This window comes from Glycine soja, chromosome 14 (assembly GCF_004193775.1).
Source record: "Glycine soja cultivar W05 chromosome 14, ASM419377v2, whole genome shotgun sequence".
Taxonomy (NCBI): Eukaryota; Viridiplantae; Streptophyta; class Magnoliopsida; order Fabales; family Fabaceae; genus Glycine; species Glycine soja.
Genome location: NC_041015.1, coordinates 7,452,662 through 7,524,750, shown reverse-complemented (window position 1 = coordinate 7,524,750; position 72,089 = coordinate 7,452,662). Strand labels below are relative to the sequence as shown.

General features: G+C 31.2%; 5 protein-coding genes and 1 pseudogene across 13 annotated transcripts in view; 2 read left to right on the top strand and 4 right to left on the bottom strand.

Annotated features, from left to right (window-relative positions):
* The window catches only part of LOC114384925 (kinesin-like protein KIN-4A), a 12,667-nt gene extending 10,764 nt beyond the window's left edge, over positions 1–1,903 (bottom strand). For both annotated transcript variants that reach the window (XM_028344768.1, XM_028344767.1), the window contains exons 1-3: positions 1,415–1,903; positions 203–349; positions 1–107 (exon numbers count right to left, since the gene is read on the bottom strand). The exon at positions 1–107 is cut by the window's left edge and continues 43 nt beyond it. In XM_028344768.1, the coding sequence (XP_028200569.1) occupies positions 1–107; positions 203–349; positions 1,415–1,534 (374 nt within the window). In that variant the 5' untranslated portion in view covers positions 1,535–1,903. The remainder of the gene's footprint in view (positions 108–202; positions 350–1,414) is intronic.
* Positions 1,904–21,201: 19,298 nt separating this feature from the next.
* Positions 21,202–27,773, top strand: LOC114385010 (long chain base biosynthesis protein 1-like). 2 transcript variants are annotated; one of them, XM_028344929.1, is made up of 13 exons: positions 21,228–21,369; positions 21,510–21,743; positions 21,845–21,939; positions 23,426–23,517; positions 24,016–24,109; positions 24,199–24,271; positions 24,342–24,474; positions 24,761–24,935; positions 26,064–26,204; positions 26,314–26,409; positions 26,713–26,854; positions 27,037–27,164; positions 27,239–27,773. In XM_028344929.1, exons 2-13 carry the CDS (start codon positions 21,638–21,640, stop codon positions 27,413–27,415), a joined length of 1,452 nt encoding a protein of 483 aa, XP_028200730.1. In that variant the 5' UTR covers positions 21,228–21,369; positions 21,510–21,637; the 3' UTR covers positions 27,416–27,773. The 2 variants fall into 2 exon arrangements, with proteins under 2 accessions (XP_028200731.1, XP_028200730.1); XM_028344930.1 differs by lacking the exons at positions 27,037–27,164; positions 27,239–27,773 and having other exon boundaries at positions 21,202–21,369; positions 26,314–26,454; positions 26,713–26,822.
* A 4,619-nt stretch (positions 27,774–32,392) lies between these two features.
* LOC114383619 (zinc protease PQQL-like) lies at positions 32,393–38,767 on the bottom strand. Of its 5 annotated transcripts, none has more exons than XM_028343328.1 (4): positions 38,349–38,767; positions 38,107–38,255; positions 37,960–38,029; positions 32,393–33,387 (listed from the first exon to the last, which is right to left on the bottom strand). In XM_028343328.1, the coding sequence occupies exons 2-4, from the start codon at positions 38,179–38,181 to the stop codon at positions 32,891–32,893; spliced, it is 642 nt and encodes a 213-aa protein (XP_028199129.1). In that variant the 5' UTR covers positions 38,182–38,255; positions 38,349–38,767; the 3' UTR covers positions 32,393–32,890. The 5 variants fall into 5 exon arrangements, with proteins under 5 accessions (XP_028199129.1, XP_028199128.1, XP_028199126.1 ...); XM_028343327.1 differs by having other exon boundaries at positions 38,107–38,244; XM_028343325.1 differs by lacking the exons at positions 37,960–38,029; positions 38,107–38,255; positions 38,349–38,767 and adding exons at positions 34,218–34,727; positions 34,896–35,822.
* A 6,609-nt stretch (positions 38,768–45,376) lies between these two features.
* Positions 45,377–45,850, bottom strand: LOC114385286 (protein MAIN-LIKE 1-like). Its single transcript, XM_028345297.1, has one exon. The coding sequence runs from the start codon at positions 45,848–45,850 to the stop codon at positions 45,377–45,379; it is 474 nt and encodes a 157-aa protein (XP_028201098.1).
* An 870-nt stretch (positions 45,851–46,720) lies between these two features.
* On the top strand, positions 46,721–48,766 carry LOC114383402 (annotated as a pseudogene).
* An 858-nt stretch (positions 48,767–49,624) lies between these two features.
* On the bottom strand, positions 49,625–55,083 carry LOC114383401 (proteinaceous RNase P 1, chloroplastic/mitochondrial-like). 3 transcript variants are annotated; one of them, XR_003660499.1, is made up of 8 exons: positions 54,746–55,083; positions 53,291–54,369; positions 52,990–53,079; positions 52,730–52,911; positions 52,360–52,480; positions 50,767–50,835; positions 50,303–50,540; positions 49,625–50,209 (listed from the first exon to the last, which is right to left on the bottom strand). XR_003660499.1 is itself a non-coding variant. In XM_028343076.1 (7 exons), the coding sequence occupies exons 2-7, from the start codon at positions 54,365–54,367 to the stop codon at positions 50,397–50,399; spliced, it is 1,683 nt and encodes a 560-aa protein (XP_028198877.1). In that variant the 5' UTR covers positions 54,368–54,369; positions 54,741–55,083; the 3' UTR covers positions 49,625–50,396. The 3 variants fall into 3 exon arrangements, 2 of the variants coding, with proteins under 2 accessions (XP_028198877.1, XP_028198876.1); XM_028343076.1 differs by having other exon boundaries at positions 49,625–50,540; positions 54,741–55,083; XM_028343075.1 differs by having other exon boundaries at positions 49,625–50,540.
* Positions 55,084–72,089: the final 17,006 nt, after the last annotated feature.

Sequence of the window (72,089 nt, the reverse complement as noted above, 5' to 3'; positions counted from 1 at the left end):
AAGGTCTCAATTTTGTTAAACAGAGAACTCATAACTTGGGGTATTATTCCCTCTTGGCAACCATCTTTAAAGCCAGTGCCCATGGTGTATGTTTTCCCAGAACCTGTCTGCAATGGAGTGAAAATGTCACATACCAAGGAGGAATGAATAAGTCATAAGTGTAATGGCATTTAACTTGTGTTTCTTTTAGCTGTAACTATACCTGACCATATGCAAGAACAGTAGCATTATATCCTTGGAACAAACCATCAACAAGGGATGCAACACATTCATCGAACATGGCAGATGAGGGAGAACCAGTGCTCCCGTAAACATGATCAAATGTAAAGGAATGTGCACCAATTTGTACCTGTATCATAATCATAATAGTATATGATTCCACCCAAATTTTTAAGATATTTAGGATGCTATTTACTTTCATCCTTGCATTAAGTACATGGAAAAATATACTGCGTGATAAATTTCCTTAAAGTGAGAAAATTCAAATGGATATAGAAGGCATATGTATACATGTAACATGTTCATCACTCTAACCTACTATGAGTTAAAAAAAATAGTAAGTAGGAAGGCAAGTGATTTCCAACTGATGTGGAAAGCAAGTGAGACATAGTCTAAATGGCACCAAGAAACAAAAGAATTGCTTTAATTTACTAACACTAAATTGTCATTTACCAATGAGCTTGTAGCTCAAATGGCACCGGGTCAAGCTTTGACACCAGAATGCAGTGTCTAAGTCGGAGGTTCAATCCTCAACTAGCTCACCTTTCCACATTTTTATCAAGATTTTAGCATTTCGCATCTCCAATGTAACCCAAAAAAACAACACACGCACAGTGTTACTTTCGTTTACAACCAAGTTTAGGATGATTTGAGTTTAAGGATTCCATTCATTCACAAATAACAAAGTTCACAAATAACGTTTCAAAACCAACGGGAGTTGAGTCTAGCAGAAAGAGCTAGTCTCCCACAACGTGGGAATCCAAGCTTCAAATCCCCGCTAAGAGATGTGTCCGCATTTATTGCCTAACGGTGCCTCGAACAAGATTGCCTCTCAAGGAGTATTCCTGTTGTAACTAAGAAAATGTTTCATAAACTGAGCCGTTCCACAAAAATGTGCTGGCGAAGCCCAAAAAAGCAACCCAAACCGAAAAAGAAAGAAGTCAAACAAACATCCCAATCAAGCAAGCACATATCATCAGATCATAAAAGCAATTCCAAATTGCCAATAACCATTAATTCTTTAATCAGGCAAGCAATCAATCTCGGATCCAGATCTCTTCTCGCCAGATTCACCAATCCGAATAAATAAATAAATAAAAGCAAAGGAAAAACACAATGCAAGCAAGCAAGTGGAAGTTGTTCCAATGTTCCCTATTATCACAGTGTGCGTTGAGTGTGACAATGATGCACGCACCTGAGGCTTCCCTGGCACGACGCTCACGCAATCCTTGCATCCCTGCACCTTCTCCTCGCCGATGAGAGGTCGCACGTGGACCGCGACCTTCACGCAACAATCCTCACCCGCTTCCACCATCACAAAAAAAATAAAAATAAAATGAAATGCCAAACACTACCTGGACTGAGAGAGAAAGAAAAAGAGAGAGTGTGAGTGAGATGAGTGTTTGGTGTGGTTGAGCTGAGTGTGAAAGAGATCAATTCAATTGGCGCAATGGTTGTGTTGTGAATTGTGATGTGTTGTTCCTTCGCATTGTCTGCGGAGGACAAAGAAAGTAAGAAAGCGTTGCTGTTGTTGTTGGTGGTGTTGCAGTCACTAGTAGTAGTACTACAGGAGCAAGGAGAGAGAGTAGTTATAGTTGGAGGAGGAGAGAGAGAGAGGGGGGGAAGGGTAGTTTGGGAAAATGTGAATGACTTGCAACCAAGGTGCTCAAGGTAAACTGTATGAACAACAACCATCACGATCATGTTCCCTTTGCCTTCACTGTAATGTACCTGTCCATACGGTTGTTTCCTCGACCTCTTTTATGACCTCTCTTTCCCATTTTGCCCCTCTTCTTTTCCCAACGCTCCTCTCTCTACTTCACCGTAAAAACCTCTCGGTATTTCATAATTACCACTTTACCCCCAACTTTTTCTTTTTTTTCCGTAAAACTTTTCTATGAATTGAAGATAGACATCATGATTTACAATAACTTGCACCCTGAGTTAGACTCCTTTGTGTCTTTAGCTATTTTTTATGTAGCTCAGCTCATTAGAATAAAAATGTTATTAACAATCAACAAACTCTAGAATGTTATCAAAAGTTTGATATATGTGTATAGATAAAACAAAATTTATTTCAATGTTTTTTATGTCTCAAAAAAAATTAGTCTCCAACTTCAACTATCAATTGAAAAATATATTTCATGAAAATCAAAAAAGAAATGGTGTTATTATATTTTCTAGTATACCCAAATCTATACTATTTTAGAAAGTATAATCATTGTACATTTTGCAAATCTAATGATATTGGTTTGTGTATATCTATGTCTTAATTAAATTTCAATGATTTTTTTAAAAACAATTTGTTAATAATAGTTAAAAAATAATCTTATATCACAATTTTTAATTATTCATTTTAGATTCAAAATATAATTTCTATGTGTTCACCAAAAAAATATAGTTTATATATTTCAATGTATTTATTTATTAGATTTCTAAATTTATATATATAATTAAATATTTATCTTATACAATACACCAACTAACTAACTAGTTTTAATGAATGGTGGTTAGTTAGTTAGTTAAAACTAGTTTTAATGAATAATAATACTAAAAGTACACAAAAAACTACAACTAATGTTTCCCTTCTTTCTTTCTTTTTTTTTTTAAATTACTTACAGCCAAAAAGTGAACCATGGAAATGCTATGATTGCACTGGCAGTGCAGTATCAGATTGGTCTATATTTAAGGTATCTATGATTTTTAATTTCTGAAATTATTGTTTATGAATTTCACTCTCCTTTAAAAAGGGGAAAAGGGGGGGAAAAGTAAAAGAGAAGGAGCGGAGAAGTAGGAGGTGGTGAAGAAATGGTGTGAGACTTGTCAGAAATGGAATGTAATCTAAGTTCTAGTTGGGATGTAGATTTGAGAAGAAGGTAGAAAAGAAAAAAAGGAATAACAACAGCGCACAAAGCCACGTGATGCGGAACCCTATACACCATTATGAGAGGGAAGCTTTGACGGTACACCGTCCTAATCACACGTTCACATTTCACAGGTGCCATACCACTTTTTCATGCTAGCTTCACCCACACAACCCTAACCTCGGGTATGCAATGTAACCCTGTGCCAATTTCCCATGCACTCATATTTTAGGTCTAAGAGGTATACCTTCCATCCTTATAAGTTATAACCACTATACACAGTATCACACACTTGTGATGTGCACCTTTTTGGAAAGAAAAAAAATACATGAAACAATATTTTTATATGTCTTTAAGTAAATAATTAAGATTTTTTTATCATATTATTGATATAAAATATTCCCTGATTATAATGATAATTAATTTAGAAAAATTGAATCTAATACAACTCGAACCACTAGCTTGCTTATTGATAATAAATAATTAAGTAACCATATTCAGATAGGAAGTTATGAAAAAAATCTCCATTTTGCCAATATATATAAAATGTCTTACCATTATTTTTCAATGATCCGGTTTTCGTTTTATTAATTGCAATGATTAGCCTTTACATCACGTATAAAGGAAACTTGTTGATTCTTCATTTATCAAATGGACAAAATAGACAGAACTTAAAGTACAGTATTCTAGATATTTTCTTATATATGTCATTTTTAAATTAATATTAGAGTACGTAATTCAAGTGATAATTAAAATTGTTATTAAAATTTAGCATTCATTTTTACCATTATTTTTTATTTTAATTAAAAATATCACTAAATATATCAAACCTTTTTCTTTATAAGATTTAATGTAACATTTTCTCATGTTTGGCTTTTTGTGTATTCCTTACGGAAATATCATAAAAAAATTCTAAATAATGGTTTAGACGTGCAAAAAGAAAAAAAGTGTGATTTGCTTGAACTATGTAGGAGGCTAATCAATTCAGCTAGGTTGAGGCCACTCCTAACACACCATCATTAGTTACGTTCTATATAAAACTGTTGGAAAGAAAGGAATTAAAAAAAAACTCAAGAAAGAAAGAAAAAGGGATTACATGATCAAAATTGGACCGAAAGATTGAAAGGAAACAAAAAAGAAAAGAAGGAATAAAAGGTGGCACAACATAAGAGTTGTGAAAAATAAAAAGGGAGGAAGGATCCACATGGTCCCAAATTGAAAAGAAAAGAAAGATAGAAGAGATGGGGTTGAGTGGTAACATAATGTACATTAGTAGAAATAGCAGCATAATATAGGTCTTATTGGCATAAAACGTTTCAATAAATATTTATAAGAATTTTACCTTTTTATTTTTCTATAATATTTTAAGTAATTTATCTAGAATAATAGTTCACTAATTATATTAATATGGATTCAAATAAGTTGTAACAGATCTAGAATTAACTCTTATCTTTTTTATATGGATGTAAGTTTACTTCTTTCCTAAGGCCACTAAAATCTCACTTGATGAACAATCTTATTTAGAAAATTTTCTAGTATTTAAGAGCCAGTGAAATAGATATGATTCTCCTTTGAGGGATTGTTTGGTGACCTAAGAATTATTTGAGTCATAGTTGTGAAACCCGGCCTCGTTATTGACCCTATCAAGGTAGTGCATCAGTGGATTAATGGTTCAACCGGTGGTTAGTAATTGGTCTGGTTTGACCCGATATATATTAAAATTTTAAAATTATATATGTATCTATTATATATAAGTTAGTATATAATTAACATTATTTGAGTAAGAAAAATTCATCCATACTTTAAAATTTAAAATAATAATTAATAATAACGAGACATCAAAATGACGTCGTAGAGGGGATTCATTTTTTTTTAAACCGGCCGGGTCGAACCGGTCCAACCGAAATGCGGTATCTAACTGGTCAGGTCATCCCGATTCAATTGTGTGACCGACTCAATAATGAAACCGGTCCAATTAGATTACCTAGTCCTGATTGGATCAGTTTAGCCGGACTTACCGAGTTTCATAGCTATGATATGAGTAGCTACATATAGTTACGATTCAATAAATAAAAATTGTTTGTAGTTTAAGTGTGTGCAATGATCTTTTAAGTAAATCTCTTCCAATAACTTTAACAAATCATTGGCGTCCTATCCGATAATCCTCAAGTATCTCTTCTTCTGCTAACACTTTTGATTCACCAATAAGTCAATAGATATTAACTAGCATATTGGATAGAAACGACTTGGTAAAGATCCAAAGGGAGAGGGAAGTAAAGTGAATAAAAGAAAATAGAGTAGTAGAGACCCACGTTGCCTCCTCACTTGACATATCCAGCTGGTTGCCCTCTTAATCCACATGCAAATGCAACTTAGCTTCTCTAGCTAATATGGCGGGGCCCATCTCTTGTTAATTTGGTCAGACGCTGGTGGTCCCCCAAATTAGTTGCAGCTAATAATAATTTTATCCTTTGTAATCTGTTACTCAAATTAAACATGTTTAATATATGCGTTGCCCTTTAGATATGTAGTAGACTGTAGTTTTTCTAGTTAATGTATGTATTATAGAGTATTGTGTAAAGTTTTAGATATTTACACTCTAATTATGTCGTTGAAGTATGCATATAGTTTTCACTTGGTGAAGGTCGGTAAGATATAGTCAATTTTACTAACTTAACAGTTTATTGATCAACTGTGTTTTAGTACGGGATATTTCGAACCACATTTGGATAATTAAAATATTAATTATACTTAATAGAGAACCATTTAATATATATTTGAATTACTAGTACCTTGTTTTGGTTTTAGAAAAACATATTGGAATTAAACACTTCAAAGAAATAATGTCTAAAATTTTGAGTATATAATAATATATTTTGTTCTTTTTATAATTATCATTAATAATTTTTAAAATATTTTTGTTTCATATTTTAATTATATTTCTATTTTTTTTAATAATTTTAATTTTTACGTATTTAAATAACATTATTTATATCTTTTATTATTTTTAACAACATTTAATTTATAGTTTTTTTCCATGTTGATGAATAATATTTATAAGTATTTTAATAACTGGGAGTAATATATTTACAAATTAACATTTTAATATAATTCAACATTTTCATATGATTATTTAATGTTAATTAAGATTTTGATGATTTAATATTTTAATTGCATTGTTTAATATATGAATATATTTTTTGTAATATTTTATCATTTTTTTATCTTACAGACTCGTACATGTGATTAACAGAAGCACTGATTTTGGAAAATAATTTTTCAAGTTCGTTCATCTATCAAGCAGCCATATATATAGAGCATTGTAGGTCGAGCATTGTAATCTTGTATGATTGATAATATTTTTTAAATAACTATTTTTATAAAGAGTTTCTTTAGCAATTATAAAGAGATTTTTTAATACTTAAAATCAATTATAAAACAAATTAATAAAAATATGACGAGCTTAACCTCCCTATTCAAATACTTGTTTTTTTTCCATCATGACATTGATGCAATTGTCGATCAGAGTGACAATTATTGTCACGATGTTAGTGTGGGCACAGCGGTAGAGAGTTTCTAATTAAAAAGAAAAATGATTTAGTGTCAAATATTTATAGTATTAGTGTCAGAATTAGATCAATCTTTAAGATAAATAAAAGTAGTATGTACACCGTCCATAGTAGCACTCTATTTTTATGTTGTTTCTTGGATACCAAATTAGCAATTTTTTTTTTTATAATTTCTAACTCTATTTCTCCTTTCCGCTCTATTTTTATCTTGTCAAAAAAAGTATAAGGACGACCTCTTGAAGTGTGAACTCTCACATCAATTAGAACCGAGAATACTAATTTCAAAGTTCTTATTCACAAAAAATAACAATTTTAACTAGAAAAAAAACTCATCTTTAATGTTTGATAAATTTTCAGAATATTATTTTCTATCGTAAAACATAACCTAATATAACATTTATAATTCTTATTAATTTATACATATATTTTAATTATATTTAAAATTGATTTTATTAAAATCAGTTTTATCCAAATCAAAAATAGAGAGACTTAATGCTCTAGTTAACCACCATTGAAGAACAAACATTATCGAATGATATTATTTGTGCTTCGTTCTTCTTATAATTAAATATCCCATCATATTTACATCCTATGAAAATTAAATTACATATCTCTTAATAAATCGAACCGAGTGACGTGACCTTAAAAAGTGGAACATCCACGTCATCTTCATTCAACTATAAAAAAAATATACTTATGCAGTATTTTATATACAGGTCTAATGTCACTTTTATCTCATTAAATTTTATTTTAATTTTATTTGTGCATTAAGTTTTAAAAAATTAATTTTAATCTTTTATATTTTTAAAATATATTGTTCTGATGCTTTATTCGATTTTTCATTTAATTATGGTAGTATTTTAAATTTTAAAATAATTAATTTAATATAATGACAATTAAAAATTGTCATTATTTTTATTTTATTTTAACTCCTTTGTGTTTTAAATGTATCTCTAACCTTTTTATTTCCCTAAACACCCATTATTACCCTAAATCCTTATAACCATCGTCGCCAATGTGTACCACTGTCATCACTATCATCTTTTTCACAATCGTTGTCAAATCATATTTGCAATCATCATCATTGTCACCTTTTCCACAACCACAATAAGCTCTCATCTAATGAAGTTGTGGTGTTCAAGCTTGAGAGAAAGAAGATCTTTATCGAGAAAGTGAGGTGACAATGGTTGCAGATTTGATCTGATGATGATTGTGAAAAAGATGACAACAATGGTGATATTGGTGAGTGCTGACGATGGTGGGTATAGGAGTTTTGGGTGGCTATTGGTGTTTAGAGATAGAAAAAAATTAACAATTAATGTGTTTTTTTATTTTAAAATAAAATTAAGATAGTAATAATTTTTAACTAATAATATGTTAAATTAATTATTTTAAAATTTAAAATACTAATAGAGTTAAACATTTTAAATGAAAAATTGAAAAAAAAATATTAAAATGATACATTTCAAAAACACAAATGAATAAAATAAAAAAATTAAACTTAATGTACCAAAACAAAATTAAAGTAAAATTTAATGTAGCAAAAGTGATATTAAAAGGATTATTGCAATGTGATGCAAGATTTTAACTTGGATTTTTAATTTGCTTGTAGTGAAGTTATTATCATTATATAAGAATTAAAAATATTTACTAATTTTTAGTTTAATGGTAGAATTTAATTTGAATTCATTAGTATTTTTAGTATTGTAATTACATGTAATGTAACGTTGTGTTCTTTTTCCTTTAAATTCATTCCGTTCATTCATGATTTGTGTAGTATGTTCGTTATATTAAATTAAGTCTTGTCTCATTAAGTGGCACGAGGTTAGAATTTTAGCTCTTCCAGAGTGGTATCTCACTGATGGCTCTGGCCCCCAGAAGGAGGTCTTCTTTGCCCTCCACCTAAGCTGCGCAGGAAAAGTCCAAAGCCAATCCCAGGAAACACTGAAGCTTCATAAGGTCTTTCATTAAGTGACGTGGTCGAGTTAATTTTATAATTATAATTAATTTAAGAGTAAATAATAACTTTTATCTTTAAATGTGTAATTCATTAACAAATGCGTCTCAAAGATGAAAATATAAAATTTAGTCCTAAAAAATGTAAAAAGTGTGAAAAATATATTCGGTCATTAACTTCCGTCTGTCACCATTAATAAAATAACTTAGATGGCACGGAGGAACAAATTTATATTGTGATCATCTCTAACTGTCAGTATAGGAACATATTTATTATATAATATTTTTTTGACTTTTCATCTTCCTACTCTGCTGATAAATCTTGAAAGATGAAAATATAAAATTTAGTCATCGAAAGTGTAAAAAGTGTAACAAATATATCTAGATATTAATAGTAGATTATGACTAATTATTATAATTTGGGAAATTTTATAATAACTATGACAAAAGGATCGAATTAGTAATTTAACATTTTTTTTTAATTTAACTCATCTCAAATATCAAACAAAAGTTAGTGTACATTTAAAATTTTGATTTAGTTATTAACTGAAATTAAGATCATAGAATTAAGGTTAAAGAGATGAAAGTAAAAAAAGAAAAAGAAAAAATATAATAAATAATTATTTTTGTATTTGCTTTATTAACTTTAAACTAATGATAAAAACTTGTAAATTAAATTGAGTATAAAAGAAAAAAGAATACTCATTTTATAAACTCGTAAATAATTTTTTTATTCTTCCATGCTTGATGAAATGTTCAAATAAAAAAAATACTTATTGTAAAACATTATAGTTAAATTAGATCCATGAATAGTTTTTAGAAAAAATTGCAATTGCAATGACACTTTTAATTTGTAAAAAACACTCACCTCCTTTGGAATAATTTTTTTTAAGGTTATGATTTTTTAAATGATTAGTCAATAAAAATAATTGTGTATGATTTAAAAATAATAATTTAAAAATCAACAAACTTTTATTGTAATATATAATTTGATGTCATTGCATATATTAATAGACATTCATATCTTATTATGAAAAATTTATAAAAAATAATTAAATAAATAGTATTTGATTAAAAAGAAATAATGACTTTCTTATTGTATTACATTAATTTTTTTTGTGTTGATAACTTAAAAATTATATAAAAGAAACAAAAATTTACCGGTGTGACATAGTTCTCCCAAATTTTTTTCGCAATCATTATAAATTTTTCTAAATTATAATAACTAATCACAATCTACTATTAACATACGAATATATTAGTTGTACTTTTTACACTTTCAGAAACTAAATTTTCTATTTTCATCTTTTAATGACACATTTGTAGCGAAGTGAGAAGACGAAAAGTTAAAAAATATTATATGACAAATACGTCCATATGATGACAATTAGAGATCATCACTTTAACAATTATTTCAGTGACAAATTCGCCCCTTTGTACAACGTAGTCTATTTTATTAATGGTAACAGATGAAAATTAACGACCGAATATATTTATCGCACTTTTTACACTTTCAAAAATTTAATTTTATATTTTCATTTTTAAATAACATATTTATTAGAGAAATACATATTTAGGAACAAATTTAACTATTTACTCTTAATTTAAATATACATCTGACTTACATTTAACAATATGCAATTATTTTTATTTAAAACAAATTTATCCAAATATAAAACAAATAGACCCCTCAATAATCTAGTTGACCACCGTTGAAGAACAAACATTACCGGTCTCCTTAATTGTAAATATCTCTTATTTACATCCTATGATCATTATAAACGGAAAACTACTGCACATATTCCATAGTTTTTTTCAATATATTATAATTGAACTGAGTGATGCCACCTTGAAAAGTGGAATATTACGTCATTTTCATTCAACAATAAAAAGTATCTTTGTACAGTTTTTTTTTCTTTCTTGAAAGGATATTTGTACAGTTTTGTTATAAGGATACTTATACATAATTTATCATCATAATAAGGTTCGGTGTACTCACATTAATTCCGTGGCAAGACGGTGTGACATGTTAGAAGTTGGATTTTTAAGTCTGTATATATAAAAAAAATTATTAAAAAATTTGATTCCTTAAATAGATTTTGGTATGGTATAGAATTAACTTTTTTTTCCCTAGGTTAAAAATTATAAGTACAGACATTAACATAATTTATAATATGTAATTGTTATTAATCAAAGAAAATTTTATATACGATCATAATTAAATACAAATTTTTCTATTAAATAAATAATTCTCATTCATGTAAATATAATATACTTTTATATCATTGCGTCAATTCTTTAAATTTGTTGAATAATTAATTTTTGATTTCTGACCGATGAATACCTTTGATTCAAAGGAATTTTTTTTATTAATCCTCACTTAACTTTTTAAAATAGTATATACCTTTTCTTAATCATTCTTTAAAATAATATATATATATATATATATATATATATATATATATATATATATATATATATATATATATATATATATATATATATGAAAACAAAATATGCGCAATTATTTTTACTTTTCTTTCACTATTTTTTACATGTCATGTTATTCTTTTTTCGTTAATTTCATTCAGTTCATATATCATTTTTTGATAACGTTCCTTACATTAAATTAAGCTTCATTTAAAGTAAGTTATTTTGCTTGTTGATACGAACGTCCATTAAATATACCAAAATGGAAATAAATCTTGTACCATAACTCTCGCATTCATATGAAAAGGGCACTACCGTCGTTAATATTTAATGTTTACGGAATACAGATCAGCTTATATGCATGAACAATCAGTTAGTTACTGTCACATGTGCGCCAGCCAGTACATATATACCTATATTATTATGTATACTTATTACACTCTTGTCATAATCAAGGACAGTATTCTTTTTATTTTGTTTTTTACATCACATTTATTTTTTGTGAGAGTAAATTTTACTTGGATAAAATTATTATAAATAAGTTCAAATTTTTTATATTTTTGTCATAATTTTAAAAGGTAATTTGATATTTTTTAATTAAAAACAATTTTTTTTTCATTATATTTTCTCTCCTAATTATTTCTCTACTATTTTTATAAAAAAGTCATCTTTTATTATATTTTGTGTGATCGTTTTTAATTATCATTTTCACTATTATTATCATCATTAATTTACTCAAGATCATCACTATTATCATCATTATTATTATTATGATTAGTATCATTATCATTGCTTCCACCATTTTTATCATGACAACCTTTATTATCAATATTGTTATTGTGTCCATTATCATTACATATCATAATCATCGTTATCATTATAATTGTTATCACTTCTATTATTATTATCAATGTCACTATTTTTACTATCATTATCATCATGACCTATATCATTATCATTATCATCATTTCTTCCGTTGTTACTATCATTATAATAGTGGTGACAAAAATAATTAAGATCGTAATGATAATGAAAGGGATGACAATTACAATAAAAATAATGGAAATAGTGATGATTGAGGATGAATTTTTTATAAAAAGAAAAAGAAGATAATAAAGAGATAAAATTGTGTAAGAAAAGTTTATGAAAGAGATAGTTTATTTTTTTCTAAATTGAAAATATCAAAATAGTTTTAAAATTAAAAAATAAAATAAAACTCCTAAACTATTAAGTATAATAAAACTCCTAACATGTTATAGCTAAACCCTTTAGTTTTAGGCGGTAAAATCTCCATTTTAAGTTTTTGATTTGGTAACAAATTTAATAGTGAAGTTGAAGATTACCGGTTAAACTAAAATAATTATACACTAGATAATCTATGTTGTCATCAATAATATATAGAACTTTACCACTCCAACAAAATAAAACATTCATTCACTTTGAAGATTTAACTTTTGTTTTCTAAAACGAATATCAACTTTTCTAAAATAAAAAAAGGAGAAAAACGAAAGTCTATTTATCTTCAATTTAAAATAAATTATATTTTTAAATTATTTTAGTTTAAATTAATAATTGACAGGAGTTTACTTTTCTATTTTATATTTCACTTTAACAAAATCAAATATCACTCAATTATATGTCTCCTTTTTTTTATGTAGCTAAATGTTAATTACTCAATATTACATGGTGTGGGACTTTTGATCTTGATAATTGAGCAATTTTGGTGACATGTTATTAACTCATTTTTTTTTTATATAAATTGGAAAAATATGATTGCATATGATGTATAGATTAATTGATCCAAACCACATAAACATGTAATTAATAATTTCTCTCTACTTTTTCATTATTGTTCCTACGTATGACAGTGTACCCTTTGATAATTAAATCCACATCTCCTTTAACCCTTCATCTTTTCATCTAGAAAAAGCCAAAAACTAACTCTATGCACTTTCCCTACTCTGTCTCCATAAAAATAACTCAACATGTCTACATGTCTCGTTAACCAGTTATGCATTCAGATTAGAGCACAATGCATGGAGCCAGTACGCGCGTGGAATTAAGAGCGTCTGAAAAAACGTTCAAATTAGTTGCAGAGGGGCCACATGGGAAGATAGTTGTGACTTGTGAGTGCAATTTGATGGAATACTATTGACTACTATACACTCTCTTATTTGAGTTGAAGGTCCAAACTCCATGTGCTACCTAGCAGATTGATGAAGCTACACCTATATCTATATGCATATATAGCATATAGAGTGTGGCAAAAATTGATTAGTGGGCCATAACTGCAATATCATTTCCTAGTATCCAACCGTTGTACTCTCTATTCAGGATAATATAGGCATTATCTAATATCTATACTTCCACTAATACAAAAATATGATTTTAGATTTTCTTACTTACAGTTACGGTTTTGCAGAGAAAATACTGAAAAAGGAGTCTGAATTGCAGTTGCCATAAACTGCTTTAGACTTTATATTTTTTTATACAACCCTAAGATATCTTTTACGGAAAATAATTATATTCGAGTAAATTTAAAGTTGAATTATTATTGGTGACAAATTCCTCATTCAAAATATTTAACATAATTAAATATTTAAACTCAAATTTAAGACTGCTAAATCTAGTGCAGTTCACGTCTTACCCTCACAAGTCTAAATAACTTAGCACTAAATTTGTGGATCAATTAAAAGCTATAACTTCTTACTATTGGAACGTATGCAAGATTGTTCCCGTTCCAGTTCACGTCTTGTATGCTAGATCTATCCCAAAAAAGAGTTTAATTAAAATATATTTGATAATATAAAAGTTTTTTCATACTGTCATCGATGAATCTTGTATTGTTATATATTATTGTAAATTATTGTTTTTCATAATATTTATTTTAAAAATCATATATAAAGTGTTACTTTATTAGTTTAAAGTGTAAAAGTTTTTATTTTACACTAAGAGTGTATCAAACATAAGTTTTCTTTTCAAAATAAATTGAATCAAATATAGTAATACACACACTCAATTACCATTCATACAATATACATATACTAAACCATGAAAATGCATTGCTGCTATATTCTCTGCTTGCTTGCATATATTGCAATGAAAATAAAATAAATTTCTAGCTTGGTAATCATTTTATGAACATTTTTCTATTATTTTCCTTTTCCATTCAAAATAGATCGAGAACGACCCATCCTCTCTTTTTTTTTTAATCTTCCTTCATGTCATGTGGTGAACTGCAAGGAAAGCAAAGTTGCAGTAGTAAAAACGAATTCTTTTGTAATTTCCCTGCACAGTCCACACACACACTTCTTCACTTGTCCTCCTTTAGTTTGAAGGAAGAACAACAAATAACTATAGAGAGAAGGTGGGTTCGTACATAGATATATACGACCCCAGAACCTTCTTTTCCAAACCTAACTCTTCATTCATTGGATTTTTGTCACTCGAACGTTAGCTCAGATGCAAACAAAGCAACCGCAAAGTGGGGCCCACATATCAAACTGCTTATTTCGGCTTCTTGAGGCAACACATCATTGTTTATTTGTTGCATCGAATAACACTTGGAGTTAAGTTTAGGAAGGACATTAACTAGTAAAAAAGATACTTTATGTCTGGACTTAAAAAATTATTTATATATATAATTAGGCATAATTTGTTTTGAAATATTTAGTTGTTGTTAAAAGTTAAAATAAAATACTACAATAATTTATAATAGTTAAAAATAAAAATAACATCAAATAAAATTATTTTCATTATAGATAATAACGTGCAGTGGTTTTTGCTAGGTACGTGATTGAAACATGGCCTTCATCGGACAAAATAATTTTATTTTTATTCCACACACACTAACAGGCTTACCAAACAGCAAACGAAATGACACTCTCACACTCCTCGTGGCTTTGTGGGGGAAGTGAGTGAGTCTAGTTATGTTATGTACGATCTTGATGGGTGAGGTTCTGACAGGTCATTATTAATTATATCACAACCTTATAATTATTATTTTCTGATCATAGTTACCAATTTTAATAAGGGGGTCATCATTAATTGGTTTGGTTTAATTTAAAGAATCCAATCACTTGAACCAAATTCATTAATTAAGTTGGTTCGTTTTTTTTTTTATTATTAAGTTTAAATTGGATTAAACCGATTAAGACTCAACCTTCATTGATTTCGGTATTAAGTTTATCTTTTACAACATCAAAAAAAACTTGATGATCATCCATTTTTCTATTACCTTTTTTTTTTTAATTTTATACTTCTTCTTCTTTTACTTGTTATAAGCTCAAAACTTAAATTTTAAATGTTTTAAATTTTGAGTCTGGATTAGATTCGGATTGTTGGAAAAAAAATTTACAAGAATTTTCAGATTTTTAAAAACATTTTTTAATTTTATTATAATATTGGACTCAATAAATTCAAACCAAATCAACATGTTTTGTTTTTTTTTATCGAGTTAGTTTGATTCCAATTTGAAGAAAAAAAATATTAATAATCAAACTAAATTTTATTATTCTTCTTCTTCCTTTTTAATTTAGTTGATTTAATTTCTCTGTTTTTTTGTTAAAATCTGTCTTGTGAACACTCTCTCTCTCTCTCTACTAACAAGCTATGTCTATTACGAAAATATGTGTAGCTCTCTTAATTGATCAATAGATCAAATTAGTTTATAAAATTATCAATTAACTTAATTTAATCTCAAAATTACAAAAAAAACATTTTAATGCTTAAAATGACTAAAGGACGGATATTTGAAGGGTATTTGGTTCGCTTATTTTTTGTTTTCATTTTCACTGAAAATAAAAAATGGTGATGAAAATGCGTTTGATTGGATTTTTTAAAATATTTTTAGTAACAAACTAAAAAATTGAAAACAATAAAATCTCGTTTTTAGTTAAAATCATTAATTTCATTGTAAGTAAAATGAAAACGCTGTGACAAAGAATGTAATTTTAAGCAAATCTAAAAATACATTTCCTTTTAAAAATGCATTTTCAATATTTTTATTTCTTGAAAGCAGAAAATAAGAAGTTAAACCAAACATATTTTTAGAATTTTAATCTTTTAAAAATAAAAATAATTTTCAAAAAATAAAAATACAAACCAAACACAATACTATTATACGGCAATTACTTTAGTCCATAAATTACAATATTAAGGACTTAATGATTACCAGTTCTAAAATTTGGGAAATTAACTAATTTGGTGTATTACTCCCCCAAACTAGCTCACTCAAAACAACAATCTCATTAGAGCAATGGCACAATGCCACGTTCACACTTCACACAGTACACTTTAGGAACTAAAACTTAGGATTCATTTCTTTGGAAACAAGGGTAGCTTTTCTTTTATGCTTCCAGTGAGGCTGTTACCTCTGCACCATTGCTTTCTTTTATTCTGGACCAACCTCTCTTACCCCACTTTTTTCCCCCTACCCATGTGGACCTTTAAATCACATGCCCCCACCACTCCTTTCCATCACTAACATCATTCCTAATCCTCCTTTTTTCAGATCAATCTCACATCTTTCTGCCTGCTTTAGCCCTATCATTCTCTCTCTGGCAACCCTTCACTTTATTAACCAAAATCATTATTAAATAATAATAATGTAATTAATTAGAACTAGTTTGGGACTATGTTGATATCTCAATTGTCCAATTGCAAAGTTCATTTGACTCTATGCACTGATTTCAATTACACCAAGCATGGCCTTGTATTTGATTTCATAGAGAATGTATGATTCCCATAACATAATCATCAAACGTGGCCCAGCCCTTTCTTATCAACCCAAATCAAAAAGTAATCTAATTTTGTGTTTTGCTATAATATCCTTCCCCTTATATCCTGTTTTGGATTAAATGCTATATATACCTCCAAATTAAGTATCTTCTAGCTCTTGCTTTAGACATTTTATTATTATTATTATTGTTTGGAAATTTAGACATTTTATCTTAAAGCATGGAGTTGGAGACAAGAACATGTGCATCATTGCTAGCTTTTATCATTAGCGTGCGTCAATATGCTGTTGAAGGCATACCTATAGATAAGTACCTACAGATGACATTTAGGACAATTACTAGTGGCAGTGTGACACATGATTTGGTGAAGGTTGGGTCCTTATATGAAAGGCCTCTTTGTATTAGATACAAACAAACACCAACGGGTGTTTGACCAAATGAACAATAAGTAGAGTTCTTTTCACTCAATATGCGTTGAGAAGCACAATTAAGCATCGTTTGTGGCGGAAAAAAAATGTCAAATATACATGCTCTAAAACGTTTCTAGTCACGTATTCCTTAGAAAAAATCAAGTGTGTTCAGATATAACAAGAATACTTGTGTGAAATATATTCCATAGAAAAAATCAAAGCGTGTTCAGATATAACAAGAATAATTGTGTGAATTACAACTCATATCCAGCTTACCAAGAAAACAAACTCATATCCAATAGAAGTCTATAAGCAAATATGCCACCATTAAATATTTAATTTTGACGAACACTTTTTTAATGCAATTTAACGAATAAAAAATGGAAAAGTAATGGTACTTAGGGTTTCTTCACTTTTATTTTTATTTAATATAATTATTAAAAATTAAAAAAATTTCACTATGTTTTCTGTTTTCCAGAATTTACGTAAAATCTATGGGAACAGGAATATGCTGATTTTATTATTTTTGTAAACTATTTTATTTTCAAAAATCAAATGTAAAGTGAAAATAACATAATATTTTTTATATATAATTAAAAAATATTATTTAAAACATAAATATAAATATAAAAAACCGAAGAAACCCTAATAAGGAAAGGATTAATCGGTTTTTGTGTAATTAGTTTTTTTTCTTTCTCGTAGACCAAGCGAATTAATTGGTGAGGGAACGAAACCGTAAGCCCAAAGGCTACGGGCCATTCACTTGAGGAAATAGTCGAGGTTTCACTTTAGGAGCTATTGTCATTACAAAAACATTGAAAATTACTTAATTACCCTTAGTTCTGTTTCCCCACACCCCCTCCCCTTCCCCTTTTTCTATGTTCACCCACATTTCACACCCTAACCTTTCATTTCCATTTTCACACCCCAAATGTGTCTTGCTTTAATCAGTTCTTCATTGCATTATGGTTGAGGTGTTTAGAGACACCAAACATTGTTGTATTCCATGGTTATTTGTGGCTGTATTGCTTGTGAATTTTTATGTGATGGTCGAATTTTGTGTTGCTTCTCCAAACCTTTGTCTTAATTATTTGTGGCTGCATTTTTTGTGTTGATGGCCAAAATTTTATGTGATCCTCCTCCAAACCCCTGTCTTAGTTATCTGTGGTTGTGTTGCTTCTGGAATCAAGTTACAAAAGTTTAGGGTGTCCGTTGTGAATATTCAATAAAATAAAATGAAATTATGTTTTCATTATATTTTTTTTCTCCATCCCTTATTATAATGGAATCATGAGTATGTTATTTTATATTGAATAAAAATGAAATCATGTTTATCTGTTACATCTTGTTTTACTCTCCCTTTATTACAACAACGAAAATCCGTTTTTATAGTTTTTTTTTTTGCATCCCACACAATACAATAAAAATATAATTCCGTCATATATATATATATATATATATATAACAAAAACATGTTTTCATGAAAATAATATTTGTGGAATAACCAATCTACCCTAACGGGTAGTGCCAATAGCACTATTGCTTGTCCCAGTAATAGCTCCCTCCACTTTTGTGTGTGTTGGTCCATGACTTTGTTGAAGAGTATTTACATTTCCAGTGCACTACTCTATATGAATGCCATTGCCGATGGATCTGTATTTACAATTTACATTCTTTACACCTTAAGGGGGAGAAAAATCGACCCAGAAAAAGGAAGACAGAAATTAGAGTTACACCCCAAAACCATTTATTTTATGATTCCCCAAAACTATTTAATATACATAGAAACTTCCTGACAAAAAAAACTTAAATATCAATTTACTTCCATAAGTTTTATATTATTTTTTATTTTAATCTCTGTGAGTTTTTTTTTAACTCTATATGTTAACGCTTTTTCAATTTTCATCCATATAAATTATTTTTGTTCATTTTTAGTTTTTCTAAATTTGTATTCTTTCTTTTTTTTTTCAATTTTAATCCCTTAAAATTTTGATTTTTTCATTTTTACTTCGGACTTGGACATCGAAATTCTTGCCCGTAACTACACCAAAGTTTGGCTTGTAGAAAACTACCAAAGATTTTAAATTCTACTTCCAATGTTCCTCACCTGAGTACTAAACAATAATAAAATTATAAAATTATATTCTAATATTATTTTATTTTAAGGTAATTTATTTTCTTTCATTGGATTGCATACAACCAATTAGAATTTTTTTTGTCAATGCTATAATGAATAAGAATATTAATTTAGAAAATAAAAATAGCATGGCGTCCATGTTCTCTATTATTAAACAACACATAATTTAAAAAATAAAAACAATTATTTAAAAGTGTCATGTTAAAAGAAATAAACTAAAAATTAGTTAATTTTTTTAGAAATAAATATTACGAGCTAAAACTAAAAACTAGTTAAATTATCATAACAATTATAATAAAATAATTTTTATTTCATTTACAGTATAAAATAATTTATATTAAAAATGCATGTGTATTAAATTTCTTTGTAAGTTATCTTTTTGACAGATACTATATATATCTTTTTTTACTACTATCCACGTATATATTTTTTTCAAGAGAAAATGCTTCTTAAATTGGATAGAATTTATGTGTAACAAAGTTTTTTGTCCAAAAATTCAATGTAGTTACATATGTATCTGACTTCAACCCGAAACAATTCCATAAACTTGAACAATCTCATATAGGTCAATAAATACTCTTTTGGAATAATAAGATTGATTTTGTGGTTAAAGAGAGAAGCATAAATTTTTGGTTTAAATTTCTTATTAACAAAAACAAACAAAATATTTATTGATAAAAGAAAGTTAATACATTTTTTTTTGTTGACAGAATAAGCTAATACACTTATTTAATAGTTGATTTTTTTTATCTTAACCTTAAACTTCATCAGAAAAAAAAAAGATTCTCACTAATTTGAAATTTGGTCAAGACTTAAGGACGGAGTAAAAAATTCGACCGAGGGGACCCAAGAAAAAAAATAATAATTTAATAAATAAAATTTAAATTTTTACGTGCATGAAATTATGACAAACTTCAAAATATTATATACACCTAATACTTTTTTATAGATAAAATAAATATAATTATACCGAGTATAAAAATAATATTATCTTTGATTTTTTATTATATAAGATATGATGATACATCTCTCTCGTGTTCTAATTATAGAAACATAAATTCATTTTTAAATGTGTTTTTTAAACTTTTATAGTAAAACATGTTAACTTATTATGAAATTTATTAATGAAACACTCAAATTTTTCACTAATAAATACATTCATTAATTTATTAACAATTTAAGTCAGTTTTAAAAAAAATTAAGTCACACTCATTAATAAAAAAAATTCCCTAAATTAGGAATAATGATATTAAATACAATCACTACTTAAACTATTTAATTTATGATAATATTAATTAAAATTAAATAACTTAATTATTTTTATTAGTTATGTTAAATTAATTATTTGTTTTGTATATATACAAACAGAGGTAATATATAAGAAAAGAAATAAATTAGATAGGTTAAATAATTTTAGGTAATTATATCTCAACATCATAAATAATTCATTAAAATTTATAATTTCTCCTAAACTTTTTTTTCAATCACTTATCCTAATTATATTTTTTTTCTTCTCCATTTTATCATTCTTCAGTAAACTTTTTATAGATTTTAAGGGAACCATAATATTTTTTTTTTATAATAGTATAAACACATTTCAAAACACTTGGGGTCATGGCCCTTGCAGTCTCCTTTTGTTTATGTCTAAATATAAGTAAAATTTGACTAGGAACGATTCAACCTTAATAAGATATTTATTTCATTACATTCCATTCCAATCGACGTCTTTTAATTTTGTTATCGTCTTCCATATCAACGCAGAGGCAGCCCAAAAAGAAAAAAAAAAAAAGGCGAATTTTCCGCTGAAAAAGAAAAATAGAAAGCGAATGAAGGAGAGAGTCGCGTGCGTCATGACAACCGTTAAGTTAAGGGTAACAATGCATGACGTGGCTTCATCCTAGCCCTCTGATCATTCATCAATCCAAAAACACAATCAAATTTCCCCACTTGCCATTCTTTTCCGTTCTTCACTTCTATTCTCTTCTCTCTCCCTCAAATTCGCATCTCATTCTGAATCTCGCGCCGTTTCGCTCTCCCACTCGCCAGGTACGTCGTGTCGTTTTTGCTTCCCCGTTGTTGCGGATCCGAATATTTTCCATTTCCAGCTCAATCGATTCGTCGATACGACTTGCCGTTTAGCACGTTCATGTTCATGTTCATGTTCATGTTCGATTTGTGTGTTGCAGTGATTTGATTTTGATTTTGATTATATGCGAGAGTGTTGCGGAATTTTCGAGAAGTTTGAATGTTCGTTCATGCATGAGTGGTTCTGAAAGTTTCCTTGGGAATTTTCGATTGCGATATTGACACTGTGATGGCCTCAGCCGTCGTGAATTTCTTGAACGCGACGTTGGATTGGATGACGTTCGCGTCGGATGGTCCTTCTGCGCGAGCTGTAGTTTTCGGAGTCCATATCGGTGGTAATTTTTCATTTCCCATTCTTTTCGAATGGATGATTATGAATGTGATTAGTTAATTAGTTAATTGATTTTTCTCCATTTTTATGCCTCGTGTTTTGAAGGACATTTGTTTATCGAAGTGTTTTTGCTGGTGGTCATACTTTTCTTGCTTTCACAGAAAAGCTACAAGCCTCCTAAAAGGCCTTTAACAAATAAGGTTAGTTCAACAACACTGTCTACCTCGCTGTTTGTGTGTGTGAGTGTGCATTTTTTTATTTTTTTTATGTATTCAAATTTTTAGTTATTTGTTGAATGTGATCTAGAGTTGGCATTTCGTTAATTGTCAATTGTTTTTATTTATTTTTCATGATACAAAGACTTTTATTTTCCTATTTCATCAAATGTAAGCAGACTTCATCTTTAATTTGCATGCAATGTTGTTATGAGTATATTGTGCAGCTGAAAAGTGGTTTCCGTTAATGTATAGATTTTAGAATTTATTCAAACACTTCGTTGTAAATAGAGTATTGAACTGGACACTCAGTTCTTATGGTTTTTAGTTGTTCTAGTGGCCTGACATGGGGTATCTATTATTATTCTTTATGGGGAATTGAAAATTGCAAGGTTGATTAATCTTTGGAGTTCCTATAGATGGAAAATATGCCCTTATGATATGGACTTCAGCTATGCTTATTTTCTGAGCATATGCTTTTTTTTCCTGGTGCTTACTTGGTTAACTACTCTAATATTTATGTTCTGTTTTCATTTGCCTTCAAGTAGTTTTGAGAGAATCAATTTGTGATGATTTCAGTTTCTGAAGTTTGGAACTAATCACCAGCTCTCCATGGCTGTATAATAGCAGCTCTCTTTATGATGTATTTGGACTTGCTTTTTCGGTGATTGTTTATGCTGTTATATTTTTTAGAAACATATCTCAGAATGGATTCATACAAAATTGTATGTGACACAATCTTTATGTCTATACTGAAAATCTATCATAGGAGGTTTATGCTTTTGTAACTGGTATCATGTTGGTAGCTTTGCTGGCAATATTGAGTTGTTCTATGTATTTCTGGAATGTGACTAAGATAGTAATTTTTGAATTTCTTGAATACTTGATATGAGGATTGAAGGTTTTGTTCGTTTCAAACTTTGTTATTGTTTTTTTTAAAGAATAATTAACTTTTATACTCGACTTGTAACTCATTGTCTTCTCTCTCTCTCTTTTGGCTTGTAAAATTCTTATACGAGTGCTTCCCTATGGATATATTATGCACCTCTTGCTGCTTGAAAACATGCTACTGCTATTAAAGAAGATGATACAATGTTAATATGGATATTGGAGGATAATGATATGTTTGTTGTCTGCTTAGCAATTTGTTTTTTCTGTCTGTCAGCAGTCACTGCTTAAAATGTTGAATTCTATTAAGATATGTTTTCAGAATTCAAATTTACCAGTGTCTTGCTGTATTTAATTTATTATAACTAGAATCTTCCATGTAGAATTTTTTTCCGATTATTGTTTGGAATCTCTAAAGTTGCTGTTATTTTCTAAAGGACATAATTACCATATTCTTTTGAAGGAAATTTATGACTTAAATCTGTAAGCATAATGTTCCATGCTAATTCTTGTACAATGCGATATGAGATTCATCAATTATTGTATTTTGTCATTTTTAAAATTTTATGCTTAATATCTGCAGGAAATTGATGAGTTATGTGACGAATGGGTTCCAGAACCCCTTATTCCTTCTGTTAATAAAGAGTTGCAGTATGAACCACCAGTGCTGGAGAGGTGATTTCTTTTTCTTTGGTTGTAGCACCCTTGTTTGTTTTTTACTTTTAATGTCTTAAACATTTTGTTGGTGAAATCCTGAAATTATCATGCTTTATTCTTGTCAACTTCACTGCTATGGTTACTTTTTATTGTCTTGGATCTATGAAATTTTTTGAGGGAGAGCTCTAGTGCTTTAGTAAGGTTTCCACCTTGGCATGATGGTGTTGGGTTTTTATTTTTTTATTATTTGATTTTTATAGTTGTCTTGGGTTATAGCAGCAGAAACAACCTCTCTGCTCAGCTCACTGGCTTAAGGTTGTGACATAAGACCCTACCTAAACTCACTATAATGGGAGCCTTGTGCACTGGATAACCCTCTAGGTTTATAAAATTCTTGCCTTTTTATTTTGAAAAAAGGATTGTAAATTAACAAGTACTCCCCTATGATTAAGTGAAATTTCAGATATCCCTTCTACTTTTTAAGTCAAATATAAAATAATGTGATTTTTCATGCAGTGCTGCTGGGCCACATACCATAATTAATGGCAAAGAAGTTGTCAATTTTGCTTCAGCAAACTATCTTGGGTTTATAGGTCATCCAAAGCTACTTGTAAGGAAATGATCTCCATATTCATAATAAATTCCTTTTTTTGGGGCACTGGGTCAATGTAGTTAATATATATTTATTTTTTCCTGTAGGACTCATGTTCTTCTGCTTTAGCGAAATACGGTGTTGGCTCTTGTGGTCCCCGTGGATTTTATGGGACAATTGGTAAGACTCAATCTTAAAGTTTGTTTCTGAGGAAATGCTTATATTCTTATGATAATTTTCCTTTTCCCAGATGTCCACCTTGACTGTGAAGCAAGAATAGCAAAATTTTTAGGAACCCCTGAATCAATTCTGTACTCTTATGGACTTTCCACCATGTTCAGTGCAATTCCTGCTTTCTCTAAAAAAGGAGATATAATTGTGGCGTAAGTATGCCTAAGTTTGTTTTTGAATATCTTTTATGTTGCAATATTCAGTTTTTCATCAGTTTTTCTTATCTCATGATATTTTATTTATACTTTTAGTGGGCATTGACATCACAAATAAAAATATTTTCTTTGGTTTTATCTCATTGCTTTTGCTTCTACATTAGAATGGTATAAAGAACAAACTGAGTTACTTCTCTGTTCAGTTACTCACTTGGTACCAGCTGATCAACGGAGGCTGCGTTAATGTAAATTCTGATGTTCTGTAAGTTTTCATGTTTTACAGGGATGAGGGAGTCCACTGGGGAATACAGAATGGCCTTTATCTTTCTAGAAGCACAGTGGTGTATTTTAAGCACAATGACATGGATGCTTTAAGAGAAACTCTAGAGAACATTACTTCCAAATATAAGAAGACCAAGAATCTGAGGCGTTATATTGTTGTTGAAGCTGTCTACCAGGTAAATCTTGTCTATCATGCATGCGAATGATAGATTAGCTTTACACTTCTACATTGTGTTTCCAAAGAAGTTCTCACATCACAACCTTTGGCTCTAAAACAAGCAGCTGTTTGAATTGCTTGCTGCTTCTTGCAACCGGTGATATTGGTAATTTTTTTCTGTATGAACTGCCAGTGCCGCTGAGATAGTAGGGCAATCAACAAATGCAAATTGAAGATAATTATGAAGGATTGAAATAAACTTCCAGCCTTAAAGAGTGACAGTCCTATGGTTTGTTTTATATAATTATTATTTGGGCTTTCAAAAAAAACAGCTTTAATGCATGCACTTTTGTGCCTATAAAACATATATATAGAAAGTGTTAATAACCAACTCTGCTTAACACACTTCTTGATGCAAGGGCCCCGTGGGCTTAAAGTCTGTACAACGCATATGCCTTCTGTACCTCATTCAAAAATTTGACTTCATTTAAAAAAATGGGGAACATGATTGGTGAAGGCATTATGGCCAACACTTCTAAAATCTTAACTCTGTTCAGGCGAAGGCTATGATTGGTTCTCTTTTGAGAAATAATCTTATAATTGTTGCTAACCAACCTTTGTGCAATTTTTTCATTTATTTTCTAATTTTTTTGTTATTCAGATTGTTCTTGAAGAGCCAAAATGGCATTGCAATAAACAAAAATGTGTGTTTCTATTAGACTTGTATGATATCAGTGTCTGTTGTAATGTCATTCCTTTTGAAAACTATGTTTGCTTGCCTTCATTTTCTTAATCATTTTGAATTGTAATATGGTTGGTAAACTGCCTTAGTTGCAATCACCCCTAGCCCATCTTAATTGCAGCTTCTTTGGGCTGCGTAACAGTCTCAAGCACCTTCATTGTACTGGGTGTGAGTGGTCCTGTTTTGTCCCACATTTCCTAGTAATATGGCCCAATTGTAGTCCTCACCTTACAAGCTGGTTTTGTGGGGTTGAGTAAGGCCTTAAGCCCAACTTCTAGGAGTTATTTTTTCTGTACTTTCCATACTAACATCTGTCTATACTCATATGCCTTGCCCACATGAAAACAACAATTGCTTGAGTGCTTGACTTATACCTGTTTTTCTTTTTTCCTGTAATATTTTCAGAATTCTGGGCAAATAGCTCCCTTGGACGAGATCATTAAATTGAAGGAAAAATATCGCTTTCGTGTTTTGCTAGATGAGAGCAACTCATTGGGTGTGCTTGGAAGTTCTGGAAGAGGTCTCACTGAACACTGTGGAGTTCCAGTATGTATTGGATTTCTTTGTTTTGAGTGTGCATGTGCTCTCCCTAGATGCAAGTATGAATATATTCAAAATTATATTGCTATTTGTGATTTATGGTTACATGCTACAGGTTGAGAAGATAGACATTATAACTGCTGCTATGGGACATGCATTGGCCACAGAAGGAGGATTCTGCACCGGAAGTACAAGAGTTATAGATCACCAAGTATGGAAGTGTCATATGTGATATATAACCAATAACCATATACAAGTAATGTGTTAGGTTTCTTAGCATACTGAAAGTAGAGAACTGAAAAATTTGTAAATGTGGAAATTAAGAATTTATTCTCAAGGAAAAATTTCCGTTTTATTTACTTTTCATCATTTATTCCTGAATTTATAGGTGTGAACTGTAGTGTAAAAGTTGCATGATGGAGAGGTGTGCTGTCACTAATTTATTGTTTGGTGATGACAATTGTTTGTCATCCACGTTTCATGTTCTAATATCTCTATTTTTCAACCTTGGCAGAGATTGAGCAGCTCTGGTTATGTCTTCTCTGCTTCTTTGCCCCCATATCTTGCAAGCGCTGCTATTACAGCTATTGATGTCCTGGAGGAAAATCCCAATCTGATAAAAAAGCTGAAGAAAAATATTGCTTTTCTAAGAAAAGGTGGGCTTTGATTTCACTGCTGGTTTCACAAGTGTAATTGTAGTGTTTATTTGGCTTGTGCACAATACTGATGGTTTGAATTTCCGTCTACTTGCGTTTGTTTTGCACCCATGAAAACAAGGATTTTATCTAGTTGTTTTGGTTAAGCGCTATGATGATTTTATATACATTGGCCACTGCAGGATTGTCAAAAATACCAGGCATCACAATTGCAAGTAATCCAGAGTCACCTATTGTTTATTTGAGATTAGAGAAATCAAGAGGTTCAGTGAAAGATGACCTGCATCTGCTTGAAAATATCGCAGAGCGGGTAAGGAATGATGCTTGGCAATGTTTAATTTCTTGCTTTCAATTTTGATTGTACTGAATGTTGTGTATTCGCAGGTTTTGAATGAAGAATCTGTATTTGTGGTGGTTTCCAAAAGATCAACATTGGACAAATGCCGTTTGCCTGTGGGAATTAGATTGTTTGTTTCTGCTGGGCATTCAGAGTCTGATCTGCTCAAGGCATCTGAATCATTGAAAAGGGTTGTGGCATCAGTCCTGGGTGGTCATAATTGAACACACTACATCTTTCTTTGGCATCTTATGTACCAAAACATAAGTTTGATTCCATGTTTAGGTGAGCAATTTTGATGCCAAGGCGATAGAGAAAGTCCCGTAGTTCATAATTTGTGCAGTATTTTCTGTTATAGTTTAGGGTAACAGTATTTTGTGCTTGCTCATTGGTTGTCTAAAGTGGTAGAATAAGGATGTAATGTTTCTTGTCATGAGTTGGGGAATATGCCTATGAATTACATTCCGATATCAAAAGTATCAATGTTTACATTTTTCATTCGTTAGCTGTTCAACAATAAAGCCGGCGAAGGTCCTTATCATTGTTTGAATTCGTAGTCAAAGTTGTTTTCCTTTTGACTAATCTTATTCGTGTCTTATTTCCAATCCTATCTCCTTATATTTCTAATTGCACTTACCCGCCATTTTAAACCTATTAATTATTAAGATTGAAGCTGTAAAAATTTGAAACTTTTCAAGATTTAAAGCTTAATATAATATACTGTTACCATATGTTGAAAATGAGTATATTGGCGACTTTACGTATAAGAGTATGTCAACGAATTCAAAGTTACAAGAAAGCTAAAGAAATGACATAACTGAACATAGGAAATTTCTTACGGTTTGAGTCAAGGAGAACTTCTGAGTTGAATGTTTGGGATGGTGTTGGTAATACTGCATCGGCCACAGCTTTACATAACTAGTGCACTGTTATGCCATATTTTATTTGAACCTACTCTAACAATAACAATTGTTCAGGATTTATAGCAAATAGAGAAACGCAAATTGGAAGAAAGAATATTCTCTGATCAATGGGTTCAGAACTGCACGCAAAGGGAAGAAAAAAAAATAACACTCTGACTTCTTAGCAGTGAAGTACAAACTTCTTTCTCAATTACCGCAGACAATTTAAAGAGTCACGTAAATTACATAATGGCATGTTCAAGCAAAGGTTTATTTTTAACTAATTTTCTAACTAGAATGTGGTCAACGTAAACTCGCAATCAAGAAAACGCAATTAGGTGGATTTTGGTCAATTTTTTTCAAACTATATCACTGGTGTTAAGATTTCTCATTGTTTTTCTATTCTTTTGCATTAGTTCCTCTAACAGAATTTTTCATGGCTTTGTTCTTCCACCGAAGGAAATTATTCTTTGTTCAGGTATAAGTTCCTTGAAGAGTGTGTGGTAACTTGCAACGTGAAAATGGATATATTAGGTTAAAATAAAATCGTTAGCAAATATTCTTTAGGAGTGAGCTACTAAGAAATGTCCTAGAATAACTTTTAGATGGTCATATGTTGAAGTTCTTAAGGCACTAAAAAAAGAAAGAAAAACTAGTAATCCACTGAAACCCTTTCTTAGATTATCAAGTAATTAAATCAACTTAATATAGTGATAATGAATAGGATCACCTCACGTGCAGTTTAAATTAATAGCAAAGCCTGAAATTTATGAGTATAGGAAACACATACATTGTCAAATTTAAAGAAAGATAGAGTGTACGTGGTATGATTACTCCAATAGCATATGGGGCCAATCCGGTTCTTCTTAACCAAACCAGCAGCCTTTTGTGATGAGAAAATAATTTCAGCACATGGGCATGCATGTTGTTAATTTGATTGTGATCAATGGACAGAAAAGCTTGAGGGTGAGGAGGTAAGGACTTGAATGATTTCTTGAAAACATCGAGACCATAATGGTGTTCAGCTCCAACATGATTGAGAGAAGGAGCAAGTAAAGGTAGTGGAGCTTCATGTTTCGTTAGCTTCTAGCTAGCTATTATAGTAATGCCACTGCCAGATTAAGTTGGTAAGTTTATTACAATTCAAGAGCCATACACATAATTAAGGTAGGGATTTTTCTGGCCATTGACTGGTTATCTCATAGACATAGTGTGTGTTTGCATACGAGTTGAGGAGAACGCAACTGGCGTTAAAAAAAAAAAAACCACACTCACATATCTTTCGAGTGTTTGAATTGGAAGGTGTAATTTTTCCGTTCAACGCCATTTCAAAAACATACCCATAGTTGTGGGACTAACCATCAACACATCATATTAAAATTAAAGTTCTTATGGGATCATAGTTCACTTTCACTACGACCAATCATTGTTGGTTAAGGTAGGTAGGACCGTAGGAGTTGATAAAACATGGTAAGTTTATTACAATTCAAGAGCCATACACATAATTAAGGTAGGGATTTTTCTGGCCATTGACTGGTTATCTCATAGACATAGTGTGTGTTTGCATACGAGTTGAGGAGAACGCAACTGGCGTTAAAAAAAAAAAAAAACCACACTCACATATCTTTCGAGTGTTTGAATTGGAAGGTGTAATTTCTCCGTTCAACGCCATTTCAAAAACATACCCATAGTTGTGGGACTAACCATCAACACATCATATTAAAATTAAAGTTCTTATGGGATCATAGTTCACTTTCACTACGATCAATCATTGTTGGTTAAGGTAGGTAGGACCGTAGGAGTTGATAAAACATGGTAAGTACTGACACCACACTTTAACCCAAAATCTTAAGACTCAAGTTTATGGGTCTTCTCCTCACTTATATGGTGTTCAACCTTTCCACTTTTACCCGATGTGGGACTTCACCTCACACTTGTACTCAACAAGTACTCCCTTGGCTCCTCAAGGTTCACATGCCAACACGTAGATATTACCATCGGTTCTATTACTAGCTAATTTCCTTGATTTGATGATACACAATGCTAAGGTTGCCTTTCTAGTATGATTAATAGCAAATACTATACTCTCAGGACATACTTTTTGTTCTCTAAATTATTTGTTAAATACGTTCACTTCTTTAGCGTGTGTTTGGTTAGAGGGGAGAGCGTGGAAGCTAGAGCGCAGATTGGACCCAAATTGGGGAAGTGTGTGCAATTTGATTGCTCTGAAATGCGAAGAAGTGGGAAGAAATAGGGACACTATTCATTTCTTCTCAAAAGTTGGAAAATTAGAACGGAAATACTGCCAGCTTGCTTGCTTTTCTTGTGTTTTGGCAACAGATAAATTGTTCTTTATTTTTGAGTGTTTAGTGCTTTTAATTTTATTAATAATAATAAAAAACATAAAAATAATAATATAATAACAAAAAATCATATTGATAAACATAATTAATAATAATAAATTTTATTAATATAATAATAAAAATGATAATATTAATATATTATTATTGTTTAATATTAATTTCTCTTTTTTTTTTACTTTTTTACTTACCAATCAACCTTAATTCAAATATTTATTTTATTTTATTCTATTTCCCTTCATCAAATTACCTTTTCTACTTTATTTCTCACTTATTTCTCTTCTTACCTATTATTTATTATTTTCTCATTTTCTCTTTTCACAACCAAACCAAACCAAAGCTTACTGTTGTGTGATTCCTAGAAAGTAGAAAGTCATAGATAGTAAAGCTCACAATGTTTAATTTAATTAAATGCACCACACAATAAAGATTGATTGAAAGATGTTTGTCAAATCATAACGGAATTAAGATGAAGATTATTTTAGTGAGGTTAGAGAGATTATGTTGAGTGAGAGGAGTGAATCCTTAAAGTAGTATAGTTAATGATTAAAATAAATTATACTCACTTTTTTATTTTTTAAAATTGTATTTGATATCCTTTTATTTTTTATATTAGTTTTATTCCCCTTTTTTTAGCGTTGTGAACTAATGTCAATTGAAATATGTGAGTAGACGGAATTGTCTTAACATCTTTGTTACACTCGCAACCCCTTTATTTTTCTCAAATTGTATTCGATACTTCTCATTTTTTTACATTACTTTTATTTTCTTTATGTTAACATCATTAATTAACGTCAATTGAAATATGTGAACAAACGAAATTGTCCTAACATCTTTGTTAAATATTCAATAACAAATTAACAATTGATCTTGCGAATGGACCTTTTTTAAGGCAATAATAATTTTTCTTTTAATATTTTGACTCTTACTTCATTATTGCTAACACTTGAATAAGATGCTGCTGTTGATTGAGACATTATATCAAACATGTAGTTATAAAAAATAAATATTTCAAAGAAAGAAGTTAAAAATACAACGTAGGAGCAAAACACTAAAATTTGAAGCATATTTAATCAATAGGCATTGCTGGGAACTCGTTCAACAAAAACGCAGCAACCAAAACGCAGCAACCAAACGACCCAACATGCACAAAAATAATTGAATTAAAAAATAGAAAAAGAAGAAGGAAGAGTGTTAACACACGTGTACCAACAAGGTGAGTTCACGTCCAATTAAAGAAAAAGAAAAAAAAAGTGTTAAAATATTTTCAAGTTGAAAACAGTGTCATATCTTTTATGGAGTTAAGAGGAAGAAGATGAAATTATTTTAGACATAAATTTTCATTAAAAGTCATGTGATCAAAATGTATCTATTTTTTGTTAAATTATTAAATGGTATTTAGGAAGGAGAAGGTCTAGGTGTAATGTGAGTTAAACAATTAAAGATTTTTTTTAGGATGCAAAAAAGGAGGAGTGTCAAGTGCAATTTTGAAAAAAAAAAAACTCATGAGGTGCGAGTGTGAGAAAGAAGATGAAGGTATTTTAAATATAAATTTTTATTTAAAGTCATGTGATTGTCTACTTTCTATTAAATTATTAAACAATATTTAGAAGGGAGAAAATCTAAGTGTAATGTGAGTTAAATAATTAAGGGACATGATCACTTATGATAGATTTTTAGTATTGTGAAAAGGGGAAGAGGGAGACCAGAAAAACAAGAAAGAAAACGAAGGAAATTGTTAAAGAAGTGTTATAGTAAATAGTATTTTTGAAATTTAGTCTTTAACTAAGTTAAACGGTGTCGTGCGATGCATATAATTGTCCTTACTAGTGCCTAATGGGATAAAATTTTGTTGTTATAAATGTATAATATTTTTCATCATTGTGCTGCTTTACAATAACCTTTCGCATGAACCAGCAAATAGAATGTTTACAGAAAGTTGAATGAGAAAGCCAGAAAGTATAATATACCATCAGATTACATAGTTATTTACAGATGGAAGATTAAGCTTTCTTCTAAAAGGTAAAACCAGGTGCTTAGCCACCAAAGAAGAAATATAATATGTTTCAAGAGTAGAAAGGAAGAGACAAAAAAAAAAAAAAACTGTTATGATTAGTTAGTCAGAAACTCTCCACGGTTGACAATAAAGTTAACCTCTTTCTGTGTGTTTTCTACATTCGTATTCAGGACTGATTCATTAAGACCTTATGGCTGCCGAAGATGCTTCTCAGATGATGGATGAGATCATAACATGCTTCCAAATGAAGGTGATGTATGTGCAGCAACGCCATACAATACCGTGTTTGAATGGGCCTAGATCCTCTCCAGTTATTGAACTTGTATCATTTTCTCTCTTCACAGCAGGTGCAGTTGACGGAGAGAGATCAAAGGGTATTTGAACAAGGAGAAATAAAGTTTAATTGCATCCAATTATGCCTCATTTTCTGTGAGCTATGGCACTGTGTTTTGAGACATCCAAGACTATTTCAAATAGATCAGCCTCAGACTCATCAAAATCTAAGACTTGAGTACTATTCCCATTGTGGTGATTTCCTTTGTTTGCGGATCGATTAAGCCACTGAGAATCAATCCTTCCCATGGAGAAGAGCTCCTTGCTGTCATCATAGCCAAGGGTAGCACCAGGGGAATTCACAAGTGGGGCTATGAAGCATGGATTTGGTGTTCTTTGCGCATTTGCAGGTGCATATTTGAATGCACTTTGTCCAAAATTAACCAAAACCTGAATGTCTATATTTGCAGCCAAAGTTGGACAGAGTGGAGTGGCAAATTCCTCTGACTGGCAGTGGATGACATGCACCAACTCTGAGTCCAATGTGAAGAAAACCTTTTTCTGCCTTGGATCAAACCCGCAACCAATTACCCTATCAGTTCCTATCCATTGTGCCTTCTCAGACTCCATTACAAGTTTCATTCCTGTAACCAAGTTTCACAACTTAGATGTGTCGAAAAGAACATGAATGAATCAGCATATATTGAACTATATCTGTAGAAGTGAGTGAATTTAGCATAAACACAATGATTGTAAAGTACAACCAATCAAAAACTCAAGATATATTAAAATGATAATGGAAAAACAATGAAACCCTGCAGAAGTTATTTGAATATTATCTTGATTTTTTGATTGGTTGTAAAATTGTTTTGTGGAAATATGAATATACAAATTAAAATCAGACAACTTAAATGCAGCTCCTTGTATACATATGGTACTGTTTTGCAATTGTAATTAGAGCTCCACTTTAATCCACATAATAAAGGTTTGCATTAAAGATTAGCACAAGTTATCAAGGTAAAACTCAAATTCTAATAGGATAAGAACACTAAAACCACTTTAAAAAGGGCATCTAAATTTTGTCCATTAAAATCATTACTATAACACAACTATAACTGGTCTATTCTGCTCTAAGTACGACTTTGTAGTTATATGGTGGAATGTGGACTGTTAAAAACATTTCGTGTGGGCCTTTGATGTTGATGTTTTAGGTGACAATTAGAAATGTGTCTTTAGTTGGGTCAAGCTGTTCTGTTTCTAAAACATCAGCACAAAGCCAAAAATTTTATGACTAATGAACTTCGAATTTGTACTGCACTTATCACTACACCACCTAATGAATAATGACCCTATCCTCTTGTCCACAAATTTTGGACCTATAGGAAATGGAATGGCCTTGAAGCCTTTCTTTACTCAAATGGTAAATAAAAATGAACATGTCAAGCAATAAAACAAGGGTAGGTAATTCAGTTACCTTCAAGAAAGACAGAACCATTGGAATTGAATCCAATGCTCCGAGGGTAGCTACCTGGAACTGTCAAAGGAACACCCCCTCCAGCTGTTAACCCCAATGAGAACATCACAGATCCACTCTTTTCACCACCCTCTTTCTGGCCAAGTTTCATTTCTTCAACAGTGTCCAATTCACTTGCTCCATTGGAACCATCTTCAATGAGGAGTTTTGTCTTCTCCCCTTCTCTCTTCGCAACAACCAATTCATGATCATCGATATGAGAAAACAAGATGGTGATTTCAAAATAGGCCTCTTGTGGGAAGGCATAGTTCCCCAAAGGAGGGCCAGGAAGAGGTAAAACCGTCCTAATGACAGAAGCAACACTCATATTGGAAGAGTTGTTTGTGTGAAGAACCTTTTTTAACCCAGGATTGAGCCTAATCTTCTGCATATATTCAGCTGATCCATTGCACACTTCCCAGCTTATCTCAGCATTAGTTTTCATTCCATATTCACCAGCTGCACATGCTCCTAAAAGGGTTGATCTCTTTAAATGAGATGTCATGTTGCTCTTGTAGTTACTAAAAGCAAATCTAGACCAACCATTTTCCACAGCATCAACAACAAGGTAGGGATGATCATCCCAGTTAAACAAGTGTCCTCTTCTTGAGACACCATTATGAAACACATAAAATTTACCTTTGTTTTTGTTTTTGTGATCAAATTGGTGATAGATTGATGGTTGTTGATGAAGTCTTGCAATTCCTGCTTGGAGGCTCTCCATTCTGGTGATCCTATTGGCCTCAACAAAGTCTTTGTGCTCTTTCTTGTGGTGACACAAACGCCATATAAAAACCAGCAAAAGGGTTGAAACACATCCCAATGAGGCTGCCACCACCGCAACATGTATCACTCGACCCATCTATGATCTTTTCAGATTTTTTTTTTCTGCTTTCTTTTCCTTTTCAATTTCCTATGCATAGAATATTGTTCTAGCAATGAAGGGTGTGGTTTGGACTTTGGAGGAGTAATAATGGTAAAGGAATGAAAGAGGAGAAAATGATAAGGAGGCAATGGGGTATGGTGAGCATGGACTAAGACTTGTTCAATCAAAGCATGCAATAAGAGGTGATATTGTTATGTACTTAAGTTATGTTGTTATCAAACCAAAAGGTGAAGTGTCACATAAGGTTGAGTTTTCCTTGGAGTATGAATTCTTTGTCAGTATCTTTTAATTTAATTTTATTCGAACCGTCAAATACTTCTCATTTGAGAACAAAGGCGTTTGTTGATTTATTTTGTTTTGTTTAATTTTCAAAGGAGAGAGAGAGGAAAAAAAAACTAACATGGGCTGCATGAGTTGTTGTGCTTTCCATTTCATGCACTTCACTCACTAGTGGTGGCCAAATCGTCAGAGGCAGATATGATTTTCCACTAATCATATTATAAACAAAATTAATACTATAGGTGATGCTTTGTAGATAATCTTGTTCTTGGCATTACATCTACAATCTTTCTCTAGTCTGATACAGTGCAGAGTTCCAAATGCAAAATGGGTGCTTTTACCGAACTCTGATTTTGGGTTCTCTCATTATCTGCACTCTCTAAAAGTATATATATATATATATATATATATATAAAACAATTAAGGTGTGGAACTTCACAAGTGGCCATGGCACTTTGGAATAATAACACTATGACAGACATATAGTGATACAAAGAATAATAAATAAATAAATAAACTAAAGTTTTGTATTTGGAAAGTAGTTGTACCATTTTGGCATTTTTTTTTATCGAATTATGAATTCTAATTTTTGTTGAGTTTAATTTTTATACCGACGGTGTGTGCACTCTCAATCAATAAAATTTCTATTAAAATGTTTTAAGATAGGTATCAATATTCTAGAAACACTAACTAAAGGATTAATAAATAATTTTTTATTGAAATTTATGTTAGAGGTACATTAAAAATCATAATGATAATACGTACATTTATAGTACTTTTGTTTTTTTTTTAAAAAAAATCATTTGATTTTTGTAGCAATTGCCTTTAAAAAAAGCTATTGAAATATACCCTCATTTACGAGTGGATTTCTAACATTCCATTCATTGCTGGGAAAGAATTTAAAGTGTGCGAGTCCCTCTGCCATTAAGTGCACCGTCCTAAACATCATAATTCAGTGTTGTGTGTTTCCTGATGGAGTTGGAAAGAAAAACATTTCCACATGTAAACCTTGTCTTATTCCATGAATAATGACTCTCATTCCAGATGGCAAAGTCATTGTTGAGTGAGACACTTCAATATGGCCACAGTAGAGCCAAACAAATTAAGTGTGGGAAAATAAGATCACAAATTACAAAAACAAGCAATAAAAAAAAAGAAGAATGCTTGGTAACATTATTTAGTGCAAATTCAATGTATCATGCAGTTAAAATAGAATTGGAAAAGTTGAAAGCGACACACATTATTTGAGGCAAATTACCTCACATCATATACATACAGCAAAATTAAGTTAGCTGGGTAAAAAAAAAATGAAATAAGATTTATATGTAATAAAATGCTAAAAACTGTACACGGTACAGTGACGAGTAAATGCATATAACGTTATACCAAAAATACTAAAGTCAGACTTTATAAATCTGAAAATTTGTAAAAAAAAAAAAAGTATTTTTAGACCTAATATAGGGGGAAAGAGTATTCTTGTGTAGATATGTAGAAATCAAGACTAACAATTTTTTTTTGGTAGACATGTGTAAACCATAACATTTAATTTACTAATCTACAGAAGTTGAAGTAACGTCACTGATTTAAAGCAGTTTAATATCTTTTGAGTGTAGTTCATATTGATTTAATTTATTCAAAACAGATATGGCATAAAGCAGCTATCAACCAAATAATTAATAATCATTCTCTGACCAATTAATCTGACGATGAAACATTGAATTGCTTTTTCAAATTGATGCAGCTGAGAAAAGTGAACATCGTTGCTTGAATTATAACTAATGGCTTTATAATAGTATTTCGTAAGATGGTAATGTATCGTGATGGCTTGTCCGGCTAATGAGAATTTCTTTCACGGTTTTAATTCAATTTTAAGTTAAAGATATGTATGTACTTTTTGTTATAACTTGAACTGCATTGGTTGATCATTGTAAATTGCATTGTTGATGGCCAACTGTGGGGTTGTGAGTGATCACCCTATAGGCAAATAGACATCAGTGACTAAGACTAAGGATAAGGAAGTTATAAAAAAAAGACTAAATATAGCTGCCTCAAGGTTTGCTGCGATCTCTCAATCCCTCACCTCATCATCACATATAAATACCATTGGAGAACCAGTTTTCTCCTCTGGCTGCAATTAATGAGATCACTCTCCTTTGGTCTAGGAAATAACAAATACGATGATTTATATTACTTACCATGAGAAAGACATTCATGATCGAATCAAACTCACCCCATATTTGGCTTTGTAGTGACAATTTCTTGTGGAACATGTTCATCGTCCCAAGGAGAGATTCTACCCTCTTCCTCAAGAGGATTGACTTTCTTAACAACATTTTTCAGATCATCAAGCATGGCAAATGGTTGGGGCTCAATAGTCTTTATGACACAGCTACACGATGTCCTTAATTTCTCTGAACACTTACAGACCTCTAATGTTGATATAAATAACTAATATAAGCTCAATTATAAGGCCTCCCAAACTTGATTTATCCGGAAATTTGATATCAAAAGAAAAAAGCAGAAGATATATCAACTCACGTGGTAGAAGAGTCTTTTGGAGTTGAGCTTCATACTCAATCCCAACAACAGGTTCATTGTGGAGAAAATGCTGCATGAACAAAGAGAACATTATCTCCAAAACCACCCATAGTTAGTTATGAACCATTTTAATATGAAAAAAAATACTGGTAAATATTCATCTCTCAAGCTGGTAGATTGAATTTGATCACGCTCCAAATAAGCAGATTCAATCTCAGACATCAACAGGGCACGAACTACAGATATTTCACGCTCTGAAAAGCCATGAAGTCTTACCCTTGCAACCTAAAATATAGCTGTCAAAATATCAAAATAAAAGGGGAGAAAAGAAGGAAACTGAAGAGAGAAAGATGAAGAAAATGCAACTTAGGTCCAGATGAAAATAATACCTCTATTAACATTGATTCCAAGGCTTCGATAATTCCTTTTCTTTTACAAGATGAAGTCATTATATTGGTCTTTAATGGATGGACTAGAACATCAGCAACAACAGAACATCTCCACGCGCCTCTTTCAACGAGGATGGGGACCGGAGCCGCTAGAGCTCCGCCTCGAGTTCAACGGTGCTGCGGCGTGTGGACTGGTGGAGCTTCTCCTTGATGTTGTGGTCGAGGTCCTCAACGGCGTCGTCCTCGTTGTGGAATTTGAGGATCTAGACGAGGCAGTGGATGAGAGCCAGGAATGTTGACCATTGGTGAGGGAGATCGTCTTCGAGTTTGGAGAGGAAGGGAAGTCAAGGAGTGTGAGGAGGAATTTTAGGGTTCCGAACAAGCACGTTTGTGTCTGTAATGTTGAGTGAGAGGGAAAGTCAAACAGACGTGGTTAATTAAAAACGAAAAATATTCTAAGACACTTTTGTAAAAATATTATAAAACCTAGTTTTTTAAAATGGTTTTTATAAAATTATCGTAAAAATATTATATTTATTTATAAAAATGTTATCGTATTTTTTTAAAGTTGTTTTTTATCAACCGACGTAAAATCCACACGTAGAAAATGTTTTTTCAGTAGTATAAGTTACCTCCGTATAAATATTACCATTAAAATAAAAATTTCTTGCTTGCTCCATCAACCCATAAGCAGACCTAATGAATTTGTTAGACTTATCATTATATACTGAAGACACTACAGAAATCCATGAGCTACAATAAAAAAAGTCTAGTAACGTTTTATCATTAGATTGTTAATCCCTCTCAGAGACATCTTTCTTACAAAACAAACTAACATTTATCTAAAAATAAATTTTTAGTATAAATACTTTAAATTTACATTCAAATGATGTATTATACTAATAAATAATTTTATCAACATAAGAAATCAATAGATTCCATCAAGGCAACACACTAAATCATAAATAAATATAACTTAATTGATTTGTCAGAGAAAACTTAAATTCAATTTCTAAGTAATATAGTTTTTAAAAGGAATGATGAGTTTTAAATATGATTAAGTCAGAATAAAGATTAATTTCATAACAAATTTAAAGGACCAAAATCCTTAAAATATCTTGGAATAACCGGCAAACTTAAGACTCTGTACCAAATTTAAATAGAATACACTATTAATATAGTACGTTTTGTTATTAATATAAGTTCACAATATTTATATTCAGAATTTAGTTTTCATTAAAAGAAACTATATTTATAAAAGCTAACCAAATGCAAATCATTAATTAATAAGTAATTTTTTAATATTTAGCACAATATGCTAAAATAAAAAAAAAAAGGAGGGATGCATCGATTTGATCAATTATTACGAGGCACTTCACTTATTTGTGCCTTTTCTTTATGCCAAACTAAGTTCTTATTTGGTAGATGAGAGATTCTCAAGATATAATTAAGTGCTAAAGTGGGAATCCCTCCTATCCATAGCATGCATGCATTTCAATTTCGAGTTAATGTAATTCGATTTTTACTTTTTTTTTTTCTTCATCGTATAAGGGTGAAATTGGAAATTTGTTCTTATTAAGCAAAAACAATCATGCTAGTAGACGATAATATGAGAACATACTTGTGTTAGGACAATAAGAAATTGGCTATATTATAGGTTTGGTCACCCTTTAATTACTGATTCATAATTATTATTACCATCCAAAAATCTTATATAAAAGACATAAAAGAATATATTTTTGTCTTGATTATAAAAAATATAGGACTATTTTATTGTAATTTTTTTTTATCCCTAATGATTAATCTTCTCTTCTTATGAAAGTGGGTGTATTTATTGAGTTATTAATAATTAGCTGAAAAATTATCTTTTGAAAAATAATCATACCTTAAATTATTTAATGTCACGGGTAGTCTTAAAATAAAATTAAAATTTATGACAAACTAACTCATCTAACTACTTTTATTGATTTTGATGAATTAAATAATTATTTCATATATATAAGATTGGAGATAGTATTTTTTTTTTACAAACCACATGTATCTTCTATAGGAGATAATCTTTTTCGAGCTGGATAAGACCTGAGTGACAAAGCTCTTCCTTCAAACAATTGTATATCTAGGACTTGAACTCGAGATCTCTAGTTAAGTTAAAACAATCACATTTCAGTTGATCCACATGCTTGATGGTCTTGATCTTCAATTTTGGTATCTATTACTTTTTTTGCGATTTTAGTCTACCTATCTTGAAATTTTCACAAATTTGGTTCAATTCTCAATTTTGCATATGTATTTTTTTTTGGTTCAGTTGAACCTAGACCTAGTGTATTTATTAATGACACTATTAAAAAAATAATTTAATTAATTAAGAGATTGTGTCTCATTTAGTATTGTTATAAATATTGTTGTTGTTGTTATTGTTGAAAGGGTTAGTGAGAGTAGGTGTGAGATCATTTGCAAAAGAGGAGTATTAGAGATACATTCTCTAACTAGGGTCGTGCAAGACTTAGCCTAACCCTATGGCCTAACTTGACCCATTTTAATTTAACTCGTATATCATCAGGTTCATTCAAGTGTAAAGATGAGTTAGGCTCTAAAAAATTGACCCAACCAAAATATAGGTATGTGTTAGGGAAACACAACTTGTCCCAACCTAACTTTTGCTTGTCCCTAACTTTAATAGTCACTTGTATGGGGGGATGCCATAAGTAATTATCATTTAACTTTGTATAATATCATGTATAAAAATGAGATATAGATTATTCTTGAAATCTCAATTACATTAATAGGAAGTGAGAACTTGTGTTACTTGTATTTTGGGTCAACCTAGTTTTATCTTAAATAGACTCAATCCTAATTTGACCCATAGTTATTTGGTTCATTTAGGTCTAAGGCTGTTAGGGTCTAAAAATTGGCTTGATGGGTTAAGGTTGATTGCAACTTGGCCTAATCCTAATTTGACCCATAGATCCTTTATACTTTGAAATAGATTCAATTTAGTCTCTATCTGCTCCAACCATTTTTAAAATTGAACCCATTTTTAAAAAAAATACCAATATGCCACTAACTTGTACACATGACTTTTTCATGAAAATGGGTGCTTCTCAAAAACAATTTACGGAAATGATGTTCTTTGTAAACAATTTACATTGCAAGGACTTTTTTTTGGTTATGTTGGATTTATTGCAAGGACTTGTTTTTTGTTAACACACTTTTTACATTGTTATAGATACAATCAATATAAAAAAAAGTACTTTTTACATTGATTGTGCCTATAACCAATGTAAAACAGTAAAAGTACCACTCAAAGTGACACCTCCTGCACTCTTACGTGGCAAAAACAACCCATGCCATCTAAATTATTTCAAAACTACACTATATCCGTATATTATTTTTCTAAACCACCCATTTTAGTAAAAAAAAAAAAGTCTGTGCACACTACACACACAAAAATTCGCATGTCCCCCCCAAAATAGAAAGCTATTATTCCTACTACCAGTAATGTTATTGGCATTACCAAATGGGATGAAATGTCTCTTTTGCCCACAAGTCCAAATCCCTACACCCCTTAACCACTCATTTTCCTCTATGACTTCTCACTCCCTAACCCTAAGAAGTGTTGCCCTCTTCTAGTCGTGTTGTTGCATCACATCACACCTGACCCCCTTACTGTGCCACCATCCAACGACACCATCTTTGCCCTAAATTTGAACCTCTAAGGCTTTGCATGCAACCCCAACACTAACAACACCACCATAATCCAACAGACTCCTGCACGTGTTACCTCAACCTCCAAGGCTCCACGCACACGACTCCTTCCACTATCGTATCATTTGCACCCCCACCACCACAACCCACCATTTTAGGATTTTGTTGAGGGATTTATAGGTTTGGGGTGAGGTGTTTTGAATCTATGTTGTTGAGGTGTCAATGAGTTTGAGAGGAGGGGCAACAAGGAGGGGTATGGAAGGGTTGTAGAGAGGGGAATGTTGAGACAACAACGAAAATATGATTTTGTTGTTGTACAACATACAACCGAATTCTATTTCCATTTTTGAGTTGGGGGTGAAAAAAAACATAAGAAAATTACAATTTTATTGTTGATTGTACAAAAAAATCATATTTTGGTTGTTTCATTTTCTTCCACCCCCACTCAACAACGAAAATATGATCATGCTGTACTAGTGTGCAACGACAACATGTTTTCATGAGAAGGACAATTTCAGAAAAAACACAAAAAGCTACTCATAGGGGTAGTGTCATTAGCAAAGTTGGTAGTGTCAATGGTTGTTCCCTAAAAAAATAGGGTGTTGCTATTGGTTCCTACCATCTTTCAAATTTTCCAAAAACATCTTTTCCCATAATGCACAAAAAAATACACTTTTGCTGCACTCATGGGGGGGGGTGAGAAAAACATTATGTAACGGAACCACAATTTTATTGTAAATTTTTTTTCGCACTCCCACTAGTGTAGCAAGAATTGTATTTTCATTGCATAATTGGGTTTATGGAAAAAATGCACAACGAAATCAAGATTCTGTTGTGCAAGTGAGGGTTAACCAAGAATGTACAACAAGAACATGATTTCATTGCACGGTGTACAACAAAGTCATATTTCCATTGTACATTTTTTTGTTTTTCCCATTGTTAAATAAATAGAAATAACTTAGGTATTAATTGCATAATTTGTAACCCAAATGAATCATGATTTTGTTGTGTCACAATTTCTGTAACACAACGGAATCGTGATTTCATTATGTTGTAATTTGTGTAACCCAACAAAATCATGATTCTATTGTGTTATAGACATTGTAGATGGGAAAAAATGAATGCTAATATTAGAGGATAGGAGGCAAAGGGTATTTTGGTATTTATGCATTGACGGTAGGGACTAATATCAATTCCAAAAAAAAAGGAGTTACTATTGACTCCATGATAATTACTCTTGGCCCTACCAGGGGGTTGTGACTTTTTTATTCCAAAAACACCCTCCAGGGAATAACGATTTCGTTGTATAAAATGCACAACGAAATTGTGATTTTGTTATGCACCAGTTTTTGCCCCCCTTATTCACAATCGAATCGTGATTCCATTCTAATCATATACAATGGAACCATGATTTAGTTATATGTTTTTTTGTCATCCCAAACATAACAAACAAATCTTGATTCTATTGTTATATTTGCGGCACCCCCCTTAACACAACGAAATTCCAATTCCATGTGGCTAAATTTTTTATCATAACAGAATCATTCCATTGTGATAAAATTTTAGCCACATGAAATCACGATTTCGTTGGGATAAAAAAATATCCACCAGATTCCGTTGTGGTGTTTTTTTTAAAAAAAAATGGAAGAAGAAACACATTTTTGTGAAACTTAAATTGTTTGTTTTTATTGAACACTGCAGCATTGCATTTATTGGTTGAGACTATTATTTTTTTGCGATGTATTGACTGAACACCACTTTTTCGAAGACATATTTACTGAACAATCATTTTTCCTGATACGCATACCAACCATATTAAACATAGACCCAATCTAAATCATTTATGTTTTTGGTGTCATCTCAACCATTGATATGGCATAAGTCATGAGAGAGAATAATATATCATTTAATATAAATAGCAGTAGGGGCTTGATGCAACTCTACACCTTTGCTTGATATTCACCATATTGCTTAAAATATGTAGAGTGTATATGCTCTTGTGTATTGTGATGGTGACATGATTCCATCATCTGAAGGGATATTGTTTGAATGTTCTAGTGGTCCTTAAGTCGTCACAATAAGTGACCACATATCGCTTGATGGCTTAGGGAAAACAATTATTGATGTCACTGGAGGTTACAAAATTTTACTTTATCTTTTTTACCACAAACCAATTTACGTTGGTGATGATTGTGTTGAATACGAGTATATGAAGCTTAAACACAATGATGATGTAGGAAAAATGGTTTTCATCTTTTCAGAATTTAGTGGCAAAAGTCCAATTGAGTTGAATGCAAATTTTGGTCAATCTATAGATGAAATCATTACTCTGCTTTGCAAACCAATAAAATCAAGATCTGCTGATGAGATCATTGCTCTAATGCATGTTAAATTTGGGTAACCATGTTTTTACTTTATCAAAATCTTACACTATTTGTTTATTTAATTTTAAAAAAAAATTATTATCAATGTTTATTTAGTTATTGTTTGTCCATATGTTTGTTTTATAATCAATTGAAAAGTTGTTGTTACTACTAGGTGTGTGTTGTTTAAATAGTCAACAAACACAAAAAATAAGTAAATTAAACACATCATCAACTAACAAAAATATATGTCAAAACAACAAAAAATTGTACAAATAATAATAATTAAATAATCATCTGCCCTTGCCACCTTTCCTGCCACCCTTGCCACCATCCTTGACAACCCTCTTCCTCTGCCTCTCTAAGTTACACCCAACGTTGAAGCCTTCCTACAACTATTGTAGAGCTTGTTGTATGGTTCGATGATGACTTATGTCCTTTGGCACAACTTTGAGGTCCAACAAGCTCTACAACAATTGAACATGACTAAATTGCATCAGCACCCTCTCTGGAAGATAAGGCTACACGTTTGTCTCGCACCTAATGAAGTCAAAGAAAAGGGTTTGCTGGGGGAAAGGCCTAACACCCTTGTGGCGCTCAAAAAGACACCAAATGACAACATCCATTTGGAGGCCATCCATCTTCTCCCTCATCGGATCAACTTACTTAGTAACTTGTGTTGGCTTCCATCTGCTAGCTACCAGTTCATCCAGAGCATCGATCCTAGGCTCAAAATAGCCAACAATGGGTAGATGCACAAATGTCTAAGATTGTAAAAAATATTGTCAAAAAATTATGGTAATAAATAAAATAATAATACAAATAATCACAATTAAACAATTATTTACTTATCATGACTAAAGTCATGTAACCTCCAACATGCTTACTGGTGTACTGACTCACATAGGAGAAATGATCATATAGGTATGTCAGTGCAACGACTCCCCAAGCGTACCAGTGTCAGTCATCTAGGTTGCTTAGGTAGAGGAGGTAGGCGATGTAGACATGAGTTGGGGACTTGTCAGCAAATATTATACTATCGACCAAGTGCAAAAGATAAGTTGTGGCAACCCACACGTATGATCCTAATTGGACATACTGGTGATATAGGTCTGTCAGCCAAGCCAACCCAACCTTGGGACCTGCAATGCTCACTTCTATTGCCTTTTTCTCTATCAAAATGCCAAGGCGAGTCATGAGCAGAAACTTCATGACCTCTTTACTAAAGATGGAAGGGACATGATCAAAAGGCCTACTTATCATAGGAAGATGCATGAGACATGACACATCATCCAGAGTGATGGTCATCTCTCTGACAGGCAGGTGGAAGGACGAGGTTTCCTGGTGTTTCTTCTCCACAAGGGCATCCACGAAGACCTTGTTTGCGACAGGGTACTGCACCGTAACTATGTCTGATAACCCTAACCGTAACATAATAGCCCTCACCGTCGGCTCAGTGGGGAATGGTAAGACCTAGCCACTGTGGCTGACTAACTCCATCTCTGGTCGTAATTGTCAAATTTATACATGACCAACACAATGGTCCGTGTAAGATCGAATCAATGACAAATCAACTGGACCTCTTCCAAATGGAGGTCCAATGATCCTGTCAAATGGGCATGCCTCTAGCTTTGTTAGCGAATGTCGCCAACCACATGCTAACACAGTCAGCCTTCGATGCCTCTCTCCAGCATCATCCCTTTCATGTGAGGGGATTGAGTCCTTATAAGAGGGATCACCTCCAGCCACCTATGGAGCATGTTTGGTTCGAGCAATCTAAAATTAAAGGGAAAACAATTAATTTGTTAATAAAAAATAACAAAAATTAAAATAATAACAAAATAAAAAAAATTTAATAACCAAAACGAAATCAATTCGTTTTGGTTCTGGCCAAAACCTAGAACAAAATAATAATTTCGTTATGTATTCTGGCATGAGCCACAATAAAATCGCGATTCCGTCACATAACAAAATTGCAATTTCATTGTAGTTCATACCAAAACACACAACATAATTGTGTGATTCCGTTGTGGGTTTTAATAAAACACATAATGAAATTTTGATTTTGTTGTAGATTTTTATACAACGAAACTGTGATTTGGTTTCTGGTGTTCAAAACCCCAAAAAAGTAGAATACAAACCCCAAAAAAAAACAAGATTAGAGGGGATGCACAGGAAGGGAGAATAGAAGGGTCAGGGAGTAGAAGGGAAGGGTTTGTTTGGATTTGGAAGGGAAGGTTTAAGTTGGGGAAAAGGAAGGAAAATCAAAACAAGAAGGAAAAGGAAGAAAGAGAAAAGGGGGAATCTAGTGGAGAAGGAAAGGGGTGCCATGAAGGGAAAGAGGAAAGAGAGAGGAGTGGGAAATTTTGAAGTTGGAATAAAAGCATAATTTCAAAGGAGAGTAGGAGGCAATAGTAATTTGTGTAGTCAATGATATGTATAAAAAAATATCTCAAATATGTTGTAATGGGCCGCATATTGACGAGCCTGGAAAAATCTTTAGGCTCAAAAAAAAAAAAAAAGAATATCCTGTTCTGAAGTATGAAGAGGAAAACAGGTTCCTTGGATTTTCTGGCACCTCAACTCCCCTTATCTTTCTATCCATCGTCAGGCGATGCGATGAACAATTCCCTGTTTCTCCTTCACAATGCAAATGCAATCATCCACTTCAATTTTCATTCCCACCCTACCCTTCCTTCCATTCCCCGAACCACAAAACCCTTCCCTCACCGTCACTACCCACGCATCCAATGCTGCAGCAGCAACATCCAAATCGACATGGTGAAGAACAGCCAAGGAATCTATGCCCCCAAAAACGACAAGGTCGTCGTCCTCTGGGACCTCGACAACAAGCCCCCCCGCGGCGCTCCCTACGACGCCGCCGTCTCCCTCAAAACCCTCGCCGCCCGCTTCGGCCACCTCGTTGACTTCTCCGCCTACGCCAACCGCCACGCCTTCGTCCACCTCCCCCAGTGGGTCCTCCACCAGCGCCGCCACCGCAGAAACCTCGACATCCTCGAACGCAAGGGCGTCATCACCCCACCCGAGCCCTACACGTGCGGCGTGTGCGGCCGCAAGTGCAAGACCCACCTAGACCTCAAGAAACACTTCAAGCAGCTCCACCAGCGCGAGCGCCAGAAGAAGCTCAACCGTCTCAAATCCCTAAAGGGGAAAAAACGGCACCGTTTTAAGGAGCGGTTTTTGCGCGGGAATCACAAGTATGACGATGCTGCGAGAACGCTGGTGGTGCCGAAGGTCGGGTACGGGCTGGCGGCGGAGCTGCGGCGGGCGGGGGTGTTTGTGAAGACGGTGCAGGACAAGCCTCAGGCGGCGGATTGGGCCTTGAAGAGGCAAATGGTTCACTCCATGAGCAGAGGTATTGATTGGCTGTTTTTGGTTTCGGATGATTCGGATTTTTCGGAGATGCTGAGGAGGGCTAGGGAGGCTGATTTGGGAACCGTGGTGGTCGGGGATTGGGATAAGGCGCTTGGGCGCCACGCCGATTTGTGGGTGCCGTGGAGTGGAGTGGAGAATGGGGAGGTGGGGGATTTGTTGCCCAAGAGAAGAAGGGAGAATAGTAGAAGAAGAGAACAGGGGGAAGAACATGGTTTTGGTTTGGAAGATGATGACGGTGGGGTGTTTTTGAATGAGGATGAGGAATTGGGGCAAGAGTTTATGTTGTTGTATAGTGAGGACGAGGATGAGGACGTGGATGTGGAGGACTATTATGATGACGATGATGATGATGAAGAAGAGGAAGATGGGTTTTATATTCTTTGATTCTTTTTGGATGAAGTTGATACCAAGATTGTAAAAAGGATTTGCGACTGCCATTTCAGCCGCAACGTCAAGGTTTTCTAAGTGTCTGCAATCACAAATTGTGACTGTATCGACTGCATTTATCTGTAATTTCTCACAATACCAAGAAATGCAACAAAACCGTGATATGAGCCAGAATTTAAAAGCTTGGCTATGACTGTTTTTTTGGAATCAATTGTTATACCCAATAGAGGTTGAATTGGGGATATGGTGTATGTTATGTTATATGTATCATCTTTTCGACTTGGATTGGAATATAGAGGGTTGCATTGATTGCTCCCATGGTGGAATCAAGTCTGCTTTTTTAGTTGCTGCTTGCAATTTATGTTTCTTCAACTCCCTGTTAAAGCTAGTGCAGCTTAAGGTTTTGGCTTGCAATGGTGTGTTTTTTCTGCTCTCAAGTGAGCCATTTCCTTTTTCCCTCCTTGGCCCTTGCATATATATTATGTATAACATAAGATGACAGCCTCACTTAGTACAAAAATAGATTACTGTTTGGCTTGGTCAATGGCAATTGAAGTTTCCTGTGTCCTGTGTTAGTGTTAATGCTTGACTTGGTTTAATGTTGTTTTACATTACAACTAGTGTCTGCTCAATTCTGTGTGGAGGGCAAATTGACACCAGTATGTTTTTTTTTTTTTTTAACTTGCACTTCACTTCACCTTGTTCTAATTTTTATCAAATATCATTCAAAATATAACCTAAACATGAGATTATATCTTTCATGGAAGCAAATATGATATTGCTCATAGTACGACTTATTGTGTGTTTGGAAACACTCTCATGACGTGATAAACCAAGTCTAAGTGCCGAAAAATGCAAAAGTAATATTTATTAGCTCCAAAGGGAATATGGAAAATTATGTCCCCAACTTACAACCAAATATTCCATTAGTTTCTTCCACGGTACAAATCAATTTCTCACACCATGTACATATTTGAATATAACATGCGTGGCTTGAGATTAATTTTTATACATATTGCAATTTTGTTCAATGCTCCAAAAATAATTATGTTCATCTTTAAAACAATGAGCACATAATGAGCGTTTGCTGATGGTATTCTGTTTATTCAAGTGCAGTTTACTTGCCACTTCTCTACGAGATTTCAAGTTGGACTCAGCCTAATCCCTAAAAACTTCTCTGTTTACCATCATACTAGATTTTCTTTTGATATTCTTGTGGATTTTGTTAGTTGCCTATTTACCCTATCCCTGAAAATAAGAAAGTGCCCGGCACACATACGGCTTTGGTTAACTAGTTTAAAGGGATGCATTTATTATGGCCTTTAAATAAACAAACAAAAAAAATATTAAAAGATAATTTTGAAAGAACAGTACAAATTATTGACAAATTTAATGTCATTAACTAATTCTCTTAAAGAACATGAATTAGATGAAAGAATCTTATATAAAGGGTTAGACAGAGTACTTCATAAAAATCCTATGGGACGACAAATGTCCCAAAATTGTATAAAACAACATTTCTCAATGCTTCCTCATACATGATGCACATCAAATCAAATGTATAAACTGAAGGGGCCAAAATTGTTGTATGAATCCTGTCCATACATCCATGTCTGGAACTCAATGGCCCAAATAATCATCACTAACACCAAATCTATTTTCAGGAAAAGTATTCTAGCACAAGCTGCACAACAATGCTATTCTATTTTTGTTACATAGGAGGTATACAGAGGCAGACTAAAGTGTAGGTAAAGCTAAATTGGACTCAGTTTCGATCCTGTGATCAATCAGCTCCTAAAATAACTTAATGCCACTTGACAAAAGTTCTTGAGCAGAATACATGGGACAAATTAGCTTCACCAATAAGATACTCCCCCAAGCCATCTGATCCATGCTGCTTAGATTTTACTTTAAAGCATTATTTCTGAATACTGGTAGCAATATCAGCTATTAAATAAAATTTAAAGATATTCCAACAGGAAGGAGAAACTTTCTGCTTTCCTGGGCAGCCTGGAGCCAAAGGAAAAAAAAACAATTGAGCTACAAAAAATTTAAAATTTCTCAAAAATCAGAGGGGAATAGTAGCAGCACTGTATCTTATGCCTTGCATTCATCAAAGCTGCTAGGAACTGCAACTCGGGATGAGAAAAAACCGGAATGACTACTGAAAACAAACCCAGATGAAAATACAACTCCCTCATGTGCAATCAGACTTGGAGGAGGATGTCCATAGATTATGTAATGAATCTTTTCTGGATCTTGTGGCACACAACCATTTCCTTGGGATTTCATGATCATCAGTAGTTACAGTTGGCACATGCCAACTACCATTGGCTGATTCCTGCAGTAATATTATATTTAGCATATATAAGTAAGTTGGAAAGCTACAAATACAAGTGGGGGTAGACAAATCCTAAACCCCTTAGAATTGGACAAAATCAGATTGAGTACACAGATAGGAATTGTATTTCAATGCTAAGCAAGAATAACTTTATTTGCTTGGTGAAAACATGTTTTTTTTTTATATATTCAACTGAACAAGAAAAGCAGTTGGGTTATCATATCACCTGAATAACTATTGAATAACGGGGAGGCATAATTATGGAGTGCCCACATGTTGATGCTGATGTTCGAACCTGAACCAAAAAATGCATCATCAATCCTTTCATTATTGGAGTCAAAAACCCAATACGAAAATCATTAGCAACAGACAAATACATCAGTAATCCAGCATCAAGAAAGGCTAAAATTCTTGAGAACTGATTCTAGCACAGATACATAACAAACTAGTGAGTTTTAGACGACGACAATAACAACAAAAGTCCTATCCCATTAGGTGAGATTAGCTACATGGATTGCACAATGCCATTAAAGACCAAATTCCCAGGGATATCATTTATCATGAGATCCCTCCTAACAATTTCCTCCAATGCCCTACTTGACGACCTCCCTCTCCCCCTTTTAGCAGGGCTAAATACCATGCGATCTACTCTCATTGATGCTTCCAATGACTTTCTTTGCACATGTTCAAACCACTTTAACCAATTTTCTATTATCTTTTTTCCTTAACTGGTGCTACAAAGGACAGATCTACTTTTTGAAGTTTGGGGGCAGCTGCACAAACAAGTTTTTTTTTTCTTCTTAATATCATATACTTTTATAATTACAAATTATCCCTATAATTTAAATGCTGTAAAAAACCCTATAATATTACTATTGCCCCCACATATATGAATATTGTTCCCACAATTTAGAATTTCTGGATCCGTCACCAGGTGCTACACCAATATCTTCTTATTATAATCATTTTGTATCCTATCCTTTCTTGTGTGGCCATACGTCCATCTTAACATCTTCATATCTACCACCTTTTCCTCTTGTTGCCCCTTCAAATTCCAAATTTATTGCCACAGACTTTCTTTTGGGTTTGGTAGGTACTTTGATCACAATTAACCCTAAAGTCCAATGCTTTCCTCCATCTTAATCATCTAGTTTACATCTTGTGTGTGACATTTTCATTGATTTCGCCATCATTTTGTAATATTGATAACAGGTATTTAAACTTAAAACCTATAGTATGGTATCTTTCCCAATTTTACTTCCAAGTATTCTTTTTCTTCTTGTTTCTTGCTCAAATTACAATGCATATACTTTGTTTTACTCCTACTCAAGCAAAAATCCATTTATTCCACAGTTTGAATCCAAAACTCAAGTATAGAGTTACCTTCTTCCCTTGATTTCTCAATCAAACTATATCATCCAAAAAAAAACATGCAGTTTTTTGGATCAGAAGCATGATGAATTATGCTATATATGAAGTTCTTTTAAGGATCAGGGTAGTAGGATTCATTAGCTTATTCTACACAGGACCTTCTAATTCCATATTAGATTACCTATTATTACAGTTAAACAAACATTGTTGTGTGAAGACATATTGGCATTTGACAATTAAATTGAGAACACCGTGCAACAGCCCATTTAATAATTTCTTTTTTCTCAAGGGGGCAGTTTTATGATTGTTGTCGCTGACCTTGGGTAGTCAATGGCCATGGATACGGAAGACAAGCAGAATTCAGAATAGTCTTATAATGAATGCATCTGGAATCAGGACAGAGTTATACTATATAGTGTATAAGAAATTGTCGGATAATTTAGAATACCTGATGTTTTTCCTTCCATCTCGGGAAAAAATTAGAACCCAATAGTTGGAACAAGTGGTCCCTCATCTCGTCATTTGTTAACAGTAAGCATTTACAACTAACAGCAGCATATAACCAATACCTGCAATAAACAAAACACCATTTTAGTACAACTGAATTGTAGGACTATAGAGACATATATACACCGAAGAATTTATATTCATATCAATGTTGTAAATGTGTGATACAACAAATTAACAACAGCAAACCCCTATCCCACTAGATGGAGTCAGCTACATGGATCAATCAACATCATTAGGTTCTTTGGAAATGTAAAATAAGAAATTAGGCAAGTCAATCTAACTTAAATATTAAGGAAGTACTGCATTACCAGTCATCATTTGAACCTTGAGGTGTAGCATAAAGAGCACCGTTTTTTTTCCAATTTTCTATAAGTCTCATGTTTTTTGGATTCTGAGCGGGACCACCACGTACCCGACTTATATGCAAAATTATAAGTGGCAATCTCTTCGAAGGGCTTATTTGACGTAATTGTTCAACAACAGTATTAAGCTACAACCAAGGGCAAATAACTATTAAGTAGTAGTTACTTTTCTAATGAGTTAATAAATTCAATAATTTCACGCACACCTGTGAAAAGCTGAAATTATGCCCATTGGCAAGGCCTACATTGGCACCATCAACAACAGCATCAAATGGACCATGCTGCTCAAGCCATGTCTGCAGAAGTTAAACTTCTATATCAGTCACTATTTCATTGCTAATTCTTTTATATATAACCTAATTAAAGACAAAGACTTAAAAATAAAGGCACTAGTCTATACAATCCTTGTCAAAGGTAGCCTACAGGAAAAAAGGATTTCCCTTCACCAAATTCAGCTTTCAAGTAACAAAACAAAATTTCTAAACAAAACAGTGAATCCTGTTCTACCTGAAAATGAACAAAGTTTGCCTTAGCTTCTTTTTGGCAAGCTAATTTAGACAATGATGCAGCAAAATTTTCAGTCTCTTTTGGATCAATATCAATGCTCACAAGCTTCTCCCCGCACAAGGGACACACCCCATCCTCGTTCACCTGAGTATTCGCCACCTTCCACCGCCCACTCCCAAGCCACCCTTGTCCATGCCATCCTCCACCTCCCTGCGCAATGCCTTCCCTCACCTTCTTAACATCCCACTTCTCCTTCCCAATTTTTGCAGCATACTCTGAGTTAAACCAGTCCTCAACTATCCCCAAAGTTGATTCAGATACCTGCCTCAACGTAGAGCGCAATCGATGCAAAATATCATACACCTTGTCTTCCTTCTTGGCATTGACACTGACTTCCAAAAGAGCAGAAAGCTCGGGCTCTTCCGCCACAATCCCAGACTCAACCATGTCAGCATCAACTAGATAAGCCTTCTCTGCATCACCCCTCTTGCAAAATCCAAATAAAGCCGGCTCATACGATCTCAGCTTCGGAGCAATAGCAACATTCTTCATCTGCTTCAGCAATTCAAAAGCCATGTCAGGATCTTCATTGGCAGCAGCAAGCCTAGCAGCATTGGTAAAAGTGGCTTCATTGGGCTGAACTCGGTCATTCAACATCTGCTGAAAAACCTCAAACCCCCTTTTGAGACCCAAATTGGGAAAACCAGCAGCACTTTCAATGGAACACAGGTAGAGCAACTTGTTGTAGTGATCGAGGTTGAGTAGAACCCCCAATTTTCGAGCCTCATCGTAGTGGCAAAGCGCTTGAGCGACATTTCCGTCCTTCGAGCACTCGTTTAGCTTGCGCAACAAGACTCCTTCTGGAGACTCATAGAAGGCTTTTCTTCTGGCTTTGCTCGAAAGCTTAACGATGGTGGTTGTTCCTTCGTCTCGTGATTTGGGCGTTCGAGCTAATGAGGTGATGGAGAAGTTAGTAGCAGCTGTTAGGGTGCGTTTGGCGTTGTGAGAAGAGAGAAGTGGGCGCCAGTAATGGGATTGTCTAAAGATACTGAAAGGAGGAGCCAGTCTCGCCATCATCACTGTTTAAAAAAGCAATCTCGTAGTCATGAAATCTAAGTTGAAGAATACCAGAATGTATATTGTGGTAAAGAAAAGACAAAACTTCGTGAGAATTAGCAATGTTGTGAAAACCAACCCAGCCATTGACAATGACTATTTAGATTACAAGCAAGCAAGAATGGTGTTTTCTCATGCATTAAGACTAATTAAGTCTATCCAACACTTCTTTGCATACATTCAACAAGCAATCCAAACAAACATTTACAGATTTACTTGTGTCCATCAATTTCCAATTTCGGAACTTGTCCTCAATTCAAAAACATAAAAACCTTATTTCAAAAGACAATCCAAGTTAAGCAATTCACATTACCTCAAACAGAAAGTAGATTACCTTACCTTGCCGGACGAAGAGCAGCAAACGCGTGCGTTTAGAAAGGGAGTGCCATATTGTGAGATTGAGAAAGGGACGCCATTAGACGCTGTTCCAGCATCCTCCGTGACGGTGACGGCGACGACAATGATGCGAGATTGAGACAGGGACGGCGAGTCCCCCAGAGAAATTCAACTCTGCTTTAGAGAGGAGATGGTTAGGACCCAGGTGCCACCGTCAAACGACGCCGCGGCAACCTCGCAGGAGTGACGGCGCGGCGGTGTTGTGTGGGTTAGTGAGATGAGAGAGCTTAGAGCTAAAACGCAGAATTGGGTTCGTGAAACGACGAGTTTTCAGTGATTAAAAAAAATTAAACATAATTTTAATTCAGTTCTTGCTTTTTCAATTTTGATCTTTTTTATAAGTTTTTTTTAAACCAAGTAAATTTGTGTACTTAGATATTTAGTTCATTAAAAAAATTATATTTTTATCAGTGTTGTTTTCTCCAAGATTTTTTTTATTTTCGTCCATTTAAATTATTATTTTTTTTAAGATTTTTATTTTTTTATTTTTTTATTTTTAATCTTATAAATTTATGTTTACAGGAATCAAAATTTTAAAAATACACACTTAAAAAATTAAAAATAAAAAAATCTTATTAAAACTAAAAACATATTTAAATCATAAAAAATAACAAAATAAATTCAACCCAGCGGGTGTCACCAAATCCTGCCGGATCACCAAATCAAGTTGCCCGTTCATTAGGTCGAGTGTCTAAATTTTAAATTTTAAATTTTGTTAGCTCACAATCTTCTCATAATTCTATCAGTTATATTTATGTCATTATTTTGAATTAAAAGAAATAAGTTTGTTGTAGTAAAAAAAATTATGATAAAGGATACTTAACAAGAAATTTTTCTTAATAAATCAAGGACCTTCTTAGCAAATTTTAAGGAAATGTACAACTCTTCTAACATTTTAAATAAGGAACTACTGAAATCACAATCAAAATAAATAAAATACTTAATCTCGTCACATTTGAACTCAAGCTTATACAGAGAGTAATTCACTAATTTAATAGCCGAAGATTAAAAATAATATATGAGATATAAATTAAAAGCTATAAATAATATTGAATTTAAAAATAGATTCATTATTTGTTTTAATATGATTAAATATTAATTTAATATAAAAATTTATTAAATCTAATTACGTAAAGACGTTAGTCATTTTCTATTATGTTTTATTTTATTTTAAAAGACGTAAGTAAATTAACATCTCATAGGATTTAAAATATGTTAGTTATTTATAAATTATTTAAAATTATAAATAGTTGCTTATAAATATGTAACTTTAATGATAAGTTATTTTAAATTTAATTACATTGGTTATAAAATAATTTTAAATATAATTTAGTTACGTATTTATAAACATATATTATAAAATACTTTTCATCAATAATAGGATATATTTTTTAATTATAAAATCCTTATTTTTAACTATTATTGTTTACTATTCATGAAATTATTTTAAAATATGTAGCTTTAATTATAATTATTTTAAATTTAATTATCTATTTATAAAATCATTTATAAACACACACACACACACACACACACACACACACACACACACACACACACACACACACACACACACACACACACACACACACACACACACACACACACACACACACACACACACACACACACACACACACACACACACACACACACACACACACACACACACACACACACACACACACACACACACACACACACACACACACACACACACACACACACACACAGATATATATATATATTATAATATACTTTTCATCAATAATAAAATATTATTTTTAATTATAAAATACTCATTTTTAAAGTATACTATAACATTTTCTTATAAATTTTATTGCTTCAATCAAATTCTCATGTTTTTAAAATTAAACAAAATATTGTCTATAACATTTTTTTAAAAGAGAAAGTAGAATATTATTGCAAAGTGGGTCTTTCAAAATCTGTACATCAACTTTTATAAAATATAGGAGACTTGCTGGGAAAAATCCTCAACCAATATCCTCTCTCATTGTAAGAAAAAGCCAAAATTTCTAAATTATGTGGGTCATAGTATATCCCACCACCCTTCTTTTAGTGAAACATAGATCATGAGCTTCCATCATGTGAGTTAATTCTCTACTCTCTTATATAATAGCTAGGATGTAGGCTGCTTTAAGCATGTGTCTTCACTTCCCCGCCATCTTGCATGTGTGTTGACAGTTCGTTTCAAAAGTTATAAGAGAAATTTGTAATATGATAGACAGCAGTTCAAGATATTACATGCTGAAACAAATCACTTTTGCTACACTATATATTACTATTATTAGGTTCATAGTAGTGTGCTATGAAGTATGTAGGTATTGTTATACGGTTTTACCTTGAACGTCAATCCCTCATTATGACTCCAAATTTAATTTGTTCCAACTCCCTTACCGTTTAAGCTAGAAATTTACAAAGATGATACTGCATTTCAAATTCTCAATCTCAAATGTTTCTGTTTACAGTAAATACTATTTATGATTATAATAGGGTAATAATAATTAATATATATGTCATGATTTAGGAATCATAATATATAGGGTGATGTAGGTGTGGGCAATGGTGTGTGCATGCGAGCAGAGATTTGCATACAAAGGCATGTGTGCATGTGCATGCATAATTATGCGTGCGTATGAATGTGAATGTTGATATGAACTCGAGCAAGTGTTTGCAAATTCTCACAACCCAATTTAATTTACAATTTTTGCATTTGCGTAACTTCTGTGATGCGACATGCAATGTCAGATAAAATAGTATGTTGCAAGCTATCATATAGGCCAAAAATAGATTTTCTTTTTTATTGGTGGTGATCGTGGTTCCAACCTGATGACTCATTGTCATCGGACCAATATCCTCTGGGCATGACCACTAGTGTTGGATAACTTGTCCCTATTAGAAGGGACTCTCCACCCGATAAAACATGTATTTTGTTTTGAGTGTCATTGGTTATAAATCATCATAGGATCTATTTCTTTCCCCGATTTTGGAAGAACCAAGCTGTAAAAGAGAATATGTAATTCAATCAATGGGACATGTTAGCTCAAGTGAACCTACATAAAAATTTAATCAACGATTATTATTAATTATAACTTTCTCAATGACTGACTTCAATTCAAATGAACTTTACATAAAAATTTATTCAACGGTTATTGTTAATTGTAACTTCGATCAATCACTGACGTTAGTTTAATTACATGACCTTTACTTTTATGTGGGTGTGTGAAAATCTAAAGTCTCAGGACTTATATAAATATTTTTATATGAGAAGACCAACTTTGTGAAAACTGGTAAATTTTATTTTGATAACTAAAAATGATTTTTGAACTAAATTATAATAAAAGAAAATAATAAGCTTCAAAATTAAAGAGATATATTTGATTTTGGCTGATGATTAATTCCAATTTCTTTAATTCATAGCATGATCTCTCTGTTAAAAAAAAGGATGATCTCTCTCGTTCTAATGGCATGGTTGATTTAAGAAGAAAAATGAAAGGAAAAAAAATAGATAAAAAAGAATAAAAAAATAATATGATTTTATAAGTTGTTTGATAAGAAAGAAATGAAGAAAAAAATTATCTTTAGTTTATTTAAAAGTAAAATTAAGTAATAACATAAATATCTTAAAAAATCAACAAGGATTGATGTAGTGGATAAGAAACAAAAATTGAGTCTTGAAGTTTATTTAGTTCCGATAAGTCTTCAGAATTTAACTCATCTGTTTTTTTTTTTCTAATAAAAAAAATATTCTTAAAAATAAGTATAAAAAATAAAGATAAATTAATCATTTTATTTCGTAGAAGTAATCTTTCCTCTTCCTTCTGTCTATTTTTAAATAGATTAAAGAAGTTATGACTCTCATGTATTTTTGCATCTTTCATTTTCTCTTGATTCCTAAAGCGAAAACAAACAGTAGAAAAAACTATTTTATTATTATTTTTCCGGCATTCTTTATTCAGTCCTTCCACTTTCAGTTTCAATTAAAGCTTAAGTCTATATACTTTTAATTATTTTATTTTGATCCTAATGTAACACTATTTTTATAAACATAGTATTTTTAATTATAATACTATTGCATCAAAGAAAATAATATTTTATTAATTTGAAAATTGTAGTGATAAGATTTGTGTGACCAAGATGTAAATAAGCCACATACACATATTCGTGATTGTGAGTGATAGATAAATTGAACCGGAACCTGGGTGGAAACTCGACAGGTTCTTACATTTCTGAATTCTGATAGCTCAACGCGCGATTTGACATTTGTCGTGTCGCCGCTCAAGTATGCAGTTTCTAGTTTCTACTATTTATGAGCTTATATTATATGACTTTGATCATCGAGTGGGTAAGTAGATTAAATGGTGTAGAGTTGTTTTAGTTTTTTGAGTTTTAATATATAGCTTTGTTAAATATTTAATTTTTATTATTATTTATAATTATTATATTTGACTTAAACAAAATTAATTAAGATTATCAAACTCGAGAGTCTACGCAGACTCATGAGAGTTCCATAGACTCAACTCGTATACTCAACTCGTAGATTTTAAGAGTCTACTTCATATAAAAATAATAACAAAATATTTATAAATAACATACTAATTAAACATTTCAACAATATAATAAAATAAAACAGTAAATTATAAAGTTCTGAATATTTAAATAATCAAATCTAGTAATAATATATCACTACTAGACAATAACTTGTAGATGTTATAATAGTGGTAGATTATTCTCATCGAAAGTTTGATGTTATTAGAGAACGAGAGTTTGATATTATTAAAGGTGAAAATTTTGTATTTGAGAATAACACACTAAATGAAGATATGTTGAATGCTAAACAGACAGAAAACAATAAAAAATGACTTATATTTTGGTCTAATTTTTTTAACTTGTTAACTCATTGACGTGGTGATAAACTCGAGAGTCTACCAAGTTTACTTAGAGTTTATAAAGTTTATAGAGTTTATCAAGAATCTACTAAAACAAAGAGTTTACTCAAGAGTCAACTCACAGAAGACAAATGAACTCGTAAACTCGTAAGAATTAGCGAGTTAACTCGAGAGTTTAATAACCATGAAATTAATTATTTTCCATAAATAATTCACATGGTTTAAACAAATTATGCTTTGTTCTTAATTTGGAATGAACGATTCGTTGAGCCAATTCCCCAATCCGCATATAGTTATGGAACTGCTTAATTTGCAGGCTCCTTTACCATTTGCTATCCAATTCATTCATGCATGATGAATCAAGGAGAAGCCACCAAAGTACCAAACACATTGCACATGCAGTTTTGTTTTTATTTTATGTCTTAACCTTTGATAAATAATGATATTGTTGTTATAGTTATTATTATATTATATATAGTCTTACGGATAGATAGTAATAATGTCAAATGCATCATGATGTTATATCAAGATAATTTGGGAATCGCCATTATAATAACTTTAGTGGGCAAAATGGACTGCCGACTGAAACTCCTCCATGTTGAAAAGTCCGGTGGACCCTGCTAACGGCATCAGCTAATTTGGATCATTATTCAGTTCTTCATTTCTCTTCGATGGTATGTAGTATGTTGTAGTTCTTCTTTTCTCTTCAATGTTATATATAGTATACTAGTGTGTGGTATATGTGCGTAGTTTGTGCTATATGTAGAATTGGATTTTTCATTAAAAATACTTGACATTAGAATTTAGAGTGTTATCGTTGTGGAAGGATTTATTAGGAGTGTTTAACTGTTTATGACTCATTTTGTCTCACTAGCCTGCTCCAATTGGAAAGAACTTTGTCCAGTTCAGATTTAAAAAATTAAATTTGATGTATTTTAAAAGTAAGTTTGGATTATGTTTTAATCGTCTCAACTCATCTCAATGTCATGTATATTTTTTCTAAGAGTAGTTATTTTAACTACTATGTATTAATAATACAACTTGTTGAATTAATAAATAATATTTTATCTTACATATTATATATATATATATATATATATTAATATTATTTATCTTAAAATACATATTATAAAAGTTACTTTAATTGTTTTTGTATAATTCTTTAATTATACTGTTTAACTACATATAATATTAAGGTTTGAGATGGCAAAGATGTTGATTTAAAATTTTAATCTTCATTTCCATAACTGTTAGATTTTATTGGTAATTCGTTACACTATTTTTTTGTAATTTTTATTATCATTATTATTTAAATTATTTAACTATTAAAGTAATTAGTTTATATTTTAAAATAATAACAATAAAATCTTCAAAATTTATTATATATATTATGAAATTTTTTTATAAAAAACGTAACTGTAACTAGTAGTGGGCATAAGTATATAGTTAGATACTCATCCGTCTACATTCATTTAATAAAAATTGAGTAACACTCGTACTTGTATTCATACCTAATAAAAAGTAGATATTTTTTGTCAAAATCAAACTAGTTCGGATTTATTTGTCATATCTAATTAAAGTTAATATATTATTGATATGATAATAAGTTGAATTTAGACATATAACCCAATGATGACTGTTGAATTTAAATTATTAGTTTCATTACACTTTTACTACCTTATCTTAATTGTATGATTTTAGTACCTCATATCAATTGTGCGAATTAAATTTTTTAAATATCTTAATTGTATAATTTTAGTCCCTTTATCAATCTTCCATTAAATATTTAATAGATCTTTCGTAATAACACTAGATTATGAAAAATAATCCTCTTCATTTACTTGAATTTTCTAGTAAGAGAGATGGATATAGGTCTTGTGGGCCCCACTCAATCTCTTAGGAGACTAAAATCACATTACCATTCAATACTAAAGGACTAAATATGTTATTAAATCTAAGGGATGTTTACCTAGGTTTTTATTTTTGTTTTGATTTTCTAATCATAAAATTGTCACGTTATTATTAATTTGCTTCTTATTTTTAAAGATTTATACAGAAAATAGAAAACATAAAAAAAGTTAATTTTAGTGTTTCCTGCATGAATATTTAAAAACAACAAATACATAAATAGATTAAAAACAATATAATAATTTTATAAAAAAAATTCAGAAAATAAAAACAAAAATAAACGCTAGTTTTTGTTTTATTTCTCACATCAGGTAGATTCAAACCTAAGCACGCCCTACTTTTTATAGGAGAAGGATCGACATAAACGAAAAGTCAAATCCATCCTCCCAACGTACCTGCCTAGCTGCCAGGTCCATGGGGAGTCCAATAACAAAGCCATAAAAATAAACGATAGTACGTAGATGATCATGCTTGAATTAAGACCATAATTTTCAGCGTCATGTCTTAAACAACTTACTAGTATCTCACAAACTTGTAAATAAATGAAGCCAAAGAAACCACGTCTCTAACAAAAAGGACGAATAAAATTATTTTCGCAAACTTTTTCTTTTAAAATCAATATTAGTATTTTGTTAAAGACAAAAAAAGAAGTTTCAAATGCATGATATACAACTAAAACTATATCCCCACTACTTATTGTTTGATGATTGAAAAAGAAGAAAATGGTGTCTGCACTGGGTGTGACTTGTTGAATCCCTATCATGCTGATGATGACCCAATATCCTACACTAATAATTCGTTTCATGATCATCTTTTAATTTGGTGGATCTTACTTGTTATTCACATTATCTTATTAGCTTTCCAATATAAATTATAATTGATACTAAACATTGATTCATATGGGCAGACCGTTGAATAAGTAAGCTTGAATGTTCTTGGACTCTTGGTGAATGGCTGCCCCATCGCCACTCACTCAGAATTTTGCACTATTTGTTGTTATTTAAACCGTACAAATTTTAATGATTTTTTAATTTATTATTTAATATTTTAATTCAGATAATTTTTTAAAGGTTTTTAATTCAGATAATTAAGACAAAGAGACAATTAATTTTATTTTTGTCTATATAATATATTTAAAATTTTAAGAAAGATTAATTACCATCTTTTTAAATTATCTATGTCTTTGCTTTATTTAATTCTTATATATTTTATACACTTATTATAAGAGCATCTTGTTGATATAAACAACTCAATTATATCACCTTAATCTTAAACAACTTAATCAAATTTATTTTCGATAGGTATTTTTAGTAATAAGTTGTTTAACTTACAAATATTTTATTTCTCTTTTCTTATATTTAATAAAAAGTTAAGTAACTCATGAGGAATAGTTGTAACACCCCTAGTTCCTATTATGATTTTGATTAATTTATTTGTAAAATTATGAAGTAAACGAATTAATTTAAAAAAATTATTCAACATTTTTTTTAAATAATGAATAACTTTTTGTCATAAATTTAAAAAATGTTATTATTGGAGATCTTTTAAAATGATAAATCATATTAAGATAATATTCGTTATACGTAAAATAAGATGTCCATCAACATCATATCTTTCAATAAGAAATAATTTAATTTATCAAACACTTGATTTTCAATAAATCAATACAAAACAATAAAAGCTCTTTTTTACATTCTCGATAATACATCGTTAAACAACTATACTATACAATTATAACACATGTTTACATTCATGAAATTATAAACTTAATATATCTAAGTAACATACGAATAATGATAACAACATAAGATCGAAACCTAATCTACCCTCCTTTGTACAAGAAAAAATTGAGACCTAGAGTAGTGACTCAAAGAAAGCTCAACCCTTGTGAACTCATTTCAAAACTCTTGAGTTATCATCATCGGATCCTTTTTATTCTCGAACAAGTGCAACTACCTCTTTAGTGCTTGTCACAACTTTTTCATTTGATCTTCGTTGTTGGCATCAAGTCCTTCCTCTTTCTCTGAAAAACAAAAGGTGTATGGAATTAGTCAGTCATCTCCTCTAAAACTACAAACAAACAACCTTATGGCCAAAAATATACATACTAACCATCACGATGTGGTCCTCTCATGGTCTCACTCATAATCTTATTCACATTTATAACAAATTCTTAACTTATCACATTATAGGTTTGTTATCACTGGAACTTTCAGAACTCAATGGTCTTACACAATTTAAGTTGGATAACTGTTGAGAGTACACCCTCACCATGATACACTGGCTGACTCTCACCAACCGGCTATATCTTGCATTTGTTGGGATTGCTAAGTCAACATTGTGGAAACGCAACCACACCCCTAAGAAATAGCAAGTCAACGATCCATCCCTCAGGTACCACTCTGTGGGGTCATCCAATCTCTAAGGACTAATTTGTTAACAAATTTCCCCACTAAGATTGTCCTTTACAAGTTTGTGTGGGCTCCTCTATTAATGGTACCAGACGACAGTCAACTAAACGATATAAGCTCATCAACACATCATGATAACTGATGTGCATAAATAGATTATGTAATTAAAACATATAAGGATTAGTACTATTCTTCCTTTTTTATTGCTTCTTTTTGTGTGAATCATTGGAATTTCAACTTCCTCTGAGTTTTTATGCAGTAGGTGCCTTAAACTGCAAATTCATATTGTTTTGATGTTTTTTTATTTTGCAGAGATATAGACAAGGGATAGGAAGAGAAGTTGAAGCCTGAAGATTCACGATCAGTGCACCAGACTAGCTTAGCGAGCTATTGTCGATAAGCGAGAGGGTTTCGCTTAGCGCGAAGAAGCAGCATGGAGAATTTCCAGTCAAGTGAAGGTGCGCTTAGTGCCCAACCAATTACTCGTGCTCAGCATGTAGTCGCGGAATCTCAAACCCATGAAAGGTTTTTAAGAGAAAAATAGAGAGAAGAAAAGAGTTCATTTAGAAGAATAGAGAGCCCTAAAGCTTGAGCTAGAGGAAAAAGACAATCATTGGAAGCCCATTCTCTTCCATGGATTCACCTTCATGACAATGAAGGGCTAAACAGCCCTAAAGACTCTTATTATCTATTTAATCTTATTACTAGTTTCATTGTTTCTTCTTGCGTTTATTTCCATGTATTTGGTTTGATCATCCATTTATATGCTATATTAGGGTTTAAGCATTGGGAAATGTGGTTAATCTTTAAAACTTGGAAGAACATCTAAAATACTTCATTGCTAGGGATACTGTGAGGTAGTTTAGCCGAATTGTACATCTCTATTAATCATGCAGTTCAACTAGTTGTGTTCTTGAGGGATTAAGAAAAGGATTAGGAGAATTAGACTCTCTCGTGTGAGGAATCACGGTTAGAGTACTTTAATGGATGTAGGTGATAACTAGAGTATTATTAAATAGAGAAAAATTAACCAAATTACATCAAGAGAAGTTTCGGTAGGAAGCCCCCAACACAATCAACTCCTGCATTCACTTTTCTTCGCCAGTCTCAGTGTTTGTTTTCTTTACTCAATTTTAGTTTAAAATCACTTTATCATCTAATTTGCAAACAAAAATGATTTACTTAGCTTTCTCCAATTCATTCGTCAATTGCACACAAATTGAATACGTACTAGTTTGAGTACAAACAAAATCCCCACGGAAAAGATACTCGATTTTACCGTTTTAAAAATACTACTTGGAAAAATTGATGCACTTGCCAAGGGGTTAACACATCACACGAAGATTAACATCTTCCCTACCATCTGAAGTGTTCAATCCATTGTTACCCCATCCTTCATAAACATAACACAGATAGAGCTCCGCACACAACCTCTCCAAAGCTTGCCTTCACATTTAGTGATCACAAAGAGATCATATTTCTCAAACAATGTGTTATCCTCATGACGATCTCGTCATGTTCTACACGGTCTCACCATGACCAAAATGGGAAAAGGCTTTCCCCTCTCCCTTCGTACTCACAGACAAGTGTGATCTTACAAACATCAAACTCAATTCATGAAAACATGTTCATAATGCACCACAACAACATATCACAATCCATAACAATGCCTTAAAGCATTCTCACCCATTCCATGAATTGGATTCATGCCCCCATCCCACATTTTATTACATTTTATGTTAACCTTTTTTCTCTCAATATTATGCGGGGTTTATCATGAAGCAAGGAACTTAAGACTCATTCTAAGTCCACTTCACAATAATGTACTCTCATGTGCAAAGGTATCTAATGTTTACTAAGTCCAAATAAGTCATTAAATTCCCACTCTTGCTAAGTTTTTATTCATTGTTCATCATAATGAACCTATATTCATACTAGGTTAGAATCCTAGTTTCTACAAATGCACTCATGCATTAAGTCCATTTGCCACCCCCCCCCCCCCTTTGAAGGATTTCATAATCCTTAGTCACACAAATAATTTTCAAAGTCATCATACAAACACACACCAATCAAGATTTCCAGCACACAATTTTCCTGAGGATCACAAGTCCTCCCTGTCTCCAATTTAGTCATTAAAAATTCAATAATATCAATTAAAGTGAAAGAAAATTATACTTAAATCCATTGAACTCAAACTCATAGATACTTATTAAAAGTAGATTCTCTTAACATAACCTTAAAACTTATTTGTGCAACTCATAATTCTCATACATTAAAGAAATTCCAATTGAAAATTCATTTGAAAGTCATTCGTACACATTCTGCAGGGTTCCATGTTTAAGCCTGGCTCGACCTATGCTTAAACTTGGCTCGACCAACGCTTAAGCTTGGTTCACCCCACGCTTAAACCTAAATCTAGTAGCTAAACTTCTTTTGTAGGCCATTTCGCTTAAGTTTGGTTCAACCTACGCTTAAGCTTGGCTCTCGCTTAAGCTTGGTTCTAGCCACACTTAAGCTTGAAAACCAACAACCTCATTTTCTTGAAAGGTCATTTCGCTTAAGCGCCATGACTTTGCAGAACTTTTAAAAAGGAGTTTTTAACTTTCAATGGCTTCCATAAACAAGCAAGAAAAAGAACAAATAACTCCTCCATACCTTAAGATCCACGCACAAGATCCACGCACAAGATGGAGGAAAATGGATGCTCTAGGCACTTAGAACCCAAGACACTATCTTTGAGCAAGCCCAAGCCAACATTAAAAGAATCACTTCCTTCTTCCTTCTCAAACCTCATGACTAGAGTAGAGAAAATGACATTTTCTCCCTCTCATACCCATGACACATCCCTACACAAATGAGTTATCCTCTAAAGTTTTCTCTCAAGCTAGATATTTAGGAACTTTGCTTCAAGCTATGGACCATTAAGCTTTAGGGAGTTTAGAAATGAGTTGACACAATTTGATGTGGTGATTTAAGGGTGAGTTGGCTCTGCAAGAAAGACATTTGTGACTAAATTGTCTAGGGAAGAGTAATTAAATCTAATCTCAGACAATGCTAATCCTACACAATGTAACTTTATACAACACGAATTTACATAATATAAGTTTGCACGGTATAAATTCTACACAGTCCAAATCGTTCTCAATTAACTCTAAACTTTTAATAGATGTTAGTTACACTAAATTAATAACACAAATAATTAAATGATATTTCACTTAAGATTAATTTTCTCAAGAAAAACATAATTAACTATTTACAGATTATAAATTTACAATGTACAAAAACTTTGATTTTAATTAAAGCTTTTCATTAAAACTTGTCACATGGAAAATAATGCACGTATAATTTATTATTATTTTTTCTAAATCACTTAACTCAAATCATCATAATAATTAATTTCAATATCAATTAAGTTTTTGCAGAGCACATAAACACAATTTTTACTATAGTCCAAGATGTCAATTTTTAGGGTGTTACAATAGTTACTTATATAAATAGCTCTCTTTAATTTTAATCAACTTAAAATCACATGTCACACATTAAAACAATATTTTTTTAACAACTCATCAAGCAATTTCTATTATATATGTTATTAATTAAAATGATAATAATAAATGTGAGTTAAGAAGTTAAAAAAATATATTCTTATATTATAAATCCTAAACTCTAATTGAATGAGACTATGTTAAGGAATCATATATTTTTTAAGAATTGTTTTCTTAATGAGAGCATTCTCGGGAGTTATTATTATTCTCGTTGAGTCGCATGTCCTATTCTAGTATATTATAGATTAATCATTAAATTTGATTTTAATTTTTTGTTTTGGATATATTTCATAATTATAATTTAATATAACTGCTAGTTTAAAAATAATATTTTTCGACAATCTCAAACCACTTTCCTTTGCATATATAATTTTCCTAATAGTTTATCTTTGTTAATCTATAATTTTTTTATCTTTATTTATAAATTGAATTTCAATTTTTTTAAAAGAATATCATTAGTTAAAAATAATATTATATAATAATATATCTTTTTTTTTATCATAAACTTATAATATAATCTATATATTCAAAATACTTATTTATTAAATGATTAGTCTAATTATTATGAAATGTTGGATATCATAAAAATGCAATATTAATTTTAAAATAATTGTAAATTTTCTTATAAAACTTATTAGATCTAAATCTTTCTACAATTCCACCACACTTTTTATTGGCTCTAAATACTTATTTATTATAACTTATAGTTAAATAAAAAAAATATTTATCATGCATTGCACATGTTAAAAGAATAATGTTAGATATAAATGAAGAGATTGATTATATTTCTTTATTTGTAAATTAATTTTTAAAATAAATAGATAAAATGAAAATAATATTAATTCAGAAATTGAAAAATAAAATACATATCTTAACATTTACAAGAGTAATGGTAACACACCTACCATTTATTTAAATTTTTAAAATTTTGGAAAGCATCTTGAAAACTTTTTAATACTTACCTTAACATTTACAATTACAAGAGTAATGGTAACACACTTTCATCTTATTTTTCGACGTAATCCCACCGTAATTTTTATTTAAAAATTATTATTAATTTTAACCGTGGTGTCCTTAAAAAGACTATATTATAGCATGCGGATGAATTTACATAAATTTAGAATTGTTTCAGTTTAATCAAGTAATTTTAAATTCAAGTTTTAGATTTATTGTCTACGATTCTCCTATCCAACTGGAGTAAATATATCTTCTATATATCATACCTATAATTTAGACACCTAAAAAGTATCAAAATAATCACCGACATCATCTCATTATATAAATTATAATATAGTTACATTAAATGAGTGTGTTCTTAGATATTTCATTTCATCTCATAATAAATATCATGATAGAAGAAAAAATAAGTTTCAGTGTAATTTTAATTTTTAATGTAATATTAATTAATTTTTTATTTATTCCCTAATAATATATTTTAGAATATTACTGTTGTGTTGGATCATCTTAAGACTTAATTTAGATTATTATTGTTGCACTCAAGGAAAGCAAAGGCTACAATTGAAGACCTTGAATGAAAGCAGGAGACATTAGAATTTTGATTTTGATTCTTGCATGCCAATTGTCAAACCATGAATTGGGCTCCTCTAAAGTGCACAAATCCTAACCATTTAATGTAATCAATGATTTAAATTAATACACTTCAATTAAAAGTCACACATCAAATTTTTTACTTTTAATATAATAAAAATTATTAATTAAAAGAGGAATGTGAAAAAGCATTTAACTAGTTAAAAGAGGTGTGTTAGCTTCCCCACCGATTTTGACGAAGTTGCAGGAAGGGGAAACACTATTTGTATATTTTATTTGACAGTTTCAGACGAAGCTGTAGTGCTGCTTTGGTTAGGGAAACTCCTGAGACTCAAAAGCCAGTATATACAGGATTGGACAATCTTCTCCAAGGTTAATCTTGTGATAAGGGTTTACAGAGGGAGGTAGAATTCTTCTGGTAGAAGATAATGTGTTGTACATTTATTTGTTTTTGAGTAGTGTGCTTGTGTAAATTTTGAAATTCAGTGGAATTTCACCACAATTGATACAAGCAGTGACGCAATGTGTTTCATTAGGTAATCCAGAATTTAAATTTTAGTTAATTTGATCTTTGCATATAAAATAAAATATATTGAAAAATAATATTCATTTCAAGTGTGCTCACAGTTTTAGATATTTTCTTACTGTAATTTCATAAATTTGTTATATTTTTTCATTTATTTATATTTTTTTAGTCTATGTAAAAATTGAAGATAACACTTTTTTTAGGTGAAGATAACACTTTTGTTGACACGGATAAAACAGTTTCCAATAAATTTAAAAGTATATATTAAAAATTGTGTTCAATAATTTATTGTTAAGATTTATCAAATAAAATAATTGTAGTTGATTGATTAAAGGAGACTGTTTTTTTTCTTCAAAAGTCCCGTACACAAATCAAGTTTCGGTGTACTCGCAATTTAATGCGTAGATCGAAAGATGTTAACGTATGGATAATGATTAGTCTAATTATTATGAAATGTTGGATATCATAAAAATGCAATATTCATTTTAAAATAATTGCAAATTTTCTCATAAAACTTATTAGCTCTAAATCTTTCAACAGTTCCACCACACTTTTTACTATTTTTTCTATTTCTTTTAGTATGACAAGTATTAAATATGATTTATACTTTTAAGAAATTGAATATATTTTTATTCAATATTTTTTAAAAAGTAGGAAAAATTATAAGAGGAATAAAATAAAAAATAGATAATTCTATAAATTTTAGTACCTACTAATGCTTTTAATTACTTGGTCCTTTTGTTGTTTTTTAATAAAATTATTAATTAATTTATAAGAATTAATAAAATTAGAAAATTTAGTTAATAATATTATTTATTTTCTAAATTTATATGTTTTATTAATTATCTCTAACATTAATGAGTTATATTCTTAATTTTTAAATATTTCTATTGAATTTAATTCATTTAATCTTTAATAATAATAATAATAATAATAATGATAATAATAATAATAATAATAATAATAATAATAATAATAATAATAATAATAATATGCTTTTGCCTTAATTGTTATTGACTATACATATAAAAATATAAAATATTAAAATAGTTTTTTAAAAATGCTCTGCATACAATGAGACAAAGCTACTTTCTATCATAACATCTTCAAATTTATAAAAATAAAAACAATGTCATTTTGATCCATCAATATTTAGGAAATTAGGTATGGCTAAGATAAAAAAAAAATTGAACGAATATTTAAATTTAAATATATGTAAATATTATGTATATGTGGTAGAAAGTTTGGATTGTTAAATAGATGAATTAGCAAAAGCTATGCAGAGCATCAAAGTTTTGAAAGAAAAAACAAAATAAAATAAAGATGTGAACAAATAAATTAATAAAAGTGCCAAAAATTTCAAATATTGTAAATATAAGTAGTATTTCAATTTTTATTTATTACAATTTACACCTAAAAACCTGAAATAATACATTAATAATATAAGTTTTAGGCAACGGCCTATACGTATTCAAATATTTTGGAGAAATTTAAGTAAACAATTTAGTTAATTAATAAGTTACTCGAGAAAAAATATCACATGACAGTTTATATTATATAAACTCTTTTTTCATATTTTAATAGATTTTATTACGAAACCTAATGACAAAAAAATTTAAAAAAATGTTGTAAAAAATTTATAAGCTTCATCACACATGTTTAATATATATGTAAGGAGGTGTTTTTTTTCCAGGAAAAAAAAGAACAAGATTGCTGAAAATATAAACTTGAGAATATCACATTTTCATATTCACTACAAGTTTTGTAAAAATATTACCAAGAATATAAAATGCACAAAATTTTCTCGCTGCTTATTCTCACGGAGAAAGGTGAGTATATAGGATTTTAATAGGAATAAAAGTTATTTTCTACAATAACTTCCTACTCCCACTTCATTGTTCTACATTTATTTTTTTACTTTTATTTTTAATTAAATAATTTTTTAACTATAATTTTTAAATAAACATGTTCATAAAAATAATATTTTCAGAAATATGATTCCCATAAATAAAATTTCATACCTTAAAAAATAAATTTCGCCTGAAAGTTTAGTAATTGTTGAATTATCTTATTTCCTTCTCATTATCTTTCTTTAGGTTGTCTTTGAAATCATTTGATAACCCTTCTTCGGTTCTTCCAAACCAAACTAATTAAAATAATCTTCCAAATTATTTAATTAATGTCAAATCATTCTATAAGTAACGTGGCATCTTCCAAACAAAAGTTTAATCTTATAATTATTTAATATCATATCAAATTCTTGCAAGTTATCTAATGCAAATCATTACAAATATGATGTGACTTTATTTCAACAAAAGTTTGTTATTCAAAACTATTTAGTATTAATTGAATCATATCAAATATTGATGTTACTCTTCGAATTGAATGACCGATACTTTTGAACAGGTTTGAAAGAATTATTATTATTTATTCATTATC

Bases quoted from the DNA above. Each gene is read 5' to 3' on its own strand.
- LOC114385010 (XM_028344929.1), top strand. From the start codon at position 21,638: ATGGCCTCAGCCGTCGTGAATTTCTTGAACGCGACGTTGGATTGGATG. The intron at 23,518-24,015 runs GTGATTTCTTTT...TTTTTCATGCAG, and splicing joins GAACCACCAGTGCTGGAGAG to TGCTGCTGGGCCACATACCA. The intron at 24,110-24,198 runs GTAAGGAAATGA...TTTTTCCTGTAG, and splicing joins TAGGTCATCCAAAGCTACTT to GACTCATGTTCTTCTGCTTT.
- LOC114383619 (XM_028343324.1), bottom strand. From the start codon at position 35,118: ATGGGTCGAGTGATACATGTTGCGGTGGTGGCAGCCTCATTGGGATGT. The intron at 33,388-34,217 runs GTAACTGAATTA...ACTTGGTTACAG, and splicing joins TGGTTCTGTCTTTCTTGAAG to GAATGAAACTTGTAATGGAG.
- LOC114385286 (XM_028345297.1), bottom strand. From the start codon at position 45,850: ATGTTACGGTTAGGGTTATCAGACATAGTTACGGTGCAGTACCCTGTC.
- LOC114383401 (XM_028343076.1), bottom strand. From the start codon at position 54,367: ATGATGGCGAGACTGGCTCCTCCTTTCAGTATCTTTAGACAATCCCAT. The intron at 52,912-52,989 runs GTGTGCGTGAAA...CCTTGGTTGTAG, and splicing joins ATAATTTCAGCTTTTCACAG to CTTAATACTGTTGTTGAACA. The intron at 50,541-50,766 runs GTGATATGATAA...ATATTACTGCAG, and splicing joins GTTATTCAATAGTTATTCAG to GAATCAGCCAATGGTAGTTG.